Raw genomic sequence first — 72089 nt, forward strand, 5'->3', positions numbered from 1 at the left:
GAAAAGAGAGTGAAACTTTTTCTTTGACTGTATCAGTCGATGTTTCTTGAATAAGACAACAAACTTTGATGCTCTTCAATCTACTTCTCTGAGAATTGGGTACTCTCTACTTTACTCTGGTAATTTTGATTATGGTAATACTATATTACAGTTCATAATTGCTAGGAGAGCATATGCTTCAGGAGTAATAGGGTATACTAGATTTTTACAACTGATTTTCAATTATCTATGCCCTAATGCTATTTTTGATGATGATGAATTACTCCCTGTTTTTCAAATTTCTGAAAAAGCAATCACTGATCATATTAAAAGGGATGAAAAGAATAAATTTTCAGGACCACCCTTTCTTCCTAGAGAGGTCAGGAAATTTATGTTACGAAATAGACCTACTCTCACACAAGTGCCTGTAAATCCTGATGCTGGCACCTCTGTCACATTTCCTGATGCTGAGAATCAAGAAACCACCCATCTTGTTTCTAACCCAAGCATTTCTTCTTCCAACAGCAAACACATCAAGCTCATAAATTAGCCTCCTATGTTGTCTCTCAAAAGACATCAGTTGTAACAAAGAAAAGGTTGTTTAAGAAATCTGTCACATCTGGACAGAAAGCTAAACAAGCCTCACTGAGTGAGAATGAGAAGAAAGAAGATTGCTTTCCAATCAGGAAAAGAAAACTGATCATACAAAATAATTCTAACTCAGATGATCAGATGCCAAAAGGATCATTATCAACAATCAAGAAGTCCATTGATCAACATCCTGATGACTTGATTGACACTACTGGAACCCAGGAGCCAACTACTGATGCTAGTGCTCTGCCTGACAAGCTTCCAGTAATTGAAGCAATTGCTGAACAGAAGAAAACTGCAAAGAGCCAGTTGAAAAAAAGAAGTGAAGAAGTAGTTGGATATATCAGAAAGAAGAAGAAGACCCAGCCTCTTGACAAGGATGTTAGTACAGAAGAACCTTGGTCTCAAAGAGATTTAGCAACCGTAACACATCCAGTCACACAAGAACCATCTTCTCAAAGGGAAGATGCAGACACCGAGGTTGCACAGATCATTGTTAATATTGCTTAGAATGATCTTCTTGCGACTCTGTTCAACTACTATAAGAAAAGCAAACTCATCAGGAGATACTGTCATATGTGGATGCAATGATCAATGATCCTATTTTTGAGAAGAGCACACAAGAACCTTCACCAAGCATTGTTGAAGTAGCTCACATGTCTCAGACTCCACAAGAACCATCAGTTCAAAGTACTGATGCTGGTCTTTCACCTTCTCCTGACAGATCAAATTCTTATGTTGCAACAGCTCCTACTGAGAATCATTCTTCAACTACATTAGCTACAATTGATGATCCATTACTGGTTGCTAGTTTGAAAAAGCATCCTGATGTGCTGTTTGTTCCTCCACTTTCATCACTTCCACTTGAGTACTCACCTTCAGGTATTGCTAACTTCTCATATATTCTCATGTTTGTATGATTATAAATAGTCTCTTCTTTGAGGTTACCTCTATTTATATGACAAGCATACAACTCTTTTCAACCATCTCTTATTTATTTGCTAAATGTGTGATTGAGCCTTTTTATGAGACTGTGTGAAAATATTAGATTACATTTTTTTTTGAGTGGCATTCTCCTTTACTGGCAAAAGGAGAGGTAGCTTCGAGACAAGAATCTTATAAGTTTTTCTTTACTTATAAAGTTTCTTCTGTGAGAATAATATTACTCTTAACAGTAATACATTGAGTGAGAAGTGATGAGATCACTTGAAAAGAATAAAGAGATTTAGGTGTTACCTTATTTCTGTTTCAGGATCTCATCAGCCACAGGCATCTCTTGCAAAGAATCTGGATGAAATTCTTCTGATGGCTTGTCTGATTCCGATAATGACAGTGATGAAGATAATTCTAATTCAGCTCAGCTTAAGTCTGCAATTGATGCATCTAAGAAGTCCAATGTTGGTTCTTCTTCGTACTTAATGAAAATCCCTCTTATTACAATACTGATGCTGAACACTTTAGACAGACAGAGTGGGATTATAAATGGAGACTTGCAAATTCTTCTATCTCATCTGTGGTTGGCCTGCAACATATTCACCGTGCTTATGATGAAATTCAAACTCCTGATTTGAAGTTACATCTTAAGGCCTCAACCATTTCTGTTAAAAGAATTCACTCTAATCTTAATGAAATGAAGAAGTCTCATGCTGCTGTCAAGGAGAAAATTGATAGATTTTTACTTTACACACCTAACTCAGCTGAAATCAAAAGTGTGAAAAATACCATCATAGATATTGTTAAATCTCAAGACAGCATGGCCTCTAGACTTTCCTCCTTAGAAGATAAGGTTTCTTCTATAGGTGACAAACTGGATGCTCTGTTTTCTCTTCTTTCAAATATTGATGCCAAAAAGGGGGAGAATATAGTTGCTACAAAATGTACACCAGATTTTATCCAGACAAAAGATAAAGATATTGATGATGATAGTGATAAGAATAATCCAGTTACAGATGTTCAAATTGCTTCTACTGATCAACAAACTCAACATTCCAAGAAGAATGATTCTTCAGGACAAAGGAAGTCTACTGGTGCTTATAAATCCAAGCACAAGACTACTGTTGGTGCTCCTGAGGATGATGACATTACAATCTCTAATTTAGCAGATGCTAAATGGTTGTTCTTTCCTTATAGGCATAAGAAAACAGGTGAAGAGATTGTCTTGTATTACAAAGATAAGAAGTTTGAGCAAAAGAATGCTAGGAGTGCTCTTGGGTATATAACTGAAGTATTTCCTAATCTAACACCTGAAGAAGCAGTTATGCAACAAAAGGAGCTTCTAGCTCAAATTTAAGCTGAAGCTAACACTTCTAAGGGAAGAGGAAAAAGAGGTGGTAGATCTACAAGAGCAAGAGGAAGAGGAAGAGGAGGAAGAACTTCTAAACCAAGTCAAGTGACTGTATTTAATTCTACTTTTCTGAATTTTCTATCCAGAGAAGGGTATGTTCATGTACAAGGACATGAAGGTCATGAAGAAAATGAAGAAGTTCAGAAGCCAGAAGAGTTGATTATACCAAGGAAGAAAAGATCAGCCATTGACATTGATCAAGCTGATACAACAAATCAGAATGTAACTCCTGATGTAGACACAAATCCTGAAGTAAAAGCAGATCCTGATGCTATAAACCTGATAACTGATTTTGACTCTGATGAAAAGGTGATCAAAGCATTAAATGACTCAGCCCTTACTCGAGTAGTCACTCCTCATACTTTAGAGGTTGATGAAAAGGAAAAGGTTGATAGGAGGAAAGCTGATCAAGCATGCAAGGAATATTTGCAGAGAGTTTTAAAATCAAAGAGAGAGCTATGGCATAAAACAAAAGGGAAGATTAGTGATTAGTCTACAAGTTATGCTCCTCTCAGCAAGAAGGATAGAAGATGGAAAGATATTTATACATTCGATTATCCTAAAGGGTTGAAGCATATTGAATTTGTGTCAGTTGGGTTAAGAGATTCTATTTCAGAATAGGACGATGTTGATAATTCTATCAAGAAACTTTCTTGGGTGGAATACAATGAGAAACTGAAGTTTATCAAATCTTAAACCAGAGGAGCTATTGGTCATTCTAATATAGAGATTTTAAGTTCTGATCTGCTGGATACAAATACTCTGACAGAAAATCTTGGTGAAAGAATTTCTCCTTCACATCTTGAGAAAGTTGAAGCTGTGAAGATTGTTCATAGAAAGATAAATGATAATGATGTTAGAGAAGAGATTCTGTACTTTTTCAGGGATGGTAAATTAAAAAGCTTTACATTGCAGCAACTCTTAATGAAGACTGTGATAGAATTGAAATACATTCACTATCTTCTTAGAGTTGAGAACAGTGTCACCAGAAACTGGTCTTCTATGATACTTAAATTCATCAGAAGAAGAGTCATGACAAAAGATGATAAATACAATGGTGATTATGTTCCTAAGTACAGAACTTATACTGGTCAAGAAATGCAGATGAAAAAGGGAGCTGCAGTACTACAAGTTTTTCTCAACAGTCCTCAGTTATCCTTCAGTCCTGATCATGAAGATGTAAGTTTGAGCTTCATGTTGATTGGTGATCTTGAGATAAGCAAAAGCTCAATTTCTAAGTTGAGATCAGCCATCTATCAGCTTGGAGAAGACACTGAAGAAAAGAGAGAGTTGAAGAAAAAGCTTGTTAAAGTCCTACGAGATAAGGAGGAAGAAAGATTGAAAAACTTTCTGGGAACAACTATCAGTTATCTGAAGATACTGAAGTAAGATTTACTCCTTGCATATTTTGTATATTGGTTTTGGCGTCATTGAGAATGGAATTTATGCTTCATTACATTAAGCATAAATTGGGGGAGATTGTTACATATTGAATTCTCAATGATCAAAAGAAGCTCAGGATCTGGTTGTTCGGGTGTCATCAGGAACCGATGTGTCGTCAGGATTTGGCATGTCATCAGCATTTGGATGTCATCAGTATTTGAAGACACTCTGCTTAAAAGAATTTGTTCTGTTCCTTGTAATGTGGAGCAGATATCTTTTATGTCTGAGTTATAGGACTTTATCAATTCAGTTGAAGATATGTATCAGTTTCAGTTAGTTTTTGATAATGCATATCTTAGATTGATTTGTTGTAGCTGTGTAGTATATAAACACAGTTTAGATCATCACTTAGGGTATCGATCTCGAGTATCATTCGACCTAGCAGCTCTCAAGAACATTAGTATTTCTTGAGAGGATTTTGTAACAGTTTTTATCAGAAATATAAAAAGCTGTTATATTTTATTACTTGTTCAAAACATTTATATAATTGTATCCAACCCCCTTAAACAATTGTATCTTCAATGGGCAACAACATATAATTAGTTGTAGTTGTCAGGTACACTCTTTTTTTCTGGGTTATTCACTTATTGTATCGAACTCAATATTCAGATTAATCAAGAAATAAAGTGGCAAAGTATATATAATATATTCTTATTCAACATCCTTTTATTGCTTTTTGCATAGCTAAAGTAACATCCTTTTGTTGTTAATTTAATTTATCTAACTCGACATACACATATCTGAGATGTTTAGAAGAAGTAATTGGAGAAATCTCCAGTATTTAAAAAGATCGTTGTAAATCTTATAGTGTCACAGTTCTGTGTGTTAAAGTATGATGCCACATAGGTACATCGAGCAATTTGTTGTTGATGTTTATGATTTAATAAAAATGTATCATATTTATTAATAATGAGAAGTTTGCAGTTTTTAAATTGTATTAGTTACTAGATCATTATTATTTTGTAAGGAGGTATATAGGAGATTTATATTAAGCTTTTTTATCAATTGTGAATCCTAAATATTCATGTTATCTGATATTTACAAATTTATATATTATTAAGATTGAGACGAGAATTGAAAATTATGTATATAGCTTTGGAGTTATATAGTTACATTGATTTAGAAAAGTAACTTTAGACAAAGGAAAAACTGATAATGTTCAGATTCTTTTTTATCGTAGGCATGAGGCTTGCAAATTGGGCGTCAAAATCATAGGGATCATCCACTTCCTAGGTTGCTATGCTCTCACGTCTCATTTTTCAGGTTTAAATAATATTATCATATTTTGCACAGGAGTTCAATCTACAAGATCGATAAAAGTACAATCTTTGTTTGCTCAGTTGTTTAACGTGTTTGTGCAGAGCAATTTTGTGCATTGAAAAATCTATATTGTTTGTTCTCTTGAATACATCTTCGAAAAAATCTGAAAGAAAGTTATTATTTCTCAGAAAATTCTGAAAAAAGTTATCAGACTCGAAGATAGATTTATGGATATCAACTTAATAACCCCATTCGATATCACCTTATGGCTATGCTCTCCTGCACCTCAACTCCACCATATAGTACACGATATTACTATATATGTAATCACTGTCTATTATCATGCCATGTATTATAAAAATTGGAAGAGTTATTTAAAGTTTTAATTTTATTTTGTTATTATTTGGCATACCATTGATATGCTGGCTCAATTTGATAGTGAATGTAAAAAGTTAAATAAGGGTTCTTCTATAAAAATCATTATGTGCGTAATGATTGAGTGACGACGCGTTGTTTTTTCCTCCAGATTTAATTGCCCGATCAACATTATTTTTTTCAGGTATATCCCCATGGCTGTTTCTCGGATTATATAAGTGTTAGTAAAATGGGAAAATTACAGTAGTATGCAATGATGTGCATTAAAATATTAGATTATATTTTGAGCTGAATATGGTTATTTTATAATTTGAATTGAAGTCAGAAAATGATTTTTTTTTGTATTATGTGCAAATAAACATATTTTGAGTAGTCTTAAATACTGATGTGAATTTTGATGGTGTTGATATTGATTCTACCTAAAGAGCTTATTTTAAATCAATTCGGTACCTCATTAGTCATAAACTTTCATGTAATTTGGGAGAACTTTGTATTTATTTTAACTCCACATCATGTCAAATTTTAATCTGGGAGAGTTTGGTATTTCATATAATTTGGGAGAGCTTGCTAAAACTATCAGGCTTGACATATATTAGAAAGCATACACGATGAAGGGGAATACAGAGGATTTAAAATATTTCCAAGTTAGTCTTTACTGAAGCAGTCAATGTAAAGGCAATGTTGTTGTATTCAGCTCTAGATAACCTCTCAATTTGTCACCTCGCTCCTCGGTAAGCCGAAATGCTGAAATATGATGCAGCTCATTTGTAGGTATCTTTAATATTACAAGACAATGAACCTCAACTTGGGCATAATATACTGACGCGAAATCATCTAATTTCTCTAGAAAGAGAACAGATGTACCTGATTGTTTTTTCTCAATGACTTCCACTATGTAATAATCACATTTTAACAATGGTGGACATTTCAACCCAATATTCCAAACTCATATAATTCCCAGATCTCAACTTTCCTAGGAAGGATAACAAATTTTCCATTCATACATCTGATTTTTACTCTTATTCTTCCTAGGTGAGAAAAGTGAAAATTTCTGATTATTCACTTTGTTTCATTTCAAGCTTAAATATGTCACAAGTAAAAAGCATCTATTTGTCAATATATAGAATCATGATGTTAGATATTTAACATACATCTATCCACTACACATGCAATTTATACTTTGGAGTGGATCAATTTTCTTTATCCAACAACAATATATTTGCAGTCCATCTTCATCACAATATATTTCATGAAAAAAAAATATTTTGGAATACAATTTATATATATGTATAGGTGTTTTAGGATACAATTTAAATCAAGGTAAAGAGATCATTTATATTGGCACAAATATTTGTTAAGTAGCTTCATGTAATCATTGCTATTTAAATTTATATCTCTTCTATATTTTGACAATCTTTCTTGACATGATTACTGATTTGAGTGTTTTTTTACGGTGGCTTCTAACTTAAAATTGATAATTATCCATTAGCATATTTATGTACATGCTTTATTTGTTTTTATTTTGCTCAATTAGGTATTTTCATAAGTGATTTGGTGGAGGAGTGAGTTACAAGAGTATCACCAATGTCTTCCACTCTCGCAGTCACTTTTATAGCCTCAAAGTCTTTGTCATGCAAAGAGGTTGTTGCAGCAACACCTCGATAGAAAGTTCTCAAGCCTTTATTAGAGAAAGTTGAAGATATTAAAAGACTCAAAGTCTTTGTCATGCAAAGAAGTTGTTGCAGCAACACCTCGATAGACAGTTCTCAAGCCTTAGAGAAAGTTGAACAACACCTCCATAGACGGTTCTCAAGCCTTAGAGAAAGTTGAAGATATTGAAAGACTGATATTTAGATATATCTTACTCCATCTGAGAAATCAAAGGAGAATGAAAATAAAATCATCTTAGAAGAAGCAATACTAGATGATGAAGCTGCTAAAGAATTTTATGTGATGTAACAGAAATTTTTATTAATTTTTTTTACTAATATTTATTGATTAATTTAATATTTATAGATTATTTAATGCACAATTTTTATATAAACGAGAATGATATACATTATTTTAACAGTAAAGCAAAATTACTGCATAAATATAAATAGATTTAAGCTAAATCTTATTTAAATGACCTAACTCCATATTTTTTGTTAAATTTTTTAACCCTTCGTTTTTTCTGAAAATTATTTATAACTATTCCTGGACAAAGAGAATAATTATTCAGAATATAAATTATTAACTTTTCTTCAAGAAAAAAAAACTAAGATTTAGGAATTAAATAAATATATAATGTGTAGAATATTATTTATAAAGGGCAACGAATTATAATATATTCATAATGGCTTTTACATATTTTAAATTATATATTGAGTATAAGACGGCGCCGCATATTTATGAAAAAATATATCATTTTAATTTTATTTCAGTTTCAAAATTATATATAAATTAATATAAGTAAAAAAATAATCTAATCTGATTTTCAGAATATGTAATTATAAGAATGATGCACCATTAATTTAACATCCTTTATTTATTCATACTTTGTATCAAAAATACATATTCCTTTACTTTATATAACCATATTGATAAATAAATATATTTTTTATTTATCAATCTATTAAAATAGTTTTAGAGTTTTCTATTAGCAGAATACTTAACTTTTATTGTAATTTTCTAATTTTTTTATTTATCAATATGTTAAAATAATTTTAGAGATTTCTTTTTGCGGAATAATTAATTTTTATTTTAATACTCTAATTTTGTATGTTGTGCAGATTGTATATGTTAAGGAATAATATTGTGATTTTCTATTTAACATATTTCAAAATAATTTATGTTGAGTTTTTACATTTTTTTTATTTTCTAAAATTTAAACTGTTGGGCGTCGCCTCGCCGAGTAATATTGTACTAATTTTTATATTAAAGTTATATATATTAATGCCGTTAGAGGAGTAATTAATAAAAAAATTGAATTCGAATTTATATGTTTCTTGAAGTTATGTATTTAACAAATTTTCAAGTATGTGATATAACAAACCTTTTATTAATATTTTTTTACTAATATTTAAAGATTATTTAATACACAATTTTATATAACCGGGAATGATATACATTATTTTAAAAGTGAAGAAAAATTACTACATAAATATAAATAGATTTAAAATAAAATTTATTTCAATTAATTAACTCTATATTTTGTGTTAAACTTTTTAACCCTTTATTTTTTTAAAAATTATTTATAATTATCTCTGGACAAAGAAAATAATTTAGTTATAAATAAAGATATAAATTATTAAGTTTTCTTCGAGACGAAAAAACTAAGATTTAGAAAATTAAAAAAATATATAATTTGAAGGATATTATTCCTAAAAGGCAATGAATTATAATATATTCATACTTGCCTTTACATATTTTGAGTTATATATATAATACGAGACGACGTTGCGTACTATAAAAAAACATCTTATTTAAATTTTATTATAATTTCGAAATTATATAGAAATTAATATAAGTAAAAAAAATAATCTAATCTGATTTTAAAATCCTTTATTTATTCATACTTTGTATCAAAAATACATATTCTTTTACTTTAAATAAAAATATTGATAAATAAATATAGTTTTTTTTATCAATGTGTTAAAATAATTTTAAAGTTTTCTAATAGCAGAATAATTAACTTTTATTGTAACACTCTAATTTTTTTATTTATCAATATGTTAAAATAATTTTAAAGTTTTCTTTTAGCGGAATAATTAACTTTTATTTTAATGCTCTAATTTTGTATGTTGTGTATATTGTATGTGTTAAGGAATGATATCTGATTTTTGTTTAACATATTTCAAAATAACTTATGTTTAGTTTTTACATTTTTTTTAATTTTTTAAATTTAAACTGCGAGGTGTCGCCGTAAGGCGATGCCGGGTAATATTGAACTAAGTTTTATATTAAAGTTATATATATTAATGTCGTTAGAGGAGTAATTGATAAAAATTGAATTTAAATACATGTGTTTAATAGGTTAAATATATTCTTGCAATATATGTAAAAAAACATATTCTTGTAAAACATATGTATCAAATGAAAACACGCGTAAACAACATTTATAAACTGAAAAAACCGTGAAAATAATATTTATCGACTGAGAAAATGAACGACACAAAATAAAATAGAATTAAAATATCAACGCCTCTCTTAACTGAATTAGTTATATATTATTAACTAACAATTTAAGTATAATTGCATAATTTAAAATATTTTAAAAATTAAAATTTATTAGCACGCATAGCGTTAGACCTGGCAACGTTCCGTGTCGTGTACAAACATTCCGTGTACTTTCGTGTTTTCGTGTACCAAACCTTAAATCCGAACCCGACCCGTATTTGTATTCGTGTACCAATTTGGTGACACTATCCCGGAACTAATATATCCGTGTTTACCCGATTTAGTACACTAAAGTACACGGATTATATATGAAAAATATTAATTGTTAAAAAATGCAATATAATTAAATGGTGAAGTGATCACTCACGTAGTCAAGCAATAGATAATTAAAGGGTTAGGTGCTCACTCACGTAGTCGATGAACAATAAAATATATTTTAGTATTTATAATTATATATATGTTATTTAGAATAAGTAAAATTCACATTTGGTATTTAGTATATATATGTATATTATATATTTTTAAAAATTTAATTATTTATTTATTCCGTGTACTTTCATTCCGTGTCAGTGTACCTGTATTGGAAACCCAAACCCGATACTAATTATATTCATGTTTTTTCGTGTTCGTGCAATTTCGTGTTTGTGTACCAAATTTTCGAAACCAAACACTAATTATTCGTGTCGTTTCGTACCATATTCACGTGTCGTATAACAGTATTGACATTGACAGGTTTACATAGCGACATAGCGCGGGTAAAAATCTCTAGTTAATCGGAATGCGCGTTAGGGAGGCGGACCCGGCATTCTCCGGCGAATTTAAATTATTTTCCTCTAAATTTTAAATTACTATAATGGGGGATGCGCTGTATTAGTCATGTGTACGAAGATAATTCTAGTTATATGTAAAATAATTCATGAAATACGTGCACACCAATTTACAGATGCACAACCTTAATTTATGTTGATGTTAATATTGACACCAGCCGCCGTTTAACTTCAACCTATCTTTAAAGCACAATAAGATTATGAGAATAATTTGGTCATACTGCAGTTGATTTTTCCACATGACAGCTGGACGTTGACTCTAAATATTATTTTGAGGTGAAAAATGATTTAAAATATTACTTCTAAAAATTCGATTTAAAATATTATTCTAATACGCTATATCGGGTATGATTTGAAAAATAACTCAAACCGCTATATGATGTAACGTTTTGTGTCTTTGTTTTTTTAAAATTTCAATGCCACACACGCCACTTAATGTAGCTTTATATGATTCAAGCTTTTTTAATTTTTTTTTTTTGCTAAATCAAGCGTTTTTAACTTTTAATAGTACAATGTTACGTAATGTACTGTTTTGGCCCCAAAACTCTATATGATGGAACGTTTTGACCCTGAAACACTAATTCAACGTTTTACACATATTATTTTTAAAATATATATATATATATATATATTTAAACTAAAAAAAAATTATTAAACCCTAATTAACAAAAAAAAATTAAATTATTTCAAACCCAAAAAGGGATTAGTGAATCCTAAAATATAAAATTTTATTAAACTAAATTACACCCTTAATTTTAAAATTATTTAATTTAAAGTTTACATTTTTGGTTAATAGGGTTTAGGAGGCCCTAACTCTAAATCAGTGTAAATTTTATTAATTTCTATGTTTTAATATTTCTAAAAATTCAAAAGGAGATTGTTGAACTTTAAAATGTTAAAAATTGTTAAATTTGATGTGCTATTTGTTCTTTTTTTAAAAAAAAATTTAAAACCCCAATGGAGATTATTGAACCTTAAAAATTTAAAAATTGTTAAATTAGGGTAAATCATTAAATTTAAAAATGACAGTTAAAAATGTAACATTAAGTGGTGTTTCCGGCTCCAAAACGGCACAACAAAAAGCTAAAAAATAAAAGAAAAAGAAATTCGAGACCATAACGCTACATGGTGTAGCTTGTATGGTTTTTTTTTTAAAAAAAAATAAGGTAAAATACTGCACGAAATAGCGTTTTATTCTATTTTCAAAATCCTATAGGATATTTAGTATTAGTCTTGTGCATTACAGCATTAAAACTAAATTTGTTGTAATCTTGTTAACAACAACATTATTTAGTCACTCTCAAAAATATCAACAAATTAGTAAGCTAATAAATGCCCTTCAAAATTACTCTTCCACTAGCCGCACAAACTGCCATAAAGCTGAGTATATGTCTTTGCAGCTCAAGGTCGTGATTACGGTATGATTGTTTAGTAGGAGTTATAAAATGATTCTATACTTGGATCTTGTGTTTTCTTGGGAATCGAGCTCAGTCGTAGGCTGGCTGTAGATCTATTACGTTCACATGGTAAATATGGGGTTCCAATACCAGGTTTGCACTCTTTTTCATGTTTAGGGTTACACTCAGATTCCAAAAACATAAACTCTCCCAGGTCTCTTTTCTTCATTTGGCGGCATGCTTATTTGCTACAGCTTAATCCAGGGTGGTCATTCCATCCAGGTTCCCATTAACTAAACTGTAGGTCTGTAGCATGTTTGAATTAGATTTTAATTAGCACTTAAAAACCGAGTTGAAATTTATAATTCAATAATATTAATCATTTTTGTTATTACTTCTCAATCGTTTAAATCATAAAATTTCAGCCTGTTAAAGAGAAGGATAATATTAATAATATTAATAGATCTAGGTTTTATTCTTAGTAACGGATTAAAATCTCATGATCAAAATGTATCGAATTATAGGACTATATCATGAACTTTGAATGTTAAATTTGCAATATGTAGACAAAGAAAGAAAGATTCTTAAACTGCTATGCTTATAGAATATAACTTGTATCTAATTTTCTACTAGTGATCATTCACCTATATAATTTTCGTCTTACATGTACAAATATGAAGTTGGAAGAACTTGAATCTCTTTACAAAATGAAAAATAATTGTTTATAAAACAATGCTCCTTCTGCATATGTGTAGTGTCTTTTGGCCTGATGAATTACGTATTGGTTCGGTGAGAACGTCCTAAAGTGCAAATAAAAGAGAGAGAGAGATTCTAAAACAGTAAAACAAAATAAGGAATAGTTCATATCGGAAGCTTTAACTTTTAAATACAGAGTCTCCATTAATTAATTAAGTTTTATGCAGCTATGAAGGAGGAGAGATTACTGGATAGTATGGGGTCCGCAAGTAATAGCAGGTAGGTCCAGGCTTTTGCCACGTGAAGTAAGAGATTTCCAACGTGGCAAACAAGAATCAGTTGTTTGCTTTTCCTTTTCATCAATCCATCATTTGGTGCTTTTCCCTGCTTTGTAAGTTTTATATTTTTCTTCTTTTCTTTATTTTAATCTGTAACATATTAGTAGCAGTAGTAGTAGTACTTATGTCATCCAGCACTCGAATCCCTCATTGATTGATGATTGTAGAAACATATGTAAGATGTAAATTCTAAGAAAAAAAAATTAATATTTGTTTAAAGACAATATAAGGTAAATGTAACTCGTGTATTCACATAAAGAATCGGTATTACTAGTTATTGCTTCGATAAGTATGTCGCCGCAAGCCTGCAAGGAACCAGACTCAATTATCTAAGCTTCTTGTTTTTCTTCTTTGTCTTACTTATTACTATATCTGTTCACATTGTCCCTTTATAATTAATGATTGTTTTGTCTGTTTCACAGGTGTTTCCATTACAACTTTTATGTCTTGTAGAGCCACACTAAAAACATTTTGGATAGAAGCTAAAAGTTATGTCTGTAATGTGAACCGGATCTTGAGTCATTGTTATCATAGAACTGGAGGTGCTAAGCTTAATTAGTCTGGCAGATGGATACCACCCCATACTTGGTTCGGATCAACAATATTGTGCTAGGCTTAGTCTCGCAGATACCACCCCATACTTGGTTCGGAAAATTATGTTTCTAATAGAATAGAGAACCAACACAAGGTAATTTAATCAACACACAAACAAGTCCATGTCTATAGATTATATGTATTGCATTACCATTACAGAAGCTGAAAGCAAATATAACAGAATCAAGCTTGATCAGATATCCGCTAGACAAGATATGCCCCTTAATTTTCTATAACCTTCCCTATGAACCTCAAAGGGTGATATAAGAAAATGATTATTCGGATTGTGTTATTTCAGCATACATGAAAGTATAAGATCAATCTAAGCAAATACAGAATGACAAATCAGGCAGCACACACTGATTTGCTATGTAGCTAGCTACTTACTCTTCTGCAAAACCATTCAACTTCCTGATATAAGCAACGCATCCACAGATTTTCTCGCCTTCAGGAAGAACTTTAGCAACAGATTTGACCTCCATGCATCTTTTAATCCAGGCGGTTATCTTGGGACAGTGATCCTCAACCTTGAAGTCTCCATATTTCTCGGAAGCAGGGAACCAAGAGGCTATTGGGATAGTCATGATGTCAACATAACCAAAAGAGTCGCCCCCAAAATAATCCTTATCGCTTAAAGCTCCCTCCAGTACTTTAAGTATCTCGATAAACTCCTTCTTTGCAACCTCCAAATCCTCTCTTCCTTTGCTTAGCCAGATATCCCTTCCTCCGCTGAATAACTGCAGCATCAACACGACAACAGGCCAAAGTGAATGGATAACTGTAGTGATAGTGATGAATAAAACATGAAAATTGACTTGCAGTTGTAAATGGATAACTGTGGCGAACTGGTGATGACTAAACAAACATGAAAAAAGAATGGCAATACATAAAAGTCATGCCTAGTAGTAATGTTACGATTTTTAGGTCTATAGAAGTGGTTTTCAGAGGAATGGTTTGGACAATATCAAAAAGTCTAGTGACATTTCTGCGTTTCATTTCGGTGTATTCATCCGAACTGACTCCACTCTTAAGTCGCTACATTTTTTTCCAAAACAAATGTTATTGAGTGAAATGTTTAATAAACAAACCTTGTCATCAATGTAGTGAGTCCAAAACCTTGCCCGAGCTCGGCCATAAGCACAAGCAGGCATCAATGGTGGATTAGGCCAGACCTCGTCAATGTAGGTAACAATGTTGGAAGATTCAACCATGGGTTTTCCATCGTGTAACAACACTGGAACCTTCTGATAGATTGGATTTGAGCTCAGTAGCAAATCACTCTTTCCTCCAAACAAGTCTTCCTCTTGCGTTTCATAATCAACACCTTTCTCAAGTAAAGCAATTTTTGCCCTCATTCCAAATGGGCTTGCCCACATATCCAGCAATTTCACTCCCTCTTTAGGCATAGTTGCTGTTGAATATGTTTATACAGCTCTTGATGGTTGTTTGGTATATCGGATTGCGTATTATGTTGATGTATTTATAAGGAGCATCTAGAGTTCTACAAATAATTATTTAAATCTTTAATATTTGATACCAAAACAGTGCGACGTGGTTAAATCCTCCCAAGCAGCTTCGGTTTTGTCATCAGAACGCTGGAATTTGGCAGAGCATATATGGAAGTTTGCTGCCTTGCATGGGAATGCCGGCACTTTAATACTATGACTATCACAATATCAATTCCCTAAACCATTGCTTGCTGGAATTTGAACTACCTTGAGTTGTTCGATGTCCTAATGTTGACACTTCCTGAATCATTCCGGAGATTAGCTTTAGAGCAACTCCAACAACCACCCTATACATGGTTTTTGGTTAGATTTTGATCAAGTTGAAGTGGAAAGTATCTCCAACACACTCCTAAGTCATCCTCAAATATTTAAGAGCTCCGCGTCTCTCGTCAATATTGAGGAGTACATTTTCCTAACTCATTTTGGAATTCATTTTTCTCTCTCGTTTCTATGATTCCCTTTTCCTCCACTTCCATTGGCATTCCATGTATCATACGTGAACTCAGAGCAAATAACTAACATTAACCTTAAAACTAGCATACTCTGGGGGTTACTATATGATCCTTACTCTACATTTTTTTTAGAAATAGATTAACTGTACTCCATCGCTGATGAACTGAACAAAGCTGGAAAAAATTAGACTGATATTAAAGTAACTAATCTGCAAGTGCAACTGTTAACTTAAAAGTCTTGTCGGTTGGCCTATACTTTCGAAACAATGATTATCAGTGTCGTAAAAAGCGAACGTGCTTAAGCGGAATCGGAGATAAAAGCGCTTGAATTAGTGTAAAATCGAATATTTGTTGGGTTTTTATTTTAATCTAAACATATATTTGTTTATGTTTGTTTACATTCAATAAGTCATCAGGTGTACGAACGTTAGGCTGAGAATTAGTCTTTGGTTAGTTGCATTGGTTTAGGAGAGTAGCTAATAATTGTGAGATAAACTAGGACATGTCTTCCTGGTTTTTAGCATCTCAGTTAGTGGTAGTTTATATGTAATCGTTGCCTTTGTATTTCAGATTAAGAAGTTTAAGAAAAGTTTTCCATTGCAGACGATCAATCTAATTTGTTTAGTACTTTCATTTTATATAACTAACATCTGGTATCAGAGCAACTTTCCTGGAAAATCATACCACGCATTTGAGAGATGGAGAAAAGCAAGAGTAAGGAGGGGAGTAAGGAGATTCTTTCGGCTTAAGCTATCCAATGTTGACAAAAACAAATCACACTGTGTGGGCTCAAAAGATGATGGTTTTTATGAAAGCATATGGGGTGTGGGAAGTAATTGAACCCAAAGATCCTAAAGCTCCAATTGAAGATAAGACAGACAAGCGTGCAATGACTATTATTTACCAGGGCATTCCAGATGACGTGCTCCTGGCACTTGCAGAGAAGAAGACGTCCAAACAAGCTTGGGAGGCCATCAAAACTTTGTACCAGGGATCTGATAAGGTGAAGCAAGCAAAAGCACAAACTCTAAGATCAGATTTTGAAACTATCAAGATGAAAGACTCGGAACAAATAGAAGATTTCTGCATGAGACTCAATGGGCTGGTAACGAATATCCGGGCATTGGGGGAAACAATTGGAGAAGGACAAGTTGTAAAGAAATTGATAAGAGCTATTCTAAATAAGTTCCTGCAAATTGCTTCAGCAATTGAACAATTTGGGAACCTGGAATCCATGTCAGTAGAAGAGGTGGTTGGATCACTTCGGGCTCACGAGGAGAGACTGCAGGGTTCAACAGATAATGGCGAGGAACAACAATTAATGTTGACTAAGGAAGAATGGCAAAAGAGGGAGAATGGCGATGGGAAGCTCTTATTGACAAGAGAGGAATAGTTGAAAAGGTCTGGAAAAAAGGTGTGTCTCCAGGTGGTGGAAGAGATTATCATGTGCGAGATAATCGTATTGTGAGATATAGAAGCCAAGTAAAGTGCTTCAATTGTGGTGGTTACGGGCATTTCGCAGCTGAGTGCCGTAAACCTGTGAGATCAAGACAACAAAGGGGTGAGGTGAACCTGACTCAAACAAGTGACAACGAACCTGCGTTGTTCATGGCCATGTGTGACAACGGTGTATTGGCATTCACCGAGGAGAAAGGAGTGAACAACAGTAAAGAAGTAGAAGAAAACACATGGTACCTCGACAACGGGGCTAGCAATCATATGATTGGACATAGAGAAAAATTTGTGAGCTTGGAGAGAACGATAAAAGGCGAGGTAAAATTTGGAGATGGGTCTCTGGTGAAAATCGAAAGAAAAGGGTCAATTCGAATTACTTGTTTTGCAGGGAGTGTATTTCATTCCCACACTTCGGAGCAACATCATAAGTCTCGGACAACTCTCCGAGGAAGGAAATAGAGTGGTCATAGATGGCGAAAATCTGTGGGTTTATGAAAGTTGTGGGAGAATGTTAATGCAGGTGAAGCGATCAGGAAATCGCCTATACAAGATCCACATTCAGGAAGCACAACAACAGTGTATTTTGACTAAGCATGAAAAGGAAGCATGGCTTTGGCACCAACGACTTGGGCATGTCAACTTCCATGCCATGCAATTAATTTCAAAGCATCGGATGGCATATGGACTACCTGTTATCAATAAACCAGAAGATCATTGTCACGGTTGCCTCATGTCAAAACAAACGCGTAAGTCTCTTCCCTCACAATCTGATTTTTCTTGTTCAAGTGCTTTGGAATTGTTACACATGGACCTGTGTGGTCCTATTACTCCTGCTACAGCAGCGGGTAATCGATACTTTATGCTGATTGTCGATGATTTTACACGAATGATGTGGGTGTACATGCTGAAAACAAAAGATGAGGCTTTGGGAAAATTCAAAATTTTCAAACTCGCAATTGAAAAAGGAGCTAAACAGGGCATTCAAGTGATGCGTACTGATCGTGGAGGAGAATTTTTCTCGAGGGAATTCCAGAAATTTTGTGAAGAACATGGCATAACTAGGCACTACACGGCGCCCTACACACCTTAACAAAATGGTGTTGTAGAACGCCGTAATCGCACAGTAGTCGCCATGGTAGGGAGCCTTTTGTCTGAACGAAAGATGCCTTTAGAATATTGGGGAGAAGCCATTCATCACGCGGTTCATATACTACATAAGCTACCTACACGTTCAATGTCTACAATCACTCCCCATGAGGCCTTGTTCAATAAAAAGCCAAGTGTTGAACATTTGAAAGTATTTGGGTGCACAGCTTACATGAAGATACCCACAGCTCATACAACAAAACTTGATGCCAGAAGCAAAATATTGGTTCACCTTGGGCGAGAACCTGGAACAAAAGCATACCGACTCTATGACCCAGCGTCACGGCGTGTTCATATCAGTCGAGATGTAGTCTTCAATGAACATGTTGGTTGGGACTGGGAGTCAGACACGAACATAGCAGTACAGTCATTTGTCTTGGATGATTTTATATCAGCAACAAATGAAGAGCATAAAGTAGATGAAAATTTAGAGCCTTCAACGCCAGTCACGCCAGCCCAAGGATCTGGTACGAGAGACAATGCAGACATACGGGACACCTATGATGACAGTGTCACGCTACGACGTTTTCATCCTCTTAAAGATGTATATGATGACACGACTGAAATAGAAATCGAGGAAGAACTGTTATTAATGGGAATCGATGAGCCCGTCTGTTTCGAACAAGTAGTCAAGGATCATGTGTGGAAGGATTCCATGGAGAAAGAAATTAGCTCCATTGAGAACAATCACACCTGGGAACTCACCAACTTACCAGTAGGACATAAAGCCATAGATTTGAAGTGGATTTTTAAATTAAAGAAGGATCAAAATGGGAAAGTGACAAAGCACAAAGCTCGTCTAGTGGAAAAGGGCTATGTTCAACGACAAGGAGTGGATTTCGATGAAGTCTTTGCCCCGGTTACACGGTTAGAAACTGTTCGGTTGCTGTTAGCACTAGCAGCTAAAAATACTTGGGAAGTTCACCATCTTGATGTCAAATCTGCCTTTCTCAACGGTGTTCTCTTGGAAGAAGTGTATGTCTCTCAGCCCAAAGGCTATATAAAGAAAGGATGCGAGCAGCAAGTATATCGCCTGTTAAAAGCTCTATATGGTTTACGCCAAGCTCCTCGGGCGTGGTACTTTCGGTTAAATCAGTACTTGTTAAAATTGGGATTCACCAAATGCCCTTTTGAGCATGTTGTTTACACGAAGCGTACTGGTCAGATTTGTTTGATTGTCGGAGTATACGTTGATGACTTGATTATCACGGGTTCACATGTGTCAGACATTGTCAAATTTAAGGGGGAGATAGTCATGAATTTGACATGTCTGACCTTGGTAAACTGTCATATTATCTGGGTTTGGAAGTCTTGCAAGGCCAAGATTTCATTGAGATAAAACAGTCCAGTTATGCCATGAAAGTATTGGAACGAGCTGGAATGGGGGAATGTAACTCTGTCACGTATCCTATGGAATACAAACAGCAGTTGTGTGTTGATGAAACAGGCAGTCCGGTGAATTCAACACATTACAAGAGTACAGTGGGTGGATTGCGCTATTTAGTCCATACATGGCCCGACATAGCGTATGCTGTGGGGATAGTAACCCGTTATATGGAAAGACCCACAGAATTGCATTTAAATGCTGTGAAGCGAATTTGTCGTTATGTAAAAGGAACTTTACAATATGGACTGGTGTATACAAAAGGACGCGGGAATTATATATTGTCAGGGTTCTCGGTAGGGATGGCAATTTATACCGAACCGATGGATACCCGATCCGTACCGATCCGATTAGGTTTTACCGAACCCGAATATTTCGGGTTTAAATTCGGGTTCGGGTTTGATTTTTAAACCCGAACCATTTTCGGGTCGGGTTTGGGTTTAAGGCATACCATTCCGACCCGAACCCGAAAACCCGAAACCCGTTTCATTCGGACCCGAACCCGAACCCGATCTGAAACCCGTGTTAATATATAAATAATATTTTATATTTTATAGTAGTAATATAATATATAATATAATATAATACTAATATTAGTACTAAAAAAATTTAATTTTTATAAACTATTGCATTAAAGTCGTTTAAATATATTTTTAGAAAGTATGTTCAATACAAGTATACTAAAGGTCAAGATTGTTGCATTATTTTACTAATAATTTTAATCATAGAGGTATGATCCATTGTCTTATCTGAACCCTCTAATTCAATCCCAAAAATTTCAATATCGTCGTATTTATGAGCACTTTGCTCATATCAGATCATAATAATTTTTCACTAGAGTTTGTGCAAATTAAGATACAATTTGATAGAGATCTACAAACACGAACCCGAACCGAACCCGATGGGTTCGGGTTCGGGTTTAGTGGTTCGGGTTTTTCCGGGTTCGGGTTCGGGTTTAGCAAAAAATAATAGGGTTCGGGTTTGGTTTTTGCCAAACCCGTTCCGACCGACCCGATTGCTATCCCCAGTTCTCGGATAGTGATCTAGCTGGAAGCTTGGACGATTGAAAGAGCACAGGTGGCATGGCGTTCTACTTGGATGAAAACTTGATCACATGGGTCTCGCAGAAGCAAAGGTGTGTTGCTCTATCTTCCTGCGAGGCGGAATTCATGGCAGCCACAGCTGCAGCATGTCAAGCAGTGTGGCTGCAACGAGTTCTTAGTTACATTACTGAGGTCAAGACGGGTCCAGTTGTACTATACATCGACAATAGGTCTGCTGTTGACTTGGCACACAATCCATTTTTTCACGGAAGGAGCAAACACATTGATATGAGATATCACTTCATACGTGACTGCGTTGAACAAGGTCTGGTAGTCATTAAGCATGTTCCTACAAATGAGCAAAGGGCTGATATATTAACCAAGGCGTTGGCTGCTGCGAAATTCGAGAAGATGCGAAGTCTACTTGGAGTTAAAAAGCTGGAGGATGTTTAGATTAAGGGGGAGTATGTTGGGTTTTTATTTTAATCTAAACATATATTTGTTTATGTTTGTTTACATTCAATAAGTCATCAGGTGCATGAAAGTTAGGCTGAGAATTAGTCTTTGGTTATTTGCATTGGTTTAGGAGAGTAGCTAATAATTGTGAGATAAACTAGGACATGTCTTCCTGGTTTTTAGCATCTCAGTTAGTGGTAGTTTATATGTAATCGTTGCCTTTGTATTTCAGATTAAGAAGTTTAAGAAAAGCTTTCCATTGTAGACGATCAATCTAATTTGTTTAGTACTTTCATTTTATATAACTAACAATATCTAAGTGTTTAATAAAATTTAAGTGGGTTTAAGCGACTCTAAGCAGAGTTTGACCGATTAAACGGTTTTTGACTAATTAAAAGGGGGATTAAAAATAATTAGAAAAAATAAATCTTATTTTTAAAAAAGGTATAATTGATATTTTTAAATGTTACTTGTATTTTTAAGTTAATTATGACTTTGTGAATGATTATTTTATTGATTTATTATAATACGTGAATATTATCTCTTTATTTAAAAAAATATTCATTATTTTTAATATATACATATTTATTTAATTTATTTATAATCCGATTAAGCATCCGCTTCTAAAACCGTTAAACGTCCGCTTTAATGCTTAAGCACAAGAAGATGACATCACCGCTTATATCCGATTTACGCTTTTTACAACACCGATGATTATATACATAAACAAAAGACCAGAAATACTACCATACGAACCAGGAAATTTGTCAGGGGTCAAAAAAAAATTGTACCACAAATTTTTCTTTTATGAAAACTTTACATGATTGTTTAATTAACAATAATACCTTTGAATGGAGTTTTCAATATATATTTAACAAAATTATCATTAACAGTTTATCTGTTATTCGATATATTTAACCTCTTTTATCAAATATAAAAGATAAATTTATGTATTTTTTAAAGTTATATTATTAAGCGAGGTCAAGAATAAAATTTAAATGGGGTCAAAAATAAGTGGGGTCAAAAATGTTAAGTGTGGTTAAAATTATTAATTTTTGGGTTTTATATCTATACTATATTATAATAGATGAAACACTAAAAATTTGGTAGTCGGTCGGTACTTGCTGAAATTACCTATTACTCTTTTTAATAATTCTTTTTATTACTCTTACATCCTTATTTAATTAATTATCCTTTTCAATTAAACCATATTAGTTACCTATTTTTCCAACTAAAATCGTTATAGGATGGTATCTGCTAATTAGATTAGGATTCTTATGCGATAATATCATATTCTTATTGATAATCCTAGTTCGCCCCGGGTTCTTCTCCCCGCTCGGCCCGGGCTCAAACTCCCTTTTGGCAGAAATGACGGCGGTGTGCGGTGTAGCTGTAGGGTGGGAACCTACAAAACAAAATCGGAGGGGGGTGGCGTCCCCGCGGCACCTCCGGCATGAGAATGAGAAAGGTTTTAAGGAGAAAAGGGCAAAACGGGAATTATGCAAGTATTTTTATGATGTGTGCGTGTGTGTGTCTGTAAGTATATGTGAGAGAGATTGTAACATGTAACCTTCCTTTTGTCCTGCCTTTTATAGGCCTCCTACTAGGGTTTAGGGATTTGTACCTTTTAATCTGGACCGTACATGTGTCTTTTGGAGTGTAGGGCATGTAGACGCCTGGGATGCGTCAGAGTACTGTCGAATCCGGATCGTAGGAATGTTCTGGATCCGGGGTACCTGGACGGTGGTGATGTTGCCACACGTCCTGGGCTCTTCAAGGTTAAAGCTGAGTAGTTCCTGGGCACTTCTTTTTGGGCCCTGGGCCTCTGTTATTGGGCATGTATTATTATAGGCTATCATTTGCCCCCCACTCCCTTATGCGGGTTTACCCGGATGGGGGAGTAGAATAGTTATTATTGTATTGGAACGCCTTTGGAAAAAAAATTATGGGGGTTTAATTGATTTGTTGCCCCTAACCCCGGGGTCAAATGGGAATTAGACGCCGGGGTTGACTTGTGTAGTCACGTGATTGCAGTCCAAGGTGGGATTCCTTGAGATACTTTGAAAAATTTTGGGGGTTTATTTGATTTGTTGCCCCTGACTCCGGGGTCAAATGGGAATTAGACTCCGGGGTTGACTTGGTTAGTCACTTGATTTGAATTTTGAATTTTGGGCAAGGTTTGGTGGATAAGGACGGTCCTGACATATGATTTGACCAGACTCCGAAAAGCTGACACCGCCAGTCCGGAGTGTCAAGTGACTGTTAGGATTCCAGTCGGGGTCAAAGATACATACGTTTTATGCGTATCTCTTGAGTGTACCAGTTATTTATTTTCCCCCTTTTTTCTCCTAAAAAGTCGCGCCGTGACATGATTGCAGTAGTGGTAATAACTGTTGCGGTTATTAAATTAACGCCAATCAGGGGGTGCCACGTGGCCCCGACGGTTCCCTTAATCATAAAACCCTTCATCTCTCCTCTTTTCCCTCTATAAAAATTGGCCTTTTTACTTCCATTTTTCTTTTACGCAAGCACTCACACAGAGAGAGCAAAGAGTGATTTCACAGAGATTTTCGGAGCATTTCTTGTTGAAGCCACATTTTTTCTCCTTCCAATTTGTAAGTATCTCCATTCTTTTGCTTTCTTCTTTTATTCCATGCATGCCTCCCTTTCGTGGTATTTTGGTTCGATACCTTTGATTTTTTACTTCGCCATTCCTCTTTGTTTTCGTAACTGTCTTATTCTTTTGACCTTGAATCTGTGGAGTTGTATGGGGTTTTGTACGGTTTTGACGGTGGTTTTGTGTTTAATTTGTGAAAATATCATCGGTTTTGCTATTTTAATATGCGAAAATGTGGGTTTTTGGTAGTGTAAAAAGTGGTTGAGCTCGGGGTGTGTTCTTGACATATGTCTTTGACTGTATGTGTATGTATATGTCGTAGATCTTGTTTTTGGGTTAAGGTTTGTGCACGATTTATTTTTAAAACTCTTCTGTTTTTTGTTTTGTCTTTGTTGTTGGGTTCAGGTTTGACATTGACTCCGGGGTGCGATTATATAGATACACATAGTATATGCCAGGTAGCCACTTTAAGCGTACTGCTACTCTTAGAAACCGGTACCCCGAGTGGCCTAGAGGCTTAGGCGAACTAAACATATTCTACCCTTCTTCCTCCTCCTCCAGTAGTAGCTCTGTAGAGATGCCTCCCCAGGTTGATCAGCCTCAGCAAGTTTTAGCCCAGACCTTAGTGTTAGGCCCCGGGGGTACTTTGTCTAACCCGGATGGGTCTTGGGAGGATGTAGATGAGTATTTCGTCCAGTGCCGAGTGAACCCTAAGCCCTTGGGCTTTTATTACAGAGATTTATCTGAGGCGTATGGGGGCCCGGATGGGTTAGGCGGTAGGAGCCTTATGACGAGGATGATATGAACAGGAAGTTTTTTACCGCCCCAGGGACCAGGTATGAGTGTGGGGCGGTTCATAAAGAGGTTCAGGATAAGTATACGGATGCCGAGGTAGATGGTTATTAGGCTAGCGTTTAACCTTGAGGATAAATACGAGTGGAGATGGCCCGAGACTCACGAGAGGGTGTATCACAGACCAAAGGGAGGATGGGTCGGGATTCCCTTAGAGCACCTCCGGGGCATGCGCCTCGGATTACACCAATTCACCAAGTCTCTCTGCCGGGACGTGTATGGGATTCCTTTCACCCAACTGGCCCCGAATTCAGCAAAGGTGATAAGTTGGTTTCTAGCCTGTTGCCATGCTAAAAATTACTTTCCCACCTTCAAACTTTTCCATCACATTTTCAAGATTAAGAGATCCACCGCCTGGCCAATATATGAGTTTATGTTTAGGATTGAGGACTACGGATATCCTTCAGATAAGATGGTACTCCCGGTCAGCATGTTGACATCACTTAAGGGGTGGCACCGGGAGTTTATCTTTGTCCGGGATGGGGATTTGGAGTTTATGCCACTCTATAAGCTCGAAATTAAAACAGATAAATTTCCGGTCCAGCGGCTCGGGCAAGCAGCTCTCGCGATGGTTTATACCTTCTGTGGGGCACTTGGGACGTAATGGACCCGGTACTCTTTTAATAGCAATGAAACTATGCATGCCGCCGGCTGTAAGTCTTTTGTCTTAACTTTATTCTGCTGCTGTATCCTTTGTTGTCTGCTTGTATCCGGGACTGATATCTTGTTGTTTCTTTTTCAGGTATTGCCAAGTTAATTCCTTATCCCCCGAACATGTCTGCTCAGCTCAAGGATTTGTCATCTAAGCTACGGAGGATTGGAGGAGTGACGAGTGTGGATCCCGGGAAGAAGAAGGTTGGTGAGGGCGAAGATGCAGCCCGGAAGGCGGCGCCGTCCCGTCCGGGGAGGACCACGATCGTGATTAACGAACCCCAGGCCGAGGACGTGCAACAAGGGGACGCGACAAGGGTCCCAGTACCCCGAAAGAGGAAGAGTGTCCCTACAGGTTCCGGGGAGAAAGGAGGAAAAGGGCCCGAGGGCCATGCTTCCGAGAAAGCTGCTGTTGGGATGGCCCCGGAGACCCTGAAGGCCTTGCTGGCTAGCTTTACTCCGGAGACTCGCCGGAAGGAGCTCTTTGAGAATTATGCCAGCACGGCCGAAAGGAAGAAGTACAGAAAGGAGCCCCTCAACGACTTCCTGGTCAGACTTCAGGAGGAGATCACCGCTGTAAGTTCTTTACTTGTACAACTTTGGTTTTTGGTTTTGCACTTGCCTTTTTTCTGTATCTATATCATCTAAGCGTGATGTGTAATAATTTCAGGCTAACTCCCGGGTTGCTGGATTGGTTTGCATAACCCGAAGCCTACAGGCGAAGGCCGATGCTGCCGATGTTTATAAGGTTGAATCTGAGAAGCTATCCTGGGAGGTACATGACTTGAAGGAAGCAAATGCAAAGGAGGCCGCTGTGCATAAGAAGCTTCTTGACGAGATCCGGGAGAGGCAGGACCGGGCCGAAGCTTCAGTCTGCGAGATGAGGGCAGAAAACAAGAAGCTGAAGGATGATCTTGCCGCCCGGCCCACTCCCGAAGAGGTACTAGCTGGGTTCCGGGGTACTCCGGCATACTATGAGGAGCTGAACGATAAAGCGCTGGAGAAGATCCAGATTTGCTGGAGGGTTGCTTCCAAGTACCTTGGAGAAGAACCTCAGGGTACGATCGACGTCTTCCTGGAGAAGTACATTGAGAAGGAGACCCGGTTAGAGCAAGAAAAAGAATCCATCCAGGCAAGGGAGTCTGGTGCCGGAACTTTCAATAACACCCCTCCTTCTCCTGGATCGCCACTCGCCCAGCAGCCTCCAATTCCAGAAGGTGATATGGAGCAGCCTCCCTCTCCTCCTGCCGAGCCTACAGCAGAAGCTTGAAGACTTTGCCATATTTTGGCATGTAATTTCCGTTTCCTTATTTTTAGTTTAAGCACTTCCGAACTGAGCCTTTTGGCTTTTCTAACTTGTTTGTAATCTGAATGATTTCGATTTGCCCCCGGGGTGTGTTTCCCCGGGGAAGTTTACTATGATTGTGCTTTTCTTTCTTTCCTTTCTTATTGACTTGTATATGAGAATTTCTAACTTATGAAGTTAGGAAATTTTCTAAGTACACATTGGTTGTGTTTTTTGCAGACCCCGGGTAGGGGTGAAATAGAAATTTTCTAAGTACACATGGGCTATGTTTTTGCAGACCCCGGGTTGGGGTAAAATAGGAATTTTCTAAGTACACATGTGCACCTTTCTCTTACTGGTAGAATTTCCTTAGCTGGGTTCCGTGCCAGGTGTTGGGGACCTCGGTCCCGCTGAGGTAGTTCAGCTTGTAAGTTCCCGGACGGAGCACTTCCTTGACTAGGTAGGGGCCTTCCCAGTTCGGCTGCAGTTTCCCTTGGTTAGTTGGGTCCGAGGCTTCGGTGTCCCGGAGTACTAGATCTCCCACCATATATTCTCTTATCTTGGCCTTCTTCACAAAGTAAAGCTTTGTTTTTTCCTTGTAGCTTTCCATTTTTTCTACAGCCCGGTCTCTTACTTCATCCAAGAGTTCAAGGTTGGTTTTAAGGCCTTCTATGTTGGAGACTTCATCAAAGTTGACCACTCTATGAGAAGGGGACCCGTTTTCTATTGGTAGCTGAACCTCGGTGTCGTAGGCAAGTTTAAATGGAGTCTCACCGGTTCCAGTCCGAGAGGTGGTTCTGTAGGACCATAGGACCTTCGGGAGCTCGTCTAGCCAGCTTTTCTTAGATTCTTCCAACCTCTTTTCCAAACCTCGGAGTATGGTTCTGTTAGTGACCTCTACTTGCTCTACTTGTCCGTTTCCCTGGGGATGGGATACGGATGCTTTCTTATGCTTTATCCCGAGCTCTTTCAAATATGCTTCGAAGTCCGAACCAATAAATTACGAGCCGTTGTCCGAGATTAAGACCATCGGGATCCCGAATCTCATCACAATTGAATCCACGAATTTGATGTAGTCTTGCTGATTGATGGTTCTCATGGCCTTGGCTTCTGCCCACTTAGTCATATAATCAATCGCCGCCAACACATAACGTAGATCCCCCTTCGCTCGGGGGAAAGTCCCCATGATGTCAATTCCCCAGACTGCGAATGGGATCGGGGAGAGGACAGAGCCGGGGAGGCTTGAACTTTGCTTTGGCACATTGCTGAACTTTTGGCATTTGCTGCATTTATTCATATAGGAAACTGCATCGGCGTGGATGGTGGGCCAATAGTAGCCTTGTCTAATGACTTTGTAGGCTAGAGCCTTAGCGGCTAAATGATCCCCGCAGATTCCTTCGTGTACCTCCCAGAGACAATAATCTGCTTCATCCGGGTCAACGCATTTTAAAGTCGGGGCAGAGAAGGTTCGTCGGTATGGCTGATTATCTTCCAGAAAGAAACGGGCAGCCTTATCCTTGAGGTATCGCGCTTTATTCTGGTCTTCCGGCAGAGTCCCATCCTTAAGATAAGCTATGTAAGGAGTCATCCAGTTGTCCGGGCTGCTGACACATAATACCTCGGGCCGGTCGATGCTGGGTGTGCCGAGCTCCTCGAAGTAAACCGAACTGCTTAAATCTGAAGTATTCTGGACGAGCTTGGACAGCTCATCTGCCTTCGCATTTTCTTATCTGTTTATTTACAAGATGGTTGAGTCTGGGATGGTTTCCAGGATACTTCTCACCATTTCCTGATATCGAGCAAGTTTGGGATCTTTTGCAATATATTCACCGCTGGTCTGCCTTACCACAATTTGAGAATCACTATAGATGGTTAAACATCTTACTCCAAGGGATTTGGCTAACCTGAGTCCGGAGAGGAGAGCTTCATATTCAACGTGGTTGTTCGTTGTTTTTAAAGTGAAGGTTATGGCTTGCTGGATTGTGAATCCGTCCGGGCTGGAAAGGACTAGGCCAGCCCCGGACATCTCGGTTGTTGCCGAACCATCAACATGTAATGTCCAAGAATCTCGGTTTCTAGTCTCCTTTTCTTCTCCGGATTGGAGTTTAGGTGTCTCTGGGACTTCAGGAAAGGTGCATTCCATGACGAATTCGGCCAACGCCTGGGATTTAATAGTTGTCCTTGGGATAAATGTGAGGTTGAACTGGCTCAATTCGATCGCCCAATTGACCAATCTCACGGAGGCATCTAGCTTATGGATGATTTTCTGAAGTGGCTGATTAGTGATCACCCTGATTTCCCGGCCTTGGAAATATTTCCTTAGCTTCCTGCTCGAGTGCACAAGGGCCAGGGCGAATTTCTCCAAGTTTGGGTACCGGGTTTCTAAAGGAATTTACGGATGAGCGGAAGCATGATATAATAATTATTCCGTAAAAACCATGTATCGCACATATAGAAAAACGTATAAATCAGAAAAACGGAGGAATCGTAACCATACCTTAAAATCGAAGCTTTATAATATGGTTGGTAGCAGTTGTTCCTCAGTGTGTGAAGCACTCTACCGGTATCCACCAAGAATGATCTTCTTCGAAGAAGCTTTTTATAAAACCAAGATTTTATGAAAATGGAGTTTTTTTTGGGGGAGAGAGAGAGAGGAAGAAGATGGAGGCTAGGGTTTTCACAAAACCAAGTATATTAATAGAATGAGCTATCTCATTCTATTTATAGGGTTCTCCTAGGGTTTTTTCATAATATATCAATATATATATATATTATCCCCACATTTTATCTTTATAAAATGCTTTAATAATAATTAAAACTATTTTAATCATTATTTCTTTTTCTAAACTATTTAGAAAATAATTCTCTCTCTCATTATTTCATCAAAGAAAATATTTTTTTATGGTGTGATCCTGTAGGTTCAATATTAAGCCGGTAGTAGAAATAAATAATAATAAACTTTTATTAAATATTTACATGAATACTAAAATTCACTAAATATAATTAACTGATTAATTATATTTATTCTACATCGTGAGTGATGCTTCTCAACATATCGCGACTATCCGGATAATATGAATTCAATGCTTAGAATACCAAGAACCTGTCAGTGACTAGTTACCGTACAATGAATTCCTTCTACCCTTACAATATCCCGATTAAATACAAGGCATGGATCTCGTGTCAGGCCTATCAAATTTAATCATATGATTTCTTATTCATAATGCAAAGTTCATATTAATGCAAATTAGAAACTCCTTTATAATTTCATACACTCTGGCCAGAAATTCTAGAACTCACATACTAAGAATAACATAGGATATTCTCTTCCTATACTGGAAGGGGTAGATCCTCTATTGACGTTAACTATCTCTATACACAAATCCCTATGCCCATAATAGACCTAATGGATGTCCTTGAGACTAAGGACTAAACCAAAGCACAGTTCATTATATATAAGATAACTTTAACGATCTCAAGTCTAAGGACACTTGTACAACTATCACTCAGTGAATAACTATTGACACGTGAGTAATCTCCATTAGTTGTTCAACTTATCGAGTCATGTTCAGTGAACTTATTCCCTAATAAGCACCTACATACTAGCTATAGTGTCACCACACAAATGCCTATGAGAACAGACATCCTCCTGAAGGAGTAAGCATAGTATGTACCAATCTTTGCGGATCCACTAACATCCGATTAGTTATCCTATGATCAGAAACTGTTTAAGTCTAGAGTTATCATCTTCTAGATCTCACTATTATAATCTCATTATAATTCTAGAAGCTTTACTCTAAACTATGGAGCATCTTATTTAAAACATTTTAAATAGATAAAGCCCATAATAAAAACATAACAAGTCTTTTATTATTTCAATGAAATCAAATAGGAATACAAGAAAGTTCTTCCTAACTCATCATACATTATTAGATTTAGGACAAACACTTTCAATCTCCCACTTGAACTAAACCCAATCACCCTGATATCTAATACCCATCTTCTCTTTATGACGATCAAAGTGAATCTGAGACAATGACGTTGTGAGTGGGTCTGCTACATTGTTATGTGTGTCAACTCTCTCAATCTTGACATCTCCTCTTTCAATGATTTCCCTAATCAAATGAAAGCGTCGCAAAACATGTTTGGAATTTTTATGAGACCTAGGTTCCTTGGCTTGTGCTATTGTTGCGTTATTATCACAATACAACACAATAGGCTCTTCAATGCTAGGAATAACTCCCAACTCAGAAACAAATTTCCTCATCCAATCGGCTTCCTTTGCAGCCTCACTTGCAGCTATATATTCTGCTTCCGCTGTGGAGTCAGCCGTTGTAGACTGTTTGGAACTCTTCCAACTAATCGCACCACCATTCAGAGTAAACACGTACCCTGACATGGATTTGCTATCACTTTCTGATTGAAAACTAGAGTCAATATAACCCTCTATTTTCAACTCAGATCCACCACCAAAAACAAGAAAAATATCCTTAGTTCTTCGCAAGTACTTAAGGATGTTCTTCACTGCTTTCCAGTGGTCTTCACTTGGATTGGACTGATATATGCTCATCACACTAACCGAATAAGCAACATCAGGCCTAGTACATAACATCGCATACATGATAGATCCTATTGCTGAAGCATAAGGAATCTTACTCATACGCTCTCTTTCCTCAGGTGTCTTAGGAGACATCTTTTCGGAAAGGGACACTCCATGGCTCATCGGTATGAGACCTCTTTTGGAGTTTTCCATGCTAAATCTTTTAAGCACTTTCTGGATGTATGTACCCTGGGTAAGACTTATCATTCTTCTAGATCTATCTCTATAGATCTTCATACCGAGAATGTAGGATGCTTCTCCCAAGTCCTTCATCATGAAGTTCTTCGATAGCCACACTTTGACTGATTGCAACATCGGTATATCATTTCCTATAAGAAGTATGTCATCCACATACAATACAAGAAATGTTACCGCGCTCCCACTAACCTTCTTGTAGACACATGGTTCATCTAGGTTTTTGATAAAACCAAACTCTTTGATTGTCTCATCAAAACGGATGTTCTATCTACGAGAAGCTTGCTTTAAACCATATATGGTTCGTAGCAGCTTACATACTAGGTGTTCATTTCCCTTGGAAAGAAAACCCTCTGGATGTGTTATATACACTTCCTCTTCAAGTTTCCCATTGAGTAAGGCCGTTTTCACGTCCATTTGTCAGATCTCATAGTCGTAGTAAGTAGCAATCGAAAGCAAAATCCGAATTGATTTTAATAGGCCTACAGGCGAAAAAGTTTCATCAAAGTCAATCCCTTACCTTTGCCACGAGCCTGGCCTTATAGGTCTCCACCTGGCCATCTGCTCCAATCTTTCTTTTGTATACCCATTTGCACTCAATATGCTTCACACCCTCAGGTGCTTCAACCAAAGTCCATACTTCGTTGGTATACATAGATTCCATTTCGGATTTCATGGCACTTTGCCATTTCTTTGAGTCAACACTACTCATAGCCTTATTATAGGTCATAGGGTCGTCATCATCAATTATTGACAACTCATTGTCATTCTCAATGACAAGGCCATAATACCTCTCAGGTTGGCGAGACACTCTCCCTGGCCTACGAATGGGCTGTTCCACAGAAGGTTGTTCAGTCTGAATAGGTGTTTCCACTTGAACTGTAGTAGTTTGTGCTTCTTGAACTTCATCAAGTTCAATTTTGCTCCCACTGTTTCCTTCAAGGATAAACTGCTCTTCCAAGAAGGTAGCATGTCTGGAGACAAAAACCCTCTGATCGGTGTAAAAGTAATACCCTAAAGTCTCTTTAGGATATCCCATAAAATTATATTTTACGGATCGAGATTCCAGCTTATCTGGTTCAACTTTCTTGACATAAGCTGGACATCCCCAAATCTTAACGTGGTTAAGACTCGGTTTCCTTTCTTTCCATATCTCATATGGAGTTTGAGGAACAGATTTGGAAGGCACCTTATTCAGTAAATATGTCGAGGTCTCCAATGTATAACCCCACAGGAATACGGAAGATCCGTATAGCTCATCATGGACCGAACCATGTCTAACAAAGTTTGATTTCTCCTTTCAGATACCCCATTCAACTGTGGAGTATATGGAGGAGTCCACTGGGAGACTATACCATTTTCTTTGAGATAATCTAGAAACTCTCCATTCAAGTATTCACCACCTCGATCTGATCGAAGAGTTATAATACTATGTTTGGTTTGTTTCTCCACTTCATGCTTATATTCTTTGAACTTTTCAAAGGCTTCAGACTTGTGTTTCATCAAATACACATATCTGAATCTAGATCGATCATCTATGAAAGTAATGAAGTATGAAAATCCACCCATGGCTTGTGTAGACATTGGTCCACATACATCTGTGTGTACCAATCCTAGCAAATCTGCAGCCCTCTCTCCATGTCCACTAAATAGAGATTTGGTCATTTTACCCAATAGACAAGACTCGCATGTAGGATATGATTCGAAATCAAAGGGGTCAAGTAACCCTTCCTTATGCAATGTCCGTGGTCTATTTTCACTAATATGACCAAGTCTGCAGTGCCACCAAAAGGTGAGATTTTTATCATCCCTTTTTCTTTTATTAGTATGTTCAATTTGTAGTAAATTATACTCTACGTCACATACATACAGACCATTATTTAAAATACCACTTCCATAAAGAACGTTATCTCTAAGAATTGAATATTTATTATTCTGAATAACAAATGAAAATCCATCCAAGTCTAACATGGGAATAGAAATAATATTCCTCACAATCGAGGGAACAAAATAATAATTATTTAAAACAATAGTCTTTCCCGTAGGCATATATAAATGAAATGATCCTACAGCTTCAGCAGCAACTCTTGCTCCATTTCCCATCCGTAAAATCACCTCCTCTTCCTCAAGAGCCCTACTTCTCCTTAGTCCCTGCAACGAATTGCAAATGTGAGAACCACAGGCGGTATCTAATACCCAAGTAGAAATTTGATTTAATGAAATATTCACTTCAATCATGAACATACCTGAAACAGAAGCGGTAGTCTCACTACCCTTCTTCTTCTTCAATTCTGCAAGGTAAACCTTATAGTTCCTCTTCCAGTGCCCCACCTTATTACAGTGGAAGCAAACAGCTTTGCTCTTGGGGTCTTCAGCTTTTGGTGGAACCGGCTTTTTCTCACCTACTTTCTTCTTCTTGGAAGGGTTCTTCTTCCTTTTCTTAGAATTGGAACCTTCACCAATTAGAAGAACAGAGCTCTTCTTGGAGGGAAAATTCGACTCCACGGTCTTCAACATGTTGTGGAGTTCATCTAGGCTGACATTCAGCTTATTCATGTGAAAGTTCACAACAAACTGCGAAAATGAACTCGGAAGTGATTGCAAGACCAAGTCTTGAGTCGGTTCCCCATCCATGTTAAAACCAAGTTATCCAAGACGTTCAATCAAATTGATCATCTTAAGTACATGGTCATTCACATATGATCCCTCAGACATCCTACAACCGAATAGCTCCTTCGATATCTCATATCGAGCTGTCCTCCCTACCACATCATACAACCCTTGTAGATGCGTAAGGATAGTGTGAGCATCCATATGCTCATGCTGCTTCTGTAGCTCAATGTTCATGGAAGTTAGTATGATGCATTGAGGAACATTTGCATCATCTATCCACTTATGATACACAACATGTTCATCATTATGTGCATCATTAGCAGGTTCAGTAGGCTTAGGTGAGTTAAGCACATATTCCAGCTTCTCAACCCTGAGAACAATTCTCAAGTTTTGAAGCCAGTCAGCAAAATTAGGACCACTCAACTTGTGAGCATCTAGTATACTCCGGAGTGATAGTGCAGAAAATATAACGTATATAGTAAATCTGTAAATGATGAACACATAACAACACTTAGCAAATATTCAATTTCATTTCAAAACACTATATGAATCGGGTCTTTATTCATAAGTGGCTCCCACTAGTTAATCTAATTTATACAACCCCCTTAAGTGAAAAATTAAGCATTCATAATGCTAGTTGGAATAGGATCCTACATTCCATCACACAACCCCGGCTGTAGCACGAAACGTCATGTGATGTTCAAAAGGAAGACAACTCTTATCAATTACATCTTATGTTATTCCCTAATAAAATTTTAGCCTCTTGAATAATTGAGTCACGGCTGAAGCACGACAGACTCAATATTCTAAGTCAAGTCTAACCCAACATTTCGTACAATTGAATCAGTCTCCAACGGCCCACGGCTGCAGCACGTAACGACCTTTAGATTCTAATTCAATGTAGACATCTCTATATAATAGATAAGTATTTCTTATTTCGAAATCAAAGCCCTCGGCTGTAGCAAGAAACGACAATGATTTAAAAATAAGAACTACTTTCTACCATGTTGGAAGGCTATGACCGACACAAGCTCGTTGTGTCATTGGCCAATTACTACTTGATATTATTTAATTTTAGAGGGATTATATTATGTTACAATCATAATCATTTATAAAGAGATTCTTTCTTTTAAATTAAATATTTCAAATCAATAATCGATAATCAGATGATTCCCAGATCGGGGGGGAACATTGTCAAGAGGCGTCACTTAATACCCCTTTCTTACAGATCGAAATCTGCTTTTGACTGAATCATCCTTTCTCTCAATATTGAAAATTCATATTTAATTATGTGTTTCATAAACACAAGAATATCATGACTGTATTCATAATATTATTGTTAAGGCAAGAAATGATTCATATTCTAGATTTTCTAGAGCACGCCTTATATTGATTTAAGTTCACCTAAATCTATCATCGCATGGTAAACATAGGCATATATCTCATATATATAAATAAATAAACAAGTAAGCATACAATTAATATCATGTCACACATTAATATAATGATGTATGGATTTATTATAGCATTTAAAAGCAATTAAAATAATTAAAACATGCTTTAAAACACTTTCGGGAATATAAACAGTTCAAACCTTTTATATAAAAAATATTTGACCACTCCATTCGGTTCGTCTCGAAAAAATGAATCCAACGATATATTGCACGCCCAAAACGGGGTTACGAAACTCCCAAAAAAACAAATTTAATGTGGACAGACGGGCTGTAACGCATTCCGGTAATGCGTTACAACCCTGTTAAGCCATTAACTGGTGTAACGCATTCCGTGAATGCGCAACAGGGTGTAACGCATTCCCGGAATGCACGACACACCCCCTTCCGCGCGTGCGCTGCACGCGCCTGCAGCAGCCGACCGTTTGCAAACCTCTTCTTTTTTGTGTTTGTTTCTGCGAACTGTTAGCTTCCTGCCGTTTGTCTGCTACAGCTGTTATAACCCTTTCCTCTACTCCCTTATTAATAATAATAATGTCATCATTTTAATTTTACTATTAATAAATTAATTAACATTTAATTAATAAATTAATAAAAATCAAATTAATGTGATTTCTTAAATCAGGTAGTAGCAGAAAATTATCAAATAAGCCATGGGTCCTTGTGCAAATTTTAATCATAATTATTCACATGCATAATTATTTCATGAATTTTAATTAAAACAATTTTAAAAAAATTCATAACAAATAATTCACACATCACAAAATTATGAAAAAATACCTTGATGATCTATAACACTTGTAGAACCCAGATCAGTAGTCAAAATCTAATGCAAAAATTATTTCGAATTAATTCATAATTAAATCTAACTAAACTTGCAAATATCATAAAAATCCATACATGCATAAAAAAATCTGAAATTTTTTATATGAATCTCTATATGCAAAACCTAGCTCTGATGCCATTGAAGGAATTTACGGATGAGCGGAAGCATGATATAACAATTATTCCATAAAAACCATGTATCGCACATATAGAAAAACGTATAAATCAGAAAAACGGAGGAATCGTAACCATACCTTAAAATCGAAGCTTTATAATATGGTTGCTAGCAGTTACTCCTCAGTGTGTGAAGCACTCTACCGGCATCCACCAAGAATGATCTTCTTCGATGAAGTTTTTATAAAACCAAGCTTTTATAAAAATGGAGTTTTTTTTGGGATAGAGAGAGAGAGGAAGAAGATGGAGGCTAGGGTTTTCACAAAACCAAGTATATTAATAGAATGAGCCATCTCATTCCATTTATAGGGCTCTCCTAGGGTTTTTTCATAATATATCAATATATATATATATATTAGCCCCACATTTTATCTTTATAAAATGCTTTAATAATAATTAAAACTATTTTAATTATTATTTCTTTTTCTAAACTATTTAGAAAATAATTCTCTCTCTCATTATTTCATCAAAGAAAATATTCTTTTATGGTGTGACTCTGTAGGTTCAATATTATGCCGGTAGTAGAAATAAATAATAATAAACTTTTATTAAATATTTACATGAATACTAAAATTCACTAAATATAATTAACTGATTAATTATATGTATTCTACATCGTGAGTGATGTTTCTCAACATATCGCAACTACCCGGATAATATGAATTCACTGCTTAGAATACCAAGAACCTGTCAATGACTAGTTACCGTACAATGAATTCCTTCTACCCTTACAATATCCCGATTAAATAAAAGGCATGGATCTCGTGTCAGACCTATCAAATTTAATCATATGATTTCTTATTCATAATGCAAAGTTCATATTAATGCAAATTAGAAACTCCTTTATAATTTCATACACTCTGGTCAGAGATTCCAGAACTCGCATACTAAGAATAACATAGGATATTCTCTTCATATACTGGAAGGGGTAGATCCTCTATTGATGTTAACTATCTCTATACACAAATCCCTATACCCTGAATAGACCTAATGGATGTCCTTGAGACTAAGGACTAAACCAAAGCATAGTTCATTATATATAAGATAACTTTAACGATCTCAAGTCTAAGGACACTTGTACAACTATCACTCAGTGAATAACTATTGACACGTGAGTAATCTCCATTAGTTGTTCAACTTATCGAGTCATGTTCAGTGAACTTATTCCCTAATAAGCACCTACATACTAGCTATAGTGTCATCACACAAATTCCTATGAGAACAGACATACTCTTGAAGGGAGCAAGCATAGTATGTACCAATCTTTGCGGATCCACTAACATCCGATTAGTTATCCTATGATCAGGAACTGTTTAAGTCTAGAGTTATCATCTTCTAGATCTCACTATTATAATCTCATTTAATTCTAGAAGCTTTACTCTAAACTATGGAGCATCTTATTTAAAACATTTTAAATAGATAAAGCCCATAATAAAAACATAACAAGTCTTTTATTATTTCAATAAAATCAAATAGGAATACAAGAAAGTTCTTCCTAACTCATCATACATGATTGGATTTAGGAAAAATACTTTCTGTTTCAACGTTCTTATGGACTTGATTTACATAGTATACCGGGCTTTGTGAATCATTTTCTTCCCGGACGAGTGCAGAGGATACCGCTCTTTCTTCGGCAGCAATATAGAGATAAAGAGGCTCCCCGGGCTTTGCTTTTAAAAGAATAGGCAGGTTCACCAGGTGTCATTTGACTTCCTCAAACACTGTTTGGCAATCTGGGGTCCAGTCGATCAGCTTTTTGTTCCGGGCACCTTTTAACAGCTCGAACAAAGGCAAGCACCTTTCTGCCAATTTTGGGATAAATCTGCGAAGGGCTGCCAAGCATCCTGCAAGTTTCTGAATATCCTTTTGAGTATGGGGGACTGTCATTTCCATTATAGCTTTGATCTTTTCCGGGTTGGCTTCTATTCCCCGTTCATTGACCAGAAAACCAAGAAACTTCCCAGAGGGGACCCCAAAAGCGCATTTTTCCGGGTTCAGCTTCATGTTATACTTCCTCAAATTGTCAAAGCATTCCTTGAGGTCCTTGACGTGTTCCGGGATTGTAACTGACTTAGAGATCATATCATCGACATAAGATTCCATGTTCCTGCCCAGTTGACTTTTGAAGATGTTATTCATCATTTTCTGGTATGTCGCTCCGGCGTTGATTAATCTGAACGGCATCATAACAAAAGCGTAGACAGCCCGGTGTGTGATGAACGCCGTCTTCGCGATATCTTCCGGATTCATTTTGACTTGGTTGTACCCTGAAAAAGCGTCCATGAAGCTTAGCATAACATGGCCCGAAGTTGCGTCTATCAATTGATCAATGTTGGGTAAGGGATAGGAGTCTTTAGGACACGCCGAATTGAGACTGGTGTAATCTACGCACATTCGCCACTTTCCGTTGGGCTTCTTGACTAGTACCACATTTTCTAGCCAATCCGGATACTTAATTTCACGGATGATATCTGCCTTCAACAATTTTTCAACCTCTTGATCGATTGCATGCTGGCTTTCTGGGGCAAAGTTTCTTCTTTTTTGTTTTATTGGTATTTGTTTTAGGTCAACATCCAGGCTGTGCATTTCCACAGATTCATCAATCCCCGGCATGTCTTCCAGGGTCCAGGCGAATACATCAGCGTATTCTTCCAATAGATCAATAAGCTGTCTTCGGAAGGTGGTTTCCAGGCCTCTGCCAACTTTGATTTTCCGGGTGGGGTTCCCGGGTTCCAACTCTACTTCAATTGTCTGTTGGGCAGGTTTGACCTTTATCTTCTCCTTGCTTTCTACAAATTTCTGAATCCGGGCATCAGTGTTGGTTACGCTGTACCCGGAGTCTTCAATCATATTTACGTCCAATCGGGCCCTTTTACTGAGATGTTCTCGATGCTTCTTTCTGCTTTGTCCCTTGGGTAGGGACATTATCCTTTTCCTGTTCTACCGTTCCGTTTCTGCCATGACCAAGGCTTGACCATAGCATCTCCCTACCATCTCCCTGTCTCCTTTCAATTCTCCGACGCCTCCCGGGGTGGGGAATTTGAGCTTTAAGTGAATAGTTGAGGGGATTGCCCTGAGCTTGGTGATGGTGGGCCTTCCAAGGATCATATTGTATGATGAGGTTGCTCTTATCACATAGAACTTTATCATATGAGAGACCTGCTGGGGTGCAGTTCCAAAGGTAATAGGAAGATAAATGACGCCCCGGATTGGGATCATTGTGTTTCCAAACCCGTATAAGGGATCTTCAAGACAGGGTTCCATTCGGAGATGGCCGAGCTCCATCCTGTTAAGTGTGTGCTTGAATACAATATTAGCAGAGGAACCATTGTCAACTAAAATTCTTTTTACCTCGTTATTTGCGACATCTAGGGTTACCACCAACGCCAAATTGTGATCCGGATCGAGTCCCTCATAATCAGAGTAAGAGAAGCAGATTGGCTCATCTTCCAGAGGCTGGATCATCATCACATCATTCTCTACGGTCTTCAACATGTTGTGGAGTTCATCTAGGCTGACATTCAGCTTATTCATGTGAAAGTTCACAACAAACTGCGAAAACGAACTCGGAAGTGATTGCAAGACCAAGTCTTGAGTCAGTTCCCCATCCATGTTAAAACCAAGTTATCCAAGACGTTCAATCAAATTGATCATCTTAAGTACATGGTCATTCACATATGATCCCTCAGACATCCTACAACCGAACAGCTCCTTCGATATCTCATATCGAGCTGTCCTCCCTACCACATCATACAACCCTTGTAGATGCGTAAGGATAGTGTGAGCATCCATATGCTCATGCTGCTTCTGTAGCTCAATATTCATGGAAGTTAGCATGATACATTGAGCAACATTTGCATCATCTATCCACTTACGATACACAACATGTTCATCATTATGTGCATCGTTAGCAGGTTCAGTAGGCTTAGGTGAGTCAAGCACATATTCCAGCTTCTCAACCCTGAGAACAATTCTCAAGTTTTGAAGCCAGTCAGCAAAATTAGGACCACTCAACTTGTGAGCATCTAGTATACTCCGGAGTGATAGTGCAGAAAATATAACGTATATAGTAAATCTGTAAATGATGAACACATAACAACACTTAGCAAATATTCAATTTCATTTCAAAACACTATATGAATCGGGTCTTTATTCATAAGTGGCTCCCACTAGTTAATCTAATTTATACAACCCCCTTAAGTGAAAAATTAAGCATTCATAATGCTAGTTGGAATAGGATCCTACATTCCATCACACAATCTCGGCTGTAGCACGAAACGTCATGTGATGTTCAATAGGAAGACAACTCTTATCAATTACATCTTATATTATTCCCTAATAAAACTTTAGCCTCTTGAATAATTGAGTCACGGCTGTGGCACGATAAACTCAATATTCTTAGTCAAGTCTAACCCAACATTTCGTACAATTGAATCAGTCTCCAACGGCCCACGGCTGTAGCACGTACCGACCTTTATATTCTAATTCAATGTACACATTCCTATGTAATAGACAAGTATTTCTTATTTCGAAATCAAAGACCTCGGCTGTAGCATGAAACGACCATGATTTAAAAATAAGAACCACTTTCTACCATGTTGGAAGGCTATGACCGACACAAGCCCGTTGTGTCATTGGCCAATTACTACTTGATATTATTTAATTTTAGAGGGATTATATTACGTTACAATCATAATCATATTATAAAGAGATTCTTCCTTTTAAATTAAATATTTCAAATCAATAATCGATAATCAGATGATTCCCAGATCGGGTGGAGCATTGTCAAGAGGCGTCACTTAATAAGCCTTTCTTATAGATAGAAATATGTTATTGACAGAATCATCCTTTCTCTCAATATTAAAAATTCATATTCAATTATGTGTTTCATAAACCCAAGAATCTCATGATCGTATTCATAATATTTATATAAAGGTCAAGAAACAATTTCACTATACTAGATTATCTAACAAACGCCTTATGTTAATTCAGTTCACCTAAATCTATCATCCAATGGTAAACATATGCATATATCACATATATAAGTATGAATAAACGTAAAGGTAGGCATGTTAAATCATGTAGCATAATAGTCTAAGCAATATACATCTCTATGTATCACATGAGGCATTTAAAAACAATTAAAACAGTCAAAAACAGCTTTAAAACACTACTGTTAGCTATAAACAGTCCGAAACAATTTCAGAAAATATCATATAATATACCATTAGATGCGTCTCGAAAAGGCGAATCCAACGGCACCAAGCACGCCCTATTCTGACACTCCACGCGCCCTCACGCACCCCGAGAAGGTGACCCACGCGCCGCCACGCGCACACGCGCTGTCAGGCGTGTGTCAGACCGTCGCCCACGCGCCCCCACGCGCACACGTGCCTCACGCGCCCAAAACCCTGAGCTGACGTCAGCATGACGTCATCTGATGACGTCAGCATGACGTCAGCACTATGCTGACCATTGACCCGCGCGTGTCTGACACGCGCCACGCGTGACACACGAGCGCGTGTGCCCCACGCGAGCATGCCAGACGCGCGGTCCTCCCCTTTGTTCTGACTGTCACCGTTTTCTCTTGCACGGAAAACCGTGCCGCCCTCAACTGATGTGCCACCAAACCCTGTTCTTTCTTTAATGGCCACAGCAGGTGACAACTTTGCACACACACACACATATATATATATACTATACAGATTATATATATATATATATTTATATTTAATTACGAATTTTAATTAATACAACTTCAAAAATTCATAACAATTAAACCATACATCATAAAATCATGAAAAAATTACCCAGACGATCTACAACACTTGTAGAACCCAGATATACAGTCAAAATAATTCTGAGAAATAATTTCTAATCAGTCATGATTAATCCATGATATAACTTGTAAAAATCATAATTAATTCATACAAGCACATAAAATTCTGAAATTTTTATCACAGATCTATATGCGTACAACCTGTGCTCTGATACCATTGTAAGATTTTATCTATCACGGAAGCATGGTAAAACATTTTATTGATATAAAATTCATATAATACGCATACAGATCATATTTTAAATCGAGGGATCGTTTTCTAACCTTTAAAAGCGATCCAAGAACAACGAGCGGATATCCCTAGCAGCTGCTCCTCGAGTGTGAATTACTCCACCGATATCCAGCAAGAAATCGATATAATGAAGGAGGATGAGGTGGAGAGAATTAGGGTTTTGTAAATTTTTAGGTTGAGGCAAAAATAGGATTTATAATAGTACATTTATAGGCAAAATTTTCAGCTGGGAATTTTCCCATAAAATATTATTATTATTAACCCTTTATTATTCTCACTAATAATTAAAACACCTTTTAATTATTAATCCTTTTTCTAAACACTTTAGAAATAATTCTCTCACTTGATTCAATTTCCAAAAATTAAATTCTTAATTAATAATATTAAGAACCTTTTCTTAATTAATTTAAAATCAATTAAATCTTATTTAATCAATTATTAAATTTTCCAATTAATTATTTATTTCATAAATAAATAATTATCAGCCATTATTAATTAATTCTTCCACCATTAAATCATTCTCTTTTATGGTGTGACCCTGTAGGTTCAATATTAAACCGGTAGTAGAAATAAATAATAATAAAACTATTTTATCATTATTTATATAAATTCTCTAATTCATTAAATATGATTAATTAATTAATCATATTTATTCTACATCGTGAGGGATACTTCTCAGCATATCGCGACTATCCGGATAATACGAATTCACTGCTTAGAATACCAAGAACCTATTCAGTGAGTAGTTACCGTACAATCTATTCCTTCTACCCTGCAACGTCACGATTAAATATAAGGCATGGAACTTGTGTCAAGCCTATCTTATTTAATCACTTGCTTTCCCATTCACTATGCTTAGTTCTATTTAATGTAAATTAGAAACTCCTTTCTAATTTTATTCACTCTGGCCAGAGATTCCTAAACTAGCATAAGTGGATCAGGATTGAACATTCTCTTCCTTCACTGGAAGGGGTAGATCCTTTATTGATCATACACTATCTTCGTGTACAAATTCCTATACCCAGTAGAGCCCTTATAATTGTCCCTGGAGACTAAGAACTAAACCAAAGCATAGTTCAGTGTACACAAGATGACTATGATGACCTCAAGTCTAAGGATACTTGTACAACTATCACTATGTGAACAACTGCTGACACATGAGTGAACTCCATCAGTTGTTCAGCTGTGTGAGTCATGTTCAGTGAACTTATTCTATAATAAGCACCTACATACTAGTTATAGTGTCACCACACAAATGTCTATGAGAACAGACATCCTTCATAATGAAGCAAGCATAGTATGTACTGATCTTTGCGGATTATTAATTACCAGTTAGTAATCCTACGACCGGGAAATATTTAAGTTTAGAGTTATCATCTTTTAGGTCTCATTATTATGATCTCATCACAATCCATAAAAAGCTTTACTCTAAACTGTGGTATATCTTATTTAAACACTTAAATGGATAGAGCCCGCAATAAAAACAAAACAAGTCTTTTATTAATATCAATGAAATCAAAACAGATTACATAAAAGTTATTCCTAAATCCTCATACATGATTGGACTTAGGACATATCTCTTTCAGTTGGTCTGTCTGTTCAGTTTGTATCTTTTGTCTTTTCGGGACGACGAGCGACGCTCCCGGGACTCGTCATCATCCTGTATTCTCCGATTCATTTTCATTGACTTGAGAAAGTCATTTTCCTTTATGAACTTCAATGCCAGGGCGTAAGCAGACGCCAGGCTCTGGGGTTCACTGTGAATCAAATCTTTCACGTATCATTCGCAGGACATCGGGTGCAATTTTCTCCGAAAGATGTTTACCGCTTCCTTTTCTTCTATGTTAGAGAGTTGATTGACTGCTTCCTGGAAACTCTTGATAAATTCGGGGAGGGATTCTGTTAGGTCACACACACACACTGTAAAGGGGGTGAATACAGTGTATAGTACACTCAAATCGAACTTTAAGAACTTAAGTAACAGAAAACTAACTTTATTGAAACAATAAAATCTGTTACAGTATGGAACTGTTACCTCTCAGTGATGAACAAATATCACGAGAGCTGCTAGGGTTACAATGAATAATCTTCTCTAATAATGATAACACTTATAGTGTAAACCCTATGTCTGTGTTTATATACTACACAGTTACAAGATAATCGCTAATTGATATGGAATATAATTCTGCTTCCTAAAATATATCAATCAGATATCTTTTCTTCCAAGTATTCCATTCTTTACAGAATTCCTTCTTCATGCATATCTCTTCTTATGTTTATCTTGATCTTTTTTCCTTTAATCAGCTACTGTCCTTATCTGATCGTCCTTCAGCACTTAAGTTCTGATATCTATCTTCTGATGATTATCTCCTGATAACATAAGTACTGATATCCTTAAGTCCTGACTTCCAGTATAAGTACTGATCAACAGTTAAGTACTGATTTATCCTGTTCAAGTAAGATCTGAAAGCTAAACATAAAACATATTAGCCATGACATTATCAAATATATCTAACAATCTCCCCCAACTTGTAAATTAACATAATATACAAGTTTAACAGATATTTGATGATGTCAAAAACATTAAGTACAAATGCATGAGAATTAGACTAAATAACTACAACTTACAGTCCTTAAAGCTTTTACCAATTTCAACTTCTGATAACAACTTCAGTCTGTATAAATATCAGAATTTAAGCAGTTGTAGATCTTCGACTTGGCTTCATCATTTTCTGATCTCTCTGATGTCAGGAGTTGTTCTGAGATAGTTCTTCAACAAACATTTCTCAGCATATCTGAGTTCATCAATCATTCTCCTTTTGACATCTTTAAGCTCTGCAGTATCTTCACCAGTTTGAAAGATTGCAGCTCTGAGATCATTGATCTTTGCTTTTCTCAACTCCTGATCTAGTCTTATGACATAAGCTTTGTCAGACTCTAGATTAAATTCAAGTCCCTTAATACCAAGATATGTTCTGATCTGTGCAGTATTAGGCTTCATATCAATAATATCACCATTGTGATCTCTGTACTTTGGAACATATATGCTGTCAGACTTAACAGAATAAAGCCTTTTCTGTCTCTGAATCTGTTCTTTTAAGTAGTTTGCAACAGTCCCTGTTATTTTGTCATCCACTTGAAGTAAGAAAAGTACATGCTCCAATTCTTCAAAATACTTCAATGGAATGGCATTTTGTCTTATATGATAAACCCTACCATCTGTCATGAAATACAACATGATGTATTCTTTCAAGTAGGTATGGTAAACCATCTGTACAGATTCCAGTTGATTCAATCTCTCAGGAGTTGCTCCAATACCTGGTTCACTCAAGAAAGTTGGATCATTGGTAGTGTTGTGTACTCTTCTTTCATTAGCACTTCCAAATCCAGTTTTATCTCTAGCTTCCTTTCCAGTAACTACTCTTGCTTCAAAACCACTTGCAGTAGTCTTCAAAGATTGAGTCTGTTTTGCTTTAGTGAATCCTGGTAGGAGTGTCTTTGATCTATTTTCTGATATCAAGTTAACTTGAGCTATGTCAGAGGTTACTTGCTTCTTCTGAATATCAGAACTTACAATTTCTTGACTCTGAACAACTTGAGCCATGTCAGAGGTTGTTTTAAGAACTTTTCTTGAAGTCAGAGTAAGATCATCCTTTTCATCAGTAATTTCTTCTTCCTCAGGAGGTACATAAACCTTGATACGTTCACCAACCTTTTCTTTACCCTTGGATCTTGGATATATCTGTGGTTGTGATCTAGCCAATGTTGCTTCAGTATATGTCCTTTCTTTGATCACAATGCCTTTGAGTTTTGGAAGTGATTTTTTACCAGAAGCTTCAGATTTAGATGTGACTTTCTCTGATTTAAGTCTGGCTTCTTCTTCCTTTAAACTTTCCAAGTCCATTCCTGGATTTTCTTGAAGAAATAACTGTCTTGACATTTCCTCATCAAGATCTAGAAGTTCATCAGAACTTATCATTTTACCAGCAGCAGAACTTATTCTTTTCCCAGTATCAGAACTTGTCCTGTGACTAGCTTATTTTGACGTAAACCTTCTACCTTGACTATGACTGCTACCCATTCCAGAGTATCCTTGATCATCATTTCCATCATCCTTTCCTTGCAGTGTCTTGTTAGTTTTGCATTTGGACTTAATTACCTTCTCCCCCTTTTTGGCATCAGCCGGTAGTAAAAGAGAGATAAGTAATTCCACTGAGGATTGGATTTCAGTAAGTTGCGATTGCTGAGAAGCTTGATTTGTCAGAATTTCATCAATCCGAGCTTGTTGTTTCTCTTGAGTTTTCTCAATATAAGCAATCCTGTCAATGGTAGGTTGAAAGAACTTTTTCTTATCAATTTTCCAAACTTGTTCCTGTTTGATAAAGTTCTCCTGAATCTTGTGTAGCTCTGCATGAGTAGTTGAATGAAGACCTTGTAGATGTTTAGTACTCAATGCAGTGACTCTAAGCTGGGTTTTAAAATCATCAGAATTTAACATTTCATCAGCTTTAGTCAAGTGCTCAGCAAGATGTTTTTCAGTTGGAACACATGAAACTGAGTTCCATTCTTTAGTCTACTCCTGACCTGCAGGAGTTTCACTCCAAGGTACTGGTGCTTCCCCGGTAACAAACTTCTTTACCAATTCAGACTTAGGAAGAGTCTGTTGAGGAGTATGTCCTGAAGGACCTGCTTCACCAGCATCTACAGTTGGAGCAGCATCACCGGTATCTCCAGCATTTGCAGCATCAGAACTTAAAGAATCAGTATCTTCTGATAAGACAACAGTGTGAGTAGCAATGGAGGCTTCAGCATCCTCTAATTGCTGATCTGATACTAAGTTCTGATCAACAGCCATATCCTGATGCTCACCTAATGTCTGATCATCAGCATCTTGATGCAGAAAAGGTGTTATTGATAACTCTGGAGTTTGAACAGCATCAGTAACAGGTGTTGTGGAAGGATTATTTGCTGTTGGAGCTTCTAAGAGAAATACTTCAGACACAACCAAGTGTTGAACATCAATATCAGCACTTGTGCCTGGATCTACCTATTGAATATTTATTTATTCTTATCAATAGAGAGTCGTATTACTATACGAGGAAGGTTGCAGTGCAAGCATAAAATTCTAGTAACGGTGATGTCAAGAATGAAATCCCATATTCGATTTTCGATGAAGAGGGAGTTTCAAAAGTGATTGTGTATAAGCTCGTGCAAGAGCATGGGTCCATAGAATGATGGACGAAATAGAAAAAAATAATTAGGCATGTGAAATACGATGCTATAATACTTGATGTTGATATAAATACATATATGTTTTGTTCTCCTATGACAAACCTCTATAGTTCAGAGGTAGATTCCAAGCCAGATATTTTATGGCAATAAATTTTTTTTTTTACGTATATACAATTCTCTTCAGTTCGTTCTTTTCTCTTCTTTTCATTTCATGTAAACTGAGAAGAACAACCCTTCCAGAAGGGGAGGTATTGCCGAATGACTATCTATCTGTGTGATAGAAGCCTAGTAGGATACCATCTATTGTTTAATTGCTTGTCAAGTACTAAAGGTTGGCCACCTTCTGTACTAATTATGCGATATAACAAGTGTTCATGATCATAGTGATCTCTCAACAAATTCCTTTACTTCTATATGATGGATCAAGCTTTCGAAGATGGAAACAGCTAAAGGAAGTAGTATCAGTACGGTGGTATTCCGATTCTAACGCGTTAGTGATACTAAGGTTGACGCGGTTATTAAAAGGTTATAGAACGCTAACGAGCAAAAGTATAACCAGTATAATATTAGGAACGGAAGGTAGTAGAGATTACGAACTGGAAAAGAATGGGTATTGAGAAGCAAAAGCTATAATGCTAGAAGCTATGATGAGAGCCGGTGCAATAGACTTGAAAGAATTTGGAATGATCACTTAACGCGGATTGAGTTATCTTACGACAATAGATCGTATGTCAGGTATCGAGATGTCATCTTAAGAGATTTTTGAGGGAAGACAATGTCGATCCCCCTTATGTTAGGATGAAGTTGTAGAGCGCAAGATGCTCAGGCCAGTAGTGGTCCAAATGACCAAGGATATAATAGATCTAATCAGAGGACGGCTGGTAGTAGCCCAAGATGGACATAAAAAGTATGTTGATTTGACACGAAAGAACAAGGAATGGGAAGTAGGGGACCTAGTGTTGTTATAGGTATTCCCTTGGAAGGGGTTAATGAGACTCGGAAAGAAAGGAAAGCTAGGTCCACCAATTGTTGGACCCTTGGATATATTAAGAAGTATTGGGAGGTTAGCATATGAGCTAGCCTTACCCCAGAACATGTAGCAAGTCATAACGTGTTTCACGTATCAATGTTAAGGAAGTGTAATTCGGATGCCAGACAAATAGGGGCATATGAGCACATAGACACGCAACCCGACGTAACCTATATGGAGCAACCAGGAAGGGTTAGAGAGTGAAAAGGAACAAGTGCTTAGGAGAAGGGTTATTAAACTAGGCAGAGTTGGTGGTAGGACCACAATGTGGGAAAATTTACTCGAGAGTTAGAAAGTGCAATGCTAAGAGAGTATCCCTATTCATTTTCTATCTGATTCCGGGACGGAATCCTTTTAAGGAGGGGAGATTGTAATAACCCCAATTTTTGGAAATTTTTGAAACCCTTATGAATAGTGATTTTGCAGATTATGCTGAATGAGAAAACTTTTCATGCCACACTATGTAGGGGTTCTGGTATGGATATTCTGAGATTTTATTAGTACTTTATATGGGATATAAGTGTATGTAAAGATCGTCAGAATCCAAATTCCGAACACTTTGATTTTTCCCGGAAATCCACTAGATACGGAAAGAATTGAGTATAAGGTAACAGGATAAAAAGGATTTAAATTAAAGGATTATAAGAGAGGATCATAAAAGGAATACAATATATTGAGAAAGGTTAAGGGAACCCAAGTAATAAGATCCCGGATATGATCTCTCAAACGATAAACGAGAACGAAAGATAAGCGAACCGTAAAACAAATAAGTGACCAAGAGACAAGCTTGTACAAGAAGCCAAGGATTGTGACATCATCAAATCACAAGGTGTGGACAAGTGGAAGCATTATGACATGTGCAAGGTGACATAAGCATGACAAAAGGGAAGGAATTGTTGGATGATTGTAAACCACACAAAGTTCAAGGTTAGAAAGGTAATTAACCAAAAACAAAACCAAAACAACCTAGCTAGCCAAAACAAATCAAAGCAAACACAAAATTTTTCATTTCTTCAACATTGCTCTCGGCTTTTTCTTCTTTTCAAGGGAAGAAAAATCAAAAATCAAGTTCCATGCATTGTTAAATCACAAGGTAATTATCTAAGGTTCCTTGTACATAGATATGGATGTCCTATAAGTTTAAGCTTCTAATTCCTTCACAATCTCTTCCATTAATTCAAGGAAGAAGATGGTGAATAGTAACTTTCAAAAAATAACTTTAGTTTTCTTGAATTTTTATGAAAGTTTAAGGTTATACAAGCAAGGATCAAGGTTCTTTAGGCATTCAAAGCTCTTGTGTTGTGTTAAGAAGCTTCAAGGAAGGTATAATCTCTTAACCAAGCTTTGTTATTGAATGTTAAGAGCATAATATGAGTGTTATAGTTCATGATAGGCTTGATGGTTGTGTATGTAGAGATTAGTTGGTTTTGGGATGTTTTTGGAGTTGTAAATCTTGGTTGTTGATTAATGAACTTAAGTGTAGTTTAAATTCATGATAAAGAATAGTATAAATTGTTAATATTGAGTTGTTGGGGCTGTTATGATAAAGTATGGATGGAGTTTTGATTGGGTTGTGATTGTGGGTTGATTGGTGATGGTTTGGTGTTGAATTGGTTGGTAAAATTTTGGGAAATCGCGTAAACATAGCCGTCGTAATGTCCGATTTACTTTAGGCTGTTTTTGTTCTTAACATCAGAACCCTTGAACTCACTGCTAGGTTTTGACCATTGCCATGTTTAGATAGTTCATGTTACGAGCTTCGTTTTGATATGTGGTTCGTTTGATTCCGATGAACGGTTTAGGAGAAACGGCCGTTTTAAGTAACGACGTTTCGCGAACGAACCCTTACCCCTCGCCTTACTTTGAAACATAGGTTAAAGACCTTAAAGGACTAATTGAAGTATGAAACATTTATGTAAGGTGTAATAGGCAGTTGGTAAGACACTCGCGAAGGAATCGCCTTAAAACTCGTAATGGTTAAATTATTAAAAATTGTGGAGCCGAGGGTACTCGAGTGACTTAAGAGAATCAGTAAGCGCAAAACGAGCGTTAGAGTCTGAGTTGGTTAGAGTATAGATTTACAAGTGACTTTGGTTTAATTCCAACTTACTTGTTGCTTATAGGTTACCAGACTCGTCCCGAGCCATTCGTAACCCCCAGTCGCTCAGGCAAGTTTTCTACCCGTATAACTGTTGTTGTGATGTATATATGTATATGCATTATCTTGTGATAGATGCATGTTGGTTATTAGCAAATGTTGCGATATATTGAAGCATGCTGATATGGTATATATATGCATGCCTATTTCGTATTCATGCCATATATATCTGTTGGTTCAGTTGATAATACCTATGCTAGAGAATAGCAGTAATTTGCATATACCCTTAGTATAGGGACCCAAAGGTGAAAACATTTTCTAAAACCGGGAGTCGAGGATCCCGAGTAGATTTTATATATATATATTTATATATATATATGGTAATAGTTTTCAAAACTATTAATCGAATAAGGTTTATTCGATAACTTTATTTAATTATTGAATATTATTTCGAATATTCATCCGAGGACTTATGACTCCTTTATATTATTTATTGAATATTATTCGAATATTCATTCGAGGACTTATGACTCATTTATATTTTATTAATTGAATATTATTTGAATATTCATTCGAGGGCTTATGACTCGGTTTATTTTATTAATTGAATATTATTTGAATATTCATTCGAGGGCTTATGACTCAGTTTATATTATTTAATGAATATTATTTTGAATATTCATTTGAGGATGTATGACTCCGTTATTTTATTTAATGAATATTATTTATAATATTCATTCGAGGTATTATGACTCCGCTTGTTATTTATTAATATTCTTTATTTTATTAAAGAATAATGTTTCGATAATCAAACTTATTTTCGATTATTCAAATAAAGGTACTACTTTCGTATAAGTATATCTTTGGTTATTTAATACTCATTTCAAGTATAAGTCTTACAACTTCTACTTCAATTATTTGTATAAAGACTATTCTTTATGGGAATATTGTTTAAATAATAATATTCAGATATTTTCTAATATATTGGGGCTGATTTACTTCATTATATCAGCATTACTCCAAACACTCTTTAAAGTGTTTTCGAGTCTTCAAAATGATTTTTAAAAAAGTTAGAGCGGATCCCAAAACTCATTTTTATATTTAAGATCTTCCTTTTAAAGGGGATATAAATACTCGATCAAAATCTAAAGGATCCGGCTCTATGGTGTATTTTATATTCGCAACAAGGTTGCAGTTTTGGTAAATGAATTGATTACTTACCCAACGTTCGGGAAGTAAGTCCATCTATCGAGTCGGCATAAGCAACATGGGCTCAGTGGGCATCCTTGATAGTGTAAGTGGCTTAGTGGGAGTCCATCAAATGCGTAAGTGGCTGAGTGGCAGTCCAGCATAAGGTCTTATTGCGGCCAGGGTGATGACCAGTGGGGAATTCGTCCATCTACTAGTAGAAAAGGTTACTTATTGGTATCTTTGCCTGATCAGCAAGATATCAGGTTTATGCCAAAATTCTTTCCTTTCCAAATTTATTGGATATTACAATTCTGTTCATACTTTACATGACAGAGGTTTTCAGGAAACGTATGTATATATATAGGTATATATATATATATCGGGGCTTAATGAAGTATATCATAACTTCATTTCCTTCAAAATATTTCAAAGATTGAATCTATTCAAGTCTTATCTTGTAGTCTCATCAGTGTGATGAACTTTTGAAACTAATTATAATTTGAACGGTGGTAGTTCAAGTAGTATTTGGAAAAGATATAAGTATATTGGGGTATCTTGTAACTTCATCTTTTAAACTTATATCTAGTAAATGATTATCTTATGCATGACAAAGATTTTCAGAAAAATGTTGAGACAAGGTTAGATATATGAGATCACCTTGCAACGATATTTTTATACAGTTATACACTGGAACTCTGTGTGTATTATGCATGGAAGAGGACTTCCAAGATTTTGAAAAGTATATATGTATATATACTGAATATTTTGCGACTTCATCGCGTTAAGATATCAACTTGGTTCATTTCTTCTTAACCAAGACTTTCATGAGTACTATAAGAATGCTCATATATTGTTAATTATTATACATATTATTTCGGTGGGCTTGTTGCTCACCCTTGCTTTCTTCTTTCATCACACAACAACAGATAGACAAGATGAACAGGATCAAGCTCCCAATTCGCGAGCAGATAGGAAACGTTCCGCAGTTTCCTGTAGGCGTTGATGCCGTGTAGCTGAGGTAGGATCTACCAATAGGCTAGGCTTTCAACTTTCGATGTACCAGACTTATGTATATTTATGAATTGTAATAATGGCAAAGAAATGTAAATTTATTCAAAAACCCTTTTAAGGTGTATTGGCATATAATTGTGGAATAAAACGACTTGTGATTATTTTTGGATATTCATCTCTGAGACTATAACGTGTGGTGTGTGTGTTTATGGTGGGGTCACAGTACAGAATAGTTGATTATTTATTAAGATTGGGTGTTATTAAGGGAAATGGAACTCGTGACAACCCGGATCCACAACCCCGGATTTGGGGGTGTTACAGAAATGGTATCAGAGCTAAGCGTTATAAACCTCAGAGATGATATGACGTTAAAATAATAAGTTCACTAAGATAATAAGAACTCTTGCCAAGTTCATAGTCGGGCTACCTAACGTAGTACTGACAGTTAAAACCCTTATGGGAACCCTTATAAATATTGTGATAAAAGCGTAGTTCGTTATCGTAGATGGTAGCGGGACTCCGAACCCTGAGGTTGAGGAGCAACAGCGCGATGATGTTTTATTACTAATTGGAGATCAGATTGTGGATTCGATAGAGCATCCTAACGCAGGACCGGATGATGTTCATATTGAGGATGTAGTGGTCGAGGATGTTGTCCTAGATGGGATTGTTGCTGAAGAGGATCTCGTGGAGGATCCTAACAAGAATTAATAAAGGACCACTGATGAATTGATGACCATGGTTAGGTCGACTACCAGAGGTAGGATTGGTCGATCACTACCGGAGGTTCGTTCCAGTTTGTAAAGATAGTAGCCCCTTTAACGCGGCTTACTCGTAAGACTGAGAAGTTCGAATGGACAGAGAAATGCGAGAACAACTTTTAAGAACCGAAGCAAAGGTTGGTGACGTTCCCTATCTTGGCGTTACCGGATGGAAAATGAGATTTTGTGAAGTGTAGTGACGCTTCGCATAAGTAATTAGGGTGCTTCTTATACAGCACAGCAAGGTAATCGCGTACGCGTCAAGACAATTAAGGGAATATAAAATTTGATATCCCCACCCATGAGCTTGGGCTCGTGGCAATAGTTTTTCCCTAAAGATTGGAGGCACTACTTGTATGGAGAGAAGTGCGAGATTTACACAAGCCATAAGTGCTCTAGTACATTTTCACGCAGAAAGAGCTCAACATGCGCCAAATGAGGTGGTTAGAGCTAATCAAGTATTATGATTGGGAGATTCTTTATCATTCAGGGAAAGCCAATATGGTGGCTGATGCCCTTAGTAAAAAGGAGAGACTCAAGATGATAATGTCTTTTGGAGAGTTTATAAGAGATTTTGAGAAAATGGAAATAGAAGTGAAGGTAACCGGAGCCGGTACCGAAAAGATGTTTGAGATTGCAATACAGTCTGAATTATCGGAAGAGAACATATTGTGCCAGAAAAAGTGATGAATGAAGGCAGAGAGCCAACAATTAGATAAAAGATTAATACCGAGAAAGATGATAAAGGAATAATAAGGTATTCCTACAGAATTTGGGTTCCAAATGTTCAAGAGCCTAAAGATGAAATCTTAGATGAAAGCTAGTTTGAGGAATAAGAGTTAGGGCAAACCCTGAATGTGATAGTCAGGGAGGACGCCATTAAGAAAGAAGGAGCCCATAATATAATGAAGTGAAAAATGAGGATTTAAAATAGGTAGGATGACCCCGATTATGGGGAGGAGGAGGCAATGTTCAGACTAAGGAAACAGAACTTGAGTAAGGAAAGGGGACCCGAGACGGTACTCCTATACGAAAATTTATGGACCTTTCTAGAAAGAACATAGACTATTATCCCCAACCACCACCCAGAGGAAACAATGCGGTGAGAAATTCTTTCAGGACCTTTAAGTCGCTAAGCTCTCAAAGTTCCAAGGAACAAGCTGACCCAGCCGAGGCAAGAGCCTGGCTAAAGGAAATAGAGGAATCATTTGAGATTCTAAATGATTGACGAATCACAAAAGAGTGTTTTTGTCACTTACCCTCCTAAGAGAGAGACCACCCACTGGTGAAAGGCCAAGGAAGGCACAGAGCAAGAGATTATAATAAACTGATTTAAGTTCAGTCAATTGTTTTCAGGAAAGTACTTCCCAAGGTTATGGAGATAGTGTAAAAGCTTTAGAGCCAGAACAAAGGCAGACGAGTATGATGAATTGTGAATCTAAGTTGTAAAAGTTGTCAAGATTCGTTCTAAGGGCACGAATCCAGAATGACGGGATGTTTGAAATCAATGCTTATGTTGTGTTGGTTCATGAAATAATGATAAGAGAAAGGAAAATAAAAAGAACTTGAAGTGGAAAGGAATATAAAGGCAATAGAGTTTGAGGAATGATAAGGGAGTTGGGTATGAGGAAACCCTAAAGACTCGTAGCAATAGAAATAGAAAAGTATGCATTCGTCAGGATGAGGGTGATTCACCATGAGTTAAAATTGATGGTTGAGGGCATAAGAGATACATATATTTTATCCCCTTTAAGTTGGGAGGATTCGGGGAAACCTTGAGATAATTCGAAGGATAAATAATGAGACGCGGATAGACTGAGGAGACAAGAAAGTAAGAAATTAAGAAAATTGGATGAAGGAAGTGACCTTCAAGAATGTGAAGTGTAAGACCAGGGGCATGATACCCAGAAAGGGAGACGCCAGGTATGAAAGATATCCCAACATTGAGATGACTGTTGAGATAAACAACAAAAGTAAATAAGGATTTATTAAGAAGAAGTTCACGTTGAACACGACCAATATCGTCCAGAACATCCATGTGATCATTACCAAATCAGGAAAGAAAAGCGGATAACCGTTGTTATCTTTTGAAGGCCATAATTGATTGACCTCATTTTTTATACAGATGTTATTGTGAAATTAGGCATATACTATCGAGGTGGGAATTATTGAATAAGACACCCTTATCAGGGATATATGACTTGATTTATCCATGGAAGGATGCATGTACCTTTTTAAAGATAGAATTAAGGATAGAACATCGGTAACTTAAAATGAATCCTAAGGGGAATGCATAAAGGTTGGTATTTCACCCTTAATAGGGATAGTATGAGTTTTGACAGTATGAATTGGGAAGGATTAAGGTAATAAAAACCTTTAAGAATCAGTGGAGAAATTTTCAGAAGTATATAGACAATGGTTTTAGTATTAGTAAATGGTATTTTGATATGCCCTGTATCTAGGGAATACAGGAAGAACGATTCAAGGATAACCTTAGAGGTTTTACAAGGAGAAAGGTAATATTCAAAATTCTCAAGAATAGAAATATTGATAAAGGAAATATGATGTAATTATAATGATGCCAAGTGGGGCACGTGTTAAACCACGAGAAAGTATAGATCAAACCAGTAATGGTCGAAATTGTTCAGGGCAATTAGGACTTAAGACAAAAGATGTTCTAATTATGATTGAGAGTCAGTCATGACAATGTTAACCTCTAAAAGACCGAGGCAGTAACTTATAGAAAAATGGTGATATATTTTTTACCAAAGCGTAAGGAAGAGCATTTTTACACAAGCAGTGATTGGAAATGAGGTAGAAAATTTAGTTGAAGGTCATTTAAAAGACATTGATTGTAAGGAAATTTTACTATCAGGAAAGGCCAAAGAGGTGGCCGACACTTTAAATGTAAGAGTATAATTACAGGCGCTCGTGCCAGAGGAATACAGTAATAATGGTTGAAGCCGTAAAGGTTGTATTATGGTTTGAAAGATTGACATTCCTTCTGATGACTGTGCAATACATAACCATAATAGTAGTTGGTAAAGGTTTAATTCGTGTAATCGCCATGAGCAGGCTATCTATCTCAGAAGATACTATCTTGAGATAAGCCAGGACCATGTTTCAAAAAGGACTAGACGAACCTTTGAGTAAGTCTTCTATTTAAGGCATATGATTTAGAATGGTATTAACCTGCTATCGTTGCTTTGATTGAAACTCTTCTGCAATTTTATCTGCTTCATGTCATGTATGTATGTCAGGATCAGGAGTGTTCTTCATGAATCAGGAATGGTGATTATGTTACCTCCTTAGAAGGATTTGATACGACATGTATGGACTCTGTATGGTTAGATATTAAGATTTCATGGAAAGTGAATTACGACAGTAGGTCAGTGGTGGACCATAGTAATGCAGCAATGATTCTGCGAGTAATGAGTCGATTACAACCATGAGAGTTGTATTGGAATGGATGTTGAGATTGAGTACCACTAATCGGGTCGTGGTGGTGTATAAGTTATCATTGATAGACTAATTAAGTAGAGTATCTACCTATTGAATATTTATTTATTCTTATCAATAGAGAGTCGTATTACTATACGAGGAAGGTTGCAGTGCAAGCATAAAATTCTAGTAACGGTGATGTCAAGAATGAAATCCCAGATTCGATTTTCGATGAAGAGGGAGTTTCAAAGGTGATTGTGTATAAGCTCGTGCAAGAGCATGGGTCCATAGAATGATGGACGAAATAGAAAAAAATATTTAGGCATGTAAAATACGATGTTATAATACTTGATGTTGATATAAATACATATATGTTTTGTTCTCCTATGACAAACCTCTATAGTTCAGAGGTAGATTCCAAGCCAGATATTTTATGGCAATAAATTTTTTTTTTTACGTATATACAATTCTCTTCAGTTCGTTCTTTTCTCTTCTTTTCATTTCATGTAAACTGAGAAGAACAACCCTTCCAGAAGGGGAGGTATTTCCGAATGACTATCTATCTGTGTGATAGAAGCCTAGTAGGATACCATCTATTGTTTAATTGCTTGTCAAGTACTAAAGGTTGGCCACCTTCTGTACTAATTATGCAATATAACAAGTGTTCATGATCATAGTGATCTCTCAACAAATTCCTTTACTTCTATACGATGGATCAAGCTTTCGAAGATGGAAACAGCTAAAGGAAGTAGTATCAGTACGGTGGTATTCCGATTCTAACGCGTTAGTGATACTAAGGTTGACGCGGTTATTAAAAGGTTATAGAACGCTAACGAGCAAAAGTATAACCAGTATAATATTAGGAACGGAAGGTAGTAGAGATTACGAACTGGAAAAGAATGGGTATTGAGAAGCAAAAGCTATAATGCTAGAAGCTATGATGAGAGCCGGTGCAATAGACTTGAAAGAATTTGGAATGATCACTTAACGCGGATTGAGTTATCTTACGACAATAGATCGTATGTCAGGTATCGAGATGTCATCTTAAGAGATTTTTTAGGGAAGACAATGTCGATCCCCCTTATGTTAGGATGAAGTTGTAGAGCGCAAGATGCTCAGGCCAGTAGTGGTCCAAATGACCAAGGATATAATAGATCTAATCAGAGGACGGCTGGTAGTAGCCCAAGATGGACATAAAAAGTATGTTGATTTGACATGAAAGGACAAGGAATGGGAAGTAGGGGACCTAGTGTTGTTATAGGTATTCCCTTGGAAGGGGTTAATGAGACTCGGAAAGAAAGGAAAGCTAGGTCCACCAATTGTTGGACCCTTGGATATATTAAGAAGTATTGGGAGGTTAGCATATGAGCTAGCCTTACCCCAGAACATGTAGCAAGTCATAACGTGTTTCACGTATCAATGTTAAGGAAGTGTAATTCGGATGCCAGACAAATAGAGGCATATGAGCACATAGACACGCAACCCGACGTAACCTATATGGAGCAACCAGGAAGGGTTAGGGAGTGAAAAGGAACAAGTGCTTAGGAGAAGGGTTATTAAACTAGGCAGAGTTGGTGGTAGGACCACAATGTGGGAAAATTTACTCGAGAGTTAGAAAGTGCAATGCTAAGAGAGTATCCCTATTCATTTTCTATCTGATTCCGGGACGGAATCCTTTTAAGGAGGGGAGATTGTAATAACCCCAATTTTTGGAAATTTTTGAAACCCTTATGAATAGTGATTTTGCAGATTATGCTGAATGAGAAAACTTTTCATGCCACACTATGTAGGGGTTCTGGTATAGATATTCTGAGATTTTATTAGTACTTTATATGGGATATAAGTGTATGTAAAGATCGTCAGAATCCAAATTCCGAACACTTTGATTTTTCCCGGAAATCCACTAGATACGGAAAGAATTGAGTATAAGGTAACAGGATAAAAAGGATTTAAATTAAAGGATTATAAGAGAGGATCATAAAAGGAATACAATATATTGAGAAAGGTTAAGGGAACCCAAGTAATAAGATCCCGGATATGATCTCTCAAACGATAAACGAGAACGAAAGATAAGCGAACCGTAAAACAAATAAGTGACCAAGAGACAAGCTTGTACAAGAAGCCAAGGATTGTGACATCATCAAATCACAAGGTGTGGACAAGTGGAAGCATTATGACATGTGCAAGGTGACATAAGCATGACAAAAGGGAAGGAATTGTTGGATGATTGTAAACCACACAAAGTTCAAGGTTAGAAAGGTAATTAACCAAAAACAAAACCAAAACAACCTAGCTAGCCAAAACAAATCAAAGCAAACACAAAATTTTTCATTTCTTCAACATTGCTCTCGGCTTTTTCTTCTTTTCAAGGGAAGAAAAATCAAAAATCAAGTTCCATGCATTGTTAAATCACAAGGTAATTATCTAAGGTTCCTTGTACATAGATATGGATGTCCTATAAGTTTAAGCTTCTAATTCCTTCACAATCTCTTCCATTAATTCAAGGAAGAAGATGGTGAATAGTAACTTTCAAAAAATAACTTTAGTTTTCTTGAATTTTTATGAAAGTTTAAGGTTATACAAGCAAGGATCAAGGTTCTTTAGGCATTCAAAGCTCTTGTGTTGTGTTAAGAAGCTTCAAGGAAGGTATAATCTCTTAACCAAGCTTTGTTATTGAATGTTAAGAGCATAATATGAGTGTTATAGTTCATGATAGGCTTGATGGTTTTGTATGTAGAGATTAGTTGGTTTTGGGATGTTTTTGGAGTTGTAAATCTTGGTTGTTGATTAATGAACTTAAGTGTAGTTTAAATTCATGATAAAGAATAGTATAAATTGTTAATGTTGAGTTTTTGGGGCTGTTATGATAAAGTATGGATGGCGTTTTGATTGGGTTGTGATTGTGGGTTGATTGGTGATGGTTTGGTGTTGAATTGGTTGGTAAAATTTTGGGAAATCGCGTAAACATAGCCGTCGTAATGTCCGATTTACTTTAGGCTGTTTTTGTTCTTAACATCAGAACCCTTGACCTCACTGCTAGGTTTTGACCATTGCCATGTTTAGATAGTTCATGTTACGAGCTTCATTTTGATATGTGGTTCGTTTGATTCCGATGAACGGTTTAGGAGAAACGGCCGTTTTAAGTAACGACGTTTCGCGAACGAACCCTTACCCCTCGCCTTACTTTGAAACATAGGTTAAAGACCTTAAATGACTAATTGAAGTATGAAACATTTATGTAAGGTGTAATAGGCAGTTGGTAAGACACTCGCGAAGGAATCGCCTTAAAACTCGTAATGGTTAAATTATTAAAAATGGTGGAGCCGAGGGTACTCGAGTGACTTAAGAGAATCAGTAAGCGCAAAATGAGCGTTAGAGTCTGAGTTGGTTAGAGTATAGATTTACAAGTGACTTTGGTTTAATTCCAACTTACTTGTTGCTTATAGGTTACCAAACTCGTCCCGAGCCATTCGTAACCCCCAATCGCTCAGGCAAGTTTTCTACCCGTATAACTGTTGTTGTGATGTATATATGTATATGCATTATCTTATGATAGATGCATGTTGGTTATTAGCAAATGTTGCGATATATTAAAGCATGCTGATATGGTATATGTATGCATGCCTGTTTCGTATTCTTGCCATATATATCTGTTGGTTCAGTTGATAATACCTATGCTAGAGAATAGCAGTAATTTGCATATACCCTTAGTATAGGGACCCAAAGGTGAAAACATTTTCTAAAACCGGGAGTCGAGGATCCCGAGTAGATTTTATATATATATATATATATATATATATATTTATATATATATATATGGTAATAGTTTTCAAAAGTATTAATCGAATAAGGTTTATTCGATAACTTTATTTTATTATTGAATATTATTTCGAATATTCATCCGAGGACTTATGACTCCTTTATATTATTTATTGAATATTATTCGAATATTCATCCGAGGACTTATGACTCCTTTATATTTTATTAATTGAATATTATTTGAATATTCATTCGAGGGCTTATGACTCGGTTTATTTTATTAATTGAATATTATTTGAATATTCATTCGAGGGCTTATGACTCAGTTTATATTATTTAATGAATATTATTTTGAATATTCATTTGAGGATGTATGACTCCGTTATTTTATTTAATGAATATTATTTATAATATTTATTCGAGGTATTATGACTCCGCTTGTTATTTATTAATATTCTTTATTTTATTAAAGAATAATGTTTCGATAATCAAACTTATTTTCGATTATTCAAATAAAGATAGTACTTTCGTATAAGTATATCTTTGGTTATTTAATACTCATTTCAAGTATAAGTCTTACAACTTCTACTTCAATTATTTGTATAAAGATTATTCTTTATGGGAATATTATTTAAATAATAATATTCAGATATTTTCTAATATATTGGGGCTGATTTACTTCATTAAATCACCATTACTCCAAACACTCTTTAAAGTGTTTTCGAGTCTTCAAAATGATTTTTAAAAAAGTTAGAGCGGATCCCAAAACTCATTTTTATATTTAAGATCTTCCTTTTAAAGGGGATTTAAATACTCACTCAAAATCTAAAGGATCCGGCTCTATGGTGTATTTTATATTCGCAACAAGGTTGCAGTTTTGGTAAATGAATTGATTACTTACCCAACGTTCGGGAAGTAAGTCCATCTATCGAGTCGGCATAAGCAACATGGGCTCAGTGGGCGTCCATGATAGTGTAAGTGGCTCAGTGGGAGTCCATCAAATGCGTAAGTGGCTGAGTGGCAGTCCAGCATAAGGTCCTATTGCGGCCAGGGTGATGACCAGTGGGGAATTCGTCCATCTACTAGTAGAAAATGTTACTTATTGGTATCTTTGCCTGATCAGCAAGATATCAGGTTTATGCCAAAATTCTTTCCTTTCCAAATTTATTGGATATTGCAATTCTGTTCATACTTTACATGACAGAGGTTTTCAGGAAACGTATGTATATATAGGTTTATATATATATCGGGGCTTAATGAAGTATATCATAACTTCATTTCCTTCAAAATATTTCAAAGATTGAATCTATTCAAGTCTTATCTTGTAGTCTCATCAGTGTGATGAACTTTTGAAACTAATTATAACTTGAACGGTGGTAGTTCAAGTAGTATTTGGAAAAGATATAAGTATATTGGGGTATCTTGTAACTTCATCTTTTAAACTTATATCTAGTAAATGATTATCTTATGCATGACAAAGATTTTCAGAAAAATGTTGAGACAAGGTTAGATATATGAGATCACCTTGCAACGATATTTTTATACAGTTATACACTGGAACTCTGTGTGTATTATGCATGGAAGAGGACTTCCAAGATTTTGAAAAGTATATATGTATATATACTGAATATTTTGCGACTTCATCGCGTTAAGATATCAGCTTGGTTCATTTCTTCTTAACCAAGACTTTCATGAGTACTATAAGAATGCTCATATATTGTTAATTATTATACATATTATTTCGGTGGGCTTGTTGCTCACCCTTGCTTTCTTCTTTCATCACACAACAACAGATAGACAAGATGAACAGGATCAAGCTCCCAATTCGCGAGCAGATAGGAAATGTTCTGCAGTTTCCTGTAGGCGTTGATGTCGTGTAGCTGAGGTAGGATCTACCAATAGGCTAGGCTTTCAACTTTCGATGTACCAGACTTATGTATATTTATGAATTGTAATAATGGCAAAGAAATGTAAATTTATTCAGAAACCCTTTTAAGGTGTATTGGCATATAATTGTGGAATAAAACGACTTGTGATTATTTTTGGATATTCTTCTATGAGACTATAACGTGTGGTGTGTGTGTTTATGGTGGGGTCACAGTACAGAATAGTTGATTATTTATTAAGATTGGGTGTTATTAAGGGAAATGGAACTCGTGACAACCCGGATCCCCGACCCCGGATTTGGGGGTGTTACAGGTAGGTACTGAGGTTGATGGATTTTGGGTGTTTGGAGTTGGTTGGACATCAGAGTAAACAGATCTATAAGTATCAGGATCAGCATTTACTAGGATCTATTTTACAGACTGAGGAATCTGTAATGGTCTAACCACTTTTTTCTTAGTATCAGCATTTACCAGGTCATTAAAGTATCATTTTGCAACCTTAAAAGGTGGGGTTTGGGTGCTGACTAAATGAGGTTCATCAGTACAATAAGTGTAAATAAGTTGACAGAATCTAGCAAAATAAACAACATCTCGATCCTCTGTCATCCTATCCCCAATAAAACCAATTAAAGCAGTTGCAAAATCAAAATGAGTTTGATTGATAATTGCATACCCGATGTGCTGACTCATAATTGGAATAGCATCAAAATTCGAACATTTGTTCCCAAAAGCTTTGGTGATGCAATCAAAGAAGAAACTCCATTCTCTTCTGATATTAGCTCGTTTCAACTGTCCAAGTTTCGTCAGACTCTTTTCATATCCCAATTCAGCCATTAACTCCCGAAGGGCTGAGTCCTCTGGAATTGAGAAAGTACAATCTTCTGGAAGATGTAAAGCCCTGCGTACTGTACCAGGAGTGACTACAAAGGATGAATCACCCACTTGGAAGATAATACTGGGAGTTCCACGTTGACCACCATCATCAAAAAGTCCAGTCCTCCAAAACCTCAGAACTTGTTGGCTTGAAAAGAATTCAGGCTGTGTTAATGCATACCCAACCTCACTATGTGCAAGAAGATCTTGCACAAAGTGCAATTCAGATGGAGCTTCAGTGTGATCAAGAACTGCAGCATAGTTGTTGGGGACAAACTTAGCTCCATCAATTATTAAATCCTTTGGTGCCATGTGAAAAAAAATTGAGATTCAAGTATGCCTGTTAGGTGTTTGATATAATGTCTGTATGAAAAACCAACGTGAGAAATAAAGAGAAAGAGAGTAAAAGTAAGGAGAGAGATAAAATATGAAGAAAATAAAAGATTAAAGAAATCTTCTCTCTGTTGTACTTATACTTCTGAACAAAAATGTTACCGTTGGACACCTGTCAGACATGCAGTAATAACGGACAGTTACTGGGCTCGAGAAAACAGGAATCATTACTTACCCATTTGCCTAGTTTCAAGGAAAAACCATTCCATTTATCAAGAGAAACAGTTTTAATTCAAAATTTAAACCGTTATCACTGATTGAATTATTTTTCACTGCATCATTAATATTCTGAAAATACATCACATGAAAATGACCAAGATAAATTAGATAAGTAAGTGCTGAAAACGAATCAGAACTTAATATAAAACAAAATTTATATGGTCATCAGAATATCAATCAGGATTTATCAACACAAGATAAAATAACTCAGAGACAAAATCTTGAAGTAAAAACAACTATCATTAATATATCAAGACAATACATTTATGAAATGGAAATTACATCAATACTTATACAAGATTTTCCCTAAGCTTCTAAACCGAACATCAACAGCCTTAGTCCTAGCTAAGAAGCCTGACAAAGCTGATGATGAAGAAAAACAGGAAGAAGACAAGATTAAATCATTTCTTCTTCTTCCTACTCTCGACAAACAGAATGGCGAGTCTGATGATTCGCTCTTGCTGGCGGAGAGCTTCCATCCTTTCCTCCTCCAATCGCTCCAGATGGCGATGGTAGTCCATATAGAAGAACAGGAGGTGTGTCAATACCTCCTATGGGACAGAGTCCCATATCTCCTCAGGAATGGCTGTGACATGCCATTCCTGCTGCCAATCGGCACAGCTTAGCTCCATATTGAAGTTTTGGTAGTTCAAAAATATGTTGTATCTGACCATTGTGTTTTTGAAAGAAGAAGTATGAAGATAAGTGTGTGAGAAGAATTTGATGGAAAGACTGATGTGAAGTGGCTGCTTATATAGGCAAGAGAATGCCAGGAGATGCAAAGAAATTGAATGCTGACAGGTAGAATTAATTCTACCTCGTCTCCCTAGACTTTGAAAAAGAATAACATTCATTGGAAAGAGGAAACATGGTTTAAAGCGCACAAGAAACAAGTAACATTGGACTGTTCAGGTACAAATACCATTAACCCTAACCATAGTGACTATTAATCTTCCACTTCAACATATTCAATTATTAACTGAGACTGTTATCAAATGTTATTCACAGATAAGTCAAGTAAAACATTAGACTATAATATCAGAACTTAGACTTATATCAGAACTTAACAGTCATCAGAACATAATTTCTTAACTCAAAAAAGGAATGCCCATCTTAGTAAATCCTCATACAAGTTCTGAGTTATAGACTTCAGAACTTAATCATTAGAACGTGTAACTAGAACTTGTCCTCAGAATTTGTGCAAAGTGACACAGTGACTGTTTATCTAAAATAACATAGACCACCACAGTAATTTTCATCATTCATATGGAGTGATTAATGTGTGCATTAAGCTAAATAACAGACAAAGAGTAAAGTCTGAGTCACTTCAGTACATCTTAGAAATAAGGCATAACTAAAATTTTGCTAAAGAGCTGTCATTGTCCTGAAACCTACTGATGAATGAGTTCATGCTTGAGTCCACCTCAACTATTTTGTGTTAATTTTATGCATCTTTTGAAATTCTATTTTACAGTGGCTTCTCGGTGTAAGTGAGTCACGACTGTTTATCAGAATTTATGTTATTATCAGAGTATTTCTCCAATAATCATAAAGTGTGAAAAGTCACCAAGAAAATATTTTGCTTTTCTAATGCATATTTACTTAATACCAGCAATGCACTTGGGTCGTCCCTTCCACATTTTTACTCTAGATCTCAAAGGAGTACCTGATTTTATTCTTTGATCTTTTTGCTTTTTCTTTTGATAAGTGAGGTTTATCAGCACTTAGTACATTCAGCAGTTTTACTAGTATCAGAACTTAACAGATGAGTAGCATTATTCTAATTTGTGACTTAGTAATAAGATATACAAAGTAAACTTAACTAAGCTCAATTATCATAATTTGCTAGTGTCATAAGATTTCCACTGAAATAATTACTTATTACATGGAATCATTTGTTTATTGAAGACTACTAGGTCAGTATCTAGCACAGTTATCCTCATAGGATTGAATAGGTACTTGAACAGACATATCACTTATCAGAGTTTAGAAACATATATCAGACAACAGTCAGTACTTAAAGATATTTATCAATTAAGCACAGAATACACAATGAGATTAATTTTGTAAATACTGAGCATAAAGTCTGATAACACAGAACAAGACTAGGCAGATTTAGAGAAAGAACCTGAAACCATTCCAAGTTCATTTACCAATCTTGTAAAAGTAGCTTCACACAGTGGTTTTGTGAAGATATCTACTAGTTGTTGATCTGTGGGAACAAAATGCAATTCCACTGTACCTTCATCCACATGTTCACTGATGAAGTGGTACCTGATGCTGATGTGCTTTGTCATAGAGTGTTGAATTGGATTACCTGTCATAGTAATAGCACTTTGATTATCACAGTAAATAGGGATTTTGAAATATGTTAACCCATAATCCAGTAACTGATTCTTCATCCAAAGAATCTGTGCACAACAGCTTCCTGCAGCAATATACTCTGCTTCTGCAGTTGATGTGGAAATTGACTTTTGTTTCTTGCTGTACCAAGAAATCAATCTGCCTCCAAGAAATTGACAGCTTCCACTTGTGCTTTTCCTGTCAATTTTGCAACCTGTAAAATCTGCATCTGAGTAACCTATTAGTTTAAAATCTGATTCTCTAGGATACCATAATCCCAGAGCAGCTGTTCCTTTAAGATACTTAAAGATTCTTTTTACAGCTGTTAAGTGAGGTTCTCTTGGATCTGCTTGAAATCTTGCACAAAGACAGGTAGCATACATGATATCAGGTCTACTAGCAGTTAGATAGAGTAGAGAGCCAATCATACCTCTGTAGTCAGTAATATCTACTGATTTACCGGTATCCTTATCCAGTTTTGTTGCAGTGGCCATTGGAGTGGATGCACTTGAACAATCTTGCATTCCAAATTTCTTCAGCAAGTTTCTGCTGTACTTGGTTTGACAAATAAAAGTGCCTTCCTCATTCTGCTTGACTTGAAGGCCCAGAAAATAGCTAAGTTCCCCTATCATACTCATCTGATATCTTGACTGCATTAGTTTGGCAAACTTCTTGCAAAGTTTGTCATTTGTAGATCCAAAAATGATATCATCAACATAAATCTGGACCAGAAGTAAGTCCTTTCCATGGTTGAGGTAGAACAGTGTTTTGTCTATTGTCCCTCTGTTGAATCCACTTTCCAGAAGAAACTGAGCTAAAGTCTCATACCATGCTCTAGGAGCTTGCTTAAGTCCATAAAGTGCTTTATCAAGCCTGTAGACATAATCTGGATGTTTGGTATCTACAAAACCTGGAGGTTGTTCAACATATACCTCCTCCTCCAATTCTCCATTGAGAAAAGCACTTTTCACATCTATTTGAAAGACAGTAAACTTTTTGTGAGCAGCATAAGCCAATAATATCCTTATGGCTTCTAACCTAGCAACTGGTGCAAATGTTTCATCATAATCAATTCCCTCATATTGAGAATATCCTTTTGCAACCAGCCTTGCCTTATTCCTTGTAATTATGTCATCACTGTCAGTTTTGTTTCTGAATACCCACTTTGTGCCAACAACAGATCTATTCTTTGGTCTTGGCACTAGGGTTCAGACTTTGTTTCTTTCAAATTCATTCAACTCTTCCTGCATTGCTTGCACCCAATCAGCATCTTGTAGAGCTTCTTCCACTTTCTTTGGCTCAGTCTGAGAGAGAAAAGAATTGTAAAGACATTCATTTGAAGTACCTGTTCTAGTTCTGACACCTGCATCAGGATTTCCAATTATCAAATCAGGTGTATGCGATTTTGTCCACTTCCTTGCAGATGGAAGGTTTTCTCTAGAACTGGATGCTCCCCCATGATCCATGCTATCTTCATTTTCATTTTCTGATGCTCCCCCTGAAACTATGCTCTCTGAGTTGGAGTCTTCAATATTTAAATTTTCAGCACTATCAGAACTTGGCTTATCAGAACTTGACGAATCAGAATTTGAAGAGCCAGATGTATGTTCTGATGTTTCTTGAGCTGTGGTAGGATCTTGAGTATGCTCCCCCTGCATCGGTGCATCTTCCCTTGGCGTAGCCACCACAGTTTCAATAACATCAGAGTTTATTCCATCAGAGTTTACAGTATCAGGACTTAGACTTTCAGGATTTTCAGTATCAGAATTTGAGTCTTCATCTTCAAATCTCAGCTGATCATGGTCAATGAAATCTTCAAGACCAGTAATCTTCTTGTCATCAAAAGAGACATTGATAGATTCCATGACTACTTTTGTTCTCAAATTATAGACTCTGAAGGCTTTTGTGGAAAGTGGATATCCAACAAAGATTCCTTCATCAGCTTTTAGATCAAACTTTGATAGCTGTTCAGTATGAGTCTTGAGAACAAAACACTTGCATCCAAATATATGAAGGTATTTCAGATTTGGCTTCTTTTTCTTCACCATCTCATATGGTGTTTTTCCATGCTTGTTAATGAGTGTTGCATTTTGAGTAAAACAAGCAGTCTGCACGGCTTCAGCCCAGAAATAGGTTGGAAGCTTTGCTTCTTCAAGCATTGTACGTGCAGCTTCAATGAGAGTTCTATTCTTCCTTTCAATAACTCCATTTTGCTGTGGAGTTCTAGGAACAGAAAATTCCTGCTTTATTCCATGGCTTTTGCAGAACTCTTCCATTATCAAATTCTTGAACTCGGTGCCATTATCACTCCTTAAAACTTTCACAGAATCTTTGACCATTTTATCCAGATGTTTGACATGATCAATCAAGATTGATGCAGTTTCACTTTTTGTATGCAAGAAATACACCCATGTGTATCTGGTGAACTCATCCACTATGACCAACGCATACTTCTTCTTTGCAATAGACATGACATTTACTGGACCAAATAGATCAACATGTAGTAGATGATAAGGCTCAAGAATTGATGATTCAGTCTTGCTCTTGAATGAAGATTTTCTTTGTTTGGCTTTCTGACATGAATCACAAAGACCATCAGGAGCAAATACTGTGTTTGGCAATCCTCTCACAAGATCTTTCTTGACCAGTTCATTTATATTATTGAAATTTAAATGAGAGAGTTTCTTATGCCAATTCCAGCTTTCTTCAATTGATGCTCTACTCATCAGACAGATTGCAGAACCATCAGTACTTGTTGAAAGCTTAGCTTCATAAATGTTACCACGCCTGTATCCTTTCAGAACAACTTTGCCTTTAGATTTACTCACAATTTCACAGTGTTCTTCAAAGAAATCAACATGATAAACTCTGTCACAGATTTGACTTATACTCAGTAGGTTGTGTTTAAGTCCTGAGACCAGAGCTACTTGTTTAATTATGACATTTCCAAGATTGATATTGCCATATCCCAATGTTTTTCCAATGTTGCCATCTCCATAAGAAACACTTGGGCCAGCTTTCTCCACAAAGTCTGATAGCAGGGCCTTATTTCCAGTCATATGTCCTGAACATCCACTGTCCAGAACTAGAATATTTTTCCTGTTGCCCTGCAATCACAAAGACCACTAATTATTAGTTTTAAGGACCCAGACTTGCTTGGATCCTTTGGCCTTATTAAGTTTGTTAACATTTGCAGCGGATTTAGCATCAGAGTTTATGTTAACATTTTTCTTATCAGAACTTACACTATCAGACTTTGAATCAGAATTTACACTAGAAGGAACAATGGAAACTTTCTTCAAAGAAGGTTTTATTTGATAATAATCATAGTACAAGCTATGATATTCCTTACAAGTATAAATGGAATGCCATAAACTACCACAATGAAAACAAGGATTTTATGGTTTGTATCTAACAGACTGACTCTTAACTCCTGACTTTGAAGGTAAGGAGTTAATATTCTTATTCTTCCTGCAAAAAGAAGCCAGATGGTTAGAACTTCCACAGTTATGACATGTTTTCCTAGAAGCATCAGGAACAGATTTATAATTATTGCTTTTATTCACACCTTCCTTTCCATTCCTATTTTTCCTAGGTGATTTTACCTTGTTTGCATTCTTAACATCTTTCAGCTTATGCTTAAGCTGCTTCTTTGTCATTAAGCCTATGTTCACTTCAGCTGTCTTTTCCTGTTTTAGTTTGTCAGAAGTTAATTTCTTTGTAACTTCTGATTTTTCATTTTCAGACTTTACAGTTACAAACTTAACAGGTTTTAACTTTGGCTTTTGCTTATCAACAGACTTAATTTCTTCCGTTCCTTTATCATTCTTATCTTCTCCATAACCTAAGCCCTCTTTCCAGTTTCCACTACTTAGCAAATTTTGAGTTGTTTTGCCAGAGTTAGTCCAAGTCCTGATAATCTCTCTTTCCTTTTCTAACTCAATTTTTAGAGATTGATTTATTTTTAGCACTTCATTCCTAACATAAAAAGCATCATCTCTATCCTTCTGAGTTTGATGGAACATGACTAACTCTTTTTCTAAGAAATCATTTCTTTTCTTAAATGCAAGATTTTCATAAGTTAATCTTTCACATGTTAAAGTTTGATCTCTATAACTAACAAACATGGTTTTAAGATATCTTCTCAACTCATTAATATCATCAGTATGAAAAGCATAAGTAGTCTGAGGTACCTTTGTTTCAGCAGCTTCAGAACTGCTCTCAGCACTTTCTTTATCAGCATTTGCCATCAATGCATAGTTTTCCTCACTTTCAGAGTCTGAGGTGTCTGTCCAGCTTTTCTGCTTTATGACAAGAGCCTTGCCTTTGTCACCCTTTACCTTCTTGCAATCAGGAGATATGTGGCCTTTCTCACCACAGTTATAGCATTTAACATTGGTGTAATCTCCTATGTCAGACTTTTCTCCTCTACCTTCAGATCTTCTGAAATTCTTCTTATCAGAACTTATGCCTTTCCTGGAAAACTTCTTTCCCTTCCTGAACTTCCTGTATGCAATCTTTGTGATTCCTTTCACCATAAGAGCATACAGCTTCATCATCTCCTCATCAGCATCAGTCTCAGGCAAGCTTTTAGAATCTGAGTCATCATCACTCTCAGAACTTGATGACTCAGTATCAGACTTTATGAAAAGAGCTTTACCCTTATCTTTCTTTGAGGAAGTTACTTTGGGGAATTCTTCTTCAGCCTTAAGAGCAACTGTCCTTGACTTTCCTCCTTTCCTCTTGCTTCTTTGTTCCATCTCCAGCTCATGAGTCTTGAGCATTCCATAGATTTCGTCAAGAGTTGTTTCATCAAGATTGTAGTTGTCTCTTATTGTCGTTGCCTTCAAATCCCATCATTCAGGAAGAGCTAACAGGAACTTAAGGTTTAAATCTTCAAGATAATACTCTTTATCAACCAATGACAAATCATTCAAAAATTTGACAAATCTATCATATAAATCATTCAATGACTCATTAGTCTTTGAGTCAAAGTGTTCATACTCTTGAGTGAGTATTGTCTTCCTATTCTTCTTAATTGTGTCAGTTCCCTGACACCTTGTTTCCAGAGC

At 36.3% G+C, this 72089-nt stretch overlaps 2 protein-coding genes across 2 annotated transcripts; one reads left to right on the forward strand and one right to left on the reverse strand.

The window, feature by feature from the left end:
- Positions 1 to 14385: 14385 nt before the first annotated feature.
- LOC141674271 (glutathione S-transferase U20-like) lies at positions 14386 to 15408 on the reverse strand. Its single transcript, XM_074480991.1, has 2 exons — positions 15091 to 15408; positions 14386 to 14739 (listed from the first exon to the last, which is right to left on the reverse strand). Exons 1-2 carry the CDS (start codon positions 15406 to 15408, stop codon positions 14386 to 14388), a joined length of 672 nt encoding a protein of 223 aa, XP_074337092.1.
- Positions 15409 to 16719: 1311 nt separating this feature from the next.
- On the forward strand, positions 16720 to 17355 carry LOC141674273 (uncharacterized). The gene has a single exon (XM_074480993.1). The coding sequence runs from the start codon at positions 16720 to 16722 to the stop codon at positions 17353 to 17355; it is 636 nt and encodes a 211-aa protein (XP_074337094.1).
- The last annotated feature ends 54734 nt before the right edge of the window (positions 17356 to 72089 follow it).

The sequence above is a fragment of the Apium graveolens genome, chromosome 7, assembly GCF_009905375.1.
Source record: "Apium graveolens cultivar Ventura chromosome 7, ASM990537v1, whole genome shotgun sequence".
In the NCBI taxonomy this organism is placed as follows: Eukaryota; Viridiplantae; Streptophyta; class Magnoliopsida; order Apiales; family Apiaceae; genus Apium; species Apium graveolens.

Coding starts and splice junctions, on each gene's coding strand:
- LOC141674271 (XM_074480991.1), bottom strand. CDS start 15,408: ATGCCTAAAGAGGGAGTGAAATTGCTGGATATGTGGGCAAGCCCATTT. Junction 14,740..15,090: donor CTCACTACATTGATGACAAG/GTTTGTTTATTA, acceptor TTGATGCTGCAG/TTATTCAGCGGAGGAAGGGA.
- LOC141674273 (XM_074480993.1), top strand. CDS start 16,720: ATGTTGACAAAAACAAATCACACTGTGTGGGCTCAAAAGATGATGGTT.